General features: G+C 30.7%; 1 protein-coding gene across 1 annotated transcript; it reads left to right on the top strand.

The window, feature by feature from the left end:
* The first annotated feature begins 42,062 nt into the window (after positions 1 to 42,062).
* On the top strand, positions 42,063 to 62,750 carry LOC134716171 (transcription factor LBX1-like). Its single transcript, XM_063578972.1, has 2 exons — positions 42,063 to 43,420; positions 62,011 to 62,750. The coding sequence occupies exons 1-2, from the start codon at positions 43,006 to 43,008 to the stop codon at positions 62,523 to 62,525; spliced, it is 930 nt and encodes a 309-aa protein (XP_063435042.1). The 5' UTR covers positions 42,063 to 43,005; the 3' UTR covers positions 62,526 to 62,750.
* The last annotated feature ends 9,339 nt before the right edge of the window (positions 62,751 to 72,089 follow it).

The following is a 72,089-nucleotide window of genomic DNA, read 5'->3' as shown; positions in this document are numbered from 1 at the left end:
TAAACCCCACAAAGATGGTTTCTTATGATGTCATAATTTTGTAGCAGTTATGGTTATTTACTTGTATGTATTCTCTTGTTTCGTTTTTATAAGTGACAGGGTTATCTCTGTGTCAAATTTTAAAATGTTTACGATTTGGTGCAACATTTATTACCTAATAATTATTTAAAAATTATATTATTACCGGTAATTTAATATTAAGAACGATGAGTTGTGAAAATTTAAGTGATGTCTTTTCGTCCTAAAAAGATAATTAATATTTGAATAACCCGTTGAAGTGACAAGAAGTATTTTAAAATCAATTAAGTAAGTTTTTAATGATGATATACATAACCAATGAATGGTTAAATATACTGACAATCTTCATCTCAAGTCAATTACAAAATTAAGGTTTCATTTTTCTATTTTAGTATTAAAAAATGCTATGTTGCTCTCATATATCTACAAAAATTTGATAATTTCCGCAGATAAATTGATTCTAGATATTTCTATGAATTTTGAATTAAACTAGAAATTTGAAAAAAGCGCTAATTTAACAAAATTTAAAATTTATTTACATGTATCCGACTTTTTTTCTTCAAGATGGGAGGAAAACTACAATTGGGATATTACTTATCACATGAAAACACAGTCTTTTCGACATCTAACACCTTTTTTTAAGAATGTGTATGGTGCTTATTTGGCTGTTCTAATCTTTTCCCATTACATATACATTTATCCTGAACATACATTTAATAGTTGCCACTTGACATTAATCAAACAAAAAACAATCATCGTTTTTGATAACACATATAAACAACAATAAGACAGCAACTCAACAGCGCAAAACCAAAAATACATCATATATAATAGATACTTCTATACACTATGCTAAACTCTAAATCGGTCGAGAAAGTAAATAAGCAATTGAAAGATAAACACCAAGAATGTCAAAATAATGTTCTTGAAGCTACAACATTTTGTTGAGCTGAATACAACCACATAGAAGGTTTGGTTTCGATCTATCGGATATTGAGAGAGACGTAACATGCAATATAAAAATCAATTCAGAAAATAGACTTTACCCTATGCTTCCAGTGTTATGGACAACACAGATACATTTTAAAGAATATTAATACTATACAGTATGTATCATCTAAAGTAAGTTAAGGTTAAAAACATAAACAACTTATATAAATATTATCTCAAACAAACCTCTATATACCAAGAAGATTTAAAGCAGCAACTTCACGAACACTTCATGAAGACACAATCTTGACTTTGTCTAAAGACAATGTGTATGCAATTTAGAATTGTGAACAATATATAAATATTGAGATGGATAGAGCACATTGTTCACACCAAACAATTCATTATCAACCAAGGCTTGGTCTGTCGTGTTTTCTTGAGTCTGAGATATAAACAAGCTGTTCTGTCACCCTTATTTTCGCTATGATAGTTTTTTTTATTGATGAATTTTTAAGATTAAAAGAAAATGTTACCTGTTAAGCCAACACTCAAAAATAAAACACAAGAAAAACATAAAAAAGACATCACTTTCCCAACCTTTTCGATTTCACATTGCTACGCACAACCTGGCAAAGATATATAAATTTGCGATTTCAAAAGAAATGAACTGTAGTTACATCGAAAACAAAAACTAGACATCGACAATGTTGGAGGGAGACAATATTCCTGATAATCCATGAAGTGGAAAATAAGGAATATGCCCACAATGCTAAAAATGTGGAAATAACAAGAAAAATGTATATACTTATCTAAGATTATAACGTGTAACTATGTTAACTGTTGCAGATAAAGTCTAATACATTTTAAGGACACGTGGCTAATGTAGATGTAGATGTAGATGTCTTTCTATTTATATTTTAACTTTCAAAAAATAGATAGGTACAGGTGGTCAGTCATAGACATGAAAACAAAAAGACAATCTGCAAATGCAAAGGGACACGTGTTATGTTACACCACTGGGTCGATGCCTCTGCTGGTGGACGTTTCGTCCCCGAGGGTATCACCAGCCCAGTAGTCAGCACTTCGGTGTTGACATGAATATCAATTATGTGGTCATTTTTATAAATTTCCTGTTTACAAAACTTTGAATTTTTCGAAAAACTGAGGATTTTCTTATCCCAGGCATAGATTACCTTGGCCGTATTGGCACAACTTTTTGGAATTTTGGATCCTCAATGCTCTTCAACTTTGTATTTGTTTGGTTTATAACTATTTCGATATGAGCGTCACTGATGAGTCTTATGTAGACGAAACGTGCGTCTGGCGTACTAAATTATAATCCGGGTACCTTTGATAACTGTTTCTGTCGGAAATTCCCTTATTATTTCATATGCAAACTTATGATAATAAAAATTCTACAGAATATTTGTCTTGTTCTTATTGAATATGTTTTCATTAAATACATAAATGTCTCCAGTTTCTTGCAATGATTTTGAAATTTATTTATATGATTTATATTTGTTGGGAAATCCCTGTTTAAAGACAAATATAAAAGGAAAAGCCCATACTTATAATTTCAATATATTTGCATAAAAATAATAATCCATATAATAATCATGAAAAACTGTTCACATTTATGACTTTCATCGAAATCAGACCAGAGTATATCTTTATATTTTTGGTATAAGACAACATACTTTCATTAACGTTTTTACAAAATCTGGGTTTAAAATAGAGCTGCTGTAATAATGTCCTACACAACAAAGGATATAACATTTGTGTCCCGTTCCTCCGTCAGTCCATATAAACATATAGATCTATCAATCTATATGTTTGTTCGTCCGTCTGTTTGTTATGACTTTCTGTCTTTATTTTGGCCAGATTTATTTCAGTTTTCACTCATCATGAAGAAAATTCCGAAAATCTAAACTAGCATTTTAATGGTTGTCGCTCGGATAGACTTAAATTTCTTCTCAAATCTTCAACAAACTTGGACGAATGATTCGACTCATCAAACATCCAATACTTGGATAAGTTCGATCATAACTGATGTGTTTTGTAATGAATACTAGTAAATGAATCTCGGTTAATAAAACGAGCTTTCATTTAATATCATTTTCACGTAACACGTGTCCCTTTGCATTTGCAGATTGTCTTTTTGTTTTCATGTATATGACTGACCACCTGTACCTATCTATTTTTTGAAAGTTAAAATATAAATAGAAAGACATCTACATTAGCCACGTGTCCTAAAAATGTAACAGACTTTATCTGCAACAGTTAATATTTTAACATAGTATGTATAGAAATTCTGGACATACGATACCCGAGCAAAAATTGCTTAATAGCCTTATCTGTATAATTTCATATTAAAATCTTTTTCTATTACATTGACCAATGGTAACATAATTGAAAAAAGTGGTAATGGATTTCTAGTGATGAAATTAGCATTGGTCAACTCCTCCCAAGTGCATTCATCAAAATGGACATCAAAAGGTGTTACAAACTTTTGCATAAAATGTGCGTCAGATGGCCAAGCCTAACTGTTTATCTCCATTAACGGTCGCAACAAAGAGCAAAATAATTGCATGTCAAGTATGCACAATGGGGTATTATATGAATATTTATTGTGATGTAAACTGACCAGACGACCGTAAACTTAAAGAGCAGACGACCGTTAACTTAAAGAGACCTATACTGCACCGTATGCTACAGTTGCAAGCCCGGTATACCAGGTACATAATAACACCGGTCATTAATGTCATCATGATTTTTTTTATCATGCGTTCGTATTTCCAAGTGAAAATATACACCAGTTAGTAAAGAATTAAACGAGGAATTTATTAGTTATAGATTACAGAGCACGGATACCCGAGACGTTAAAACGAGGCTTTGCCTACGCTGTTATTGACAGTTAAATGCTCTATATATTGTTATCGTTTCTAAACTGTTTACAATTTATATTCATTACTAAGTTACTCTTGCATTTTCATCGCAAAGGTCTTTGATCAGGTTAGTTTTACGATGGCATTTCACGACCTCTCTGTGCAGGTATAACCGTTCGTTGTAAATAATTGTTCAAACTTCGGAACAAGAGACTACTCAAAATTCTAGATAAAGATCACTTAACGATATTAAAATCAAAATTGCTTTACGATTGTCGCATCTAAATTATTACAATTTTTACTTTTAATTTGCAATAAAATACTGAAATTTACACGAAAATTATTTTGTTATGGTCTCTCTTTAGCAATATAATGAGCCAAACAACTATTTTTTACGCGAATTCCATTTTAAGAGTTGTTATTGTGAAATAAAGGATGTGTTATAGTCAGACAAAATAATAAAATTGTCATAAATGGTCGCTGACACAGTAACAAACGGCCTTTAAAAAGAATGGTTAAGAAGGCGGTGAATTTTTCTTATAACCATCAATAAAGCATTTTGATAATGTATTAACGTTTATCAATAGTACATCAAGATTTTATGACGAATTAAAAAGACTCATTTGGATATTATTTCTTTCCAAGCGATATAGTACTTATTACACTGTAAATAATATCATTGATTCTAATATAATTTTATCAATTATCCTACTGATGAATTATACGTTGACTGACTAAAAGAAATAAAAAATGGGAAATTTTTCAAACACTTTATGCTTGTTTGGAAATAAAATAAATAACTTGTAGGAAGCTTCAGTTCGAAATAGAATGAACCGGTTTGATCAATATACAAAACATGCAAATTCAAGACAAAACTTTTCTTTGATTTAAGATAAAACAGTTTTTACAAATGTACGTAGGAACGACATACTTATTTGCTTGCCTCCAGAAACCTGTTTTCGAATTTGGATTGTATTGGGTAAGGTTCGACAAAAGTTTACCTTTTTGGACTGGTATATGAAATGTTAAACCGTCATTTCGTAAAATGATGTCGGATACGCAGGGGTATTTGCATCTGAGTTCCTTAGACTCTTTAACACGACTAACTTAATGCGGTTGCTCGACATCATGTATTATGTTTTAATTATTTATCCAAAGTCTGCACCTGAAAAACATTCTTACCTAAAGTTAATTTTCAAAGTATGCACAATTCGTCAATTTGTTTGTTCTTTTTTAGATAGAAATATTTTTGGTATAATAATACCATACGTTCATACTTTTCTACTAACACAACCACAACACAATTTTTTGTTATAAAGGCAACTGTAGTATACCGCTTTTCAAAACTCGTAAATCTATGAACAAAAAATAAAACTGGAGTTACAAACTAAAACTGAGGGAAACGCATTAAATATAAGAGGAGAACAACGACACAACATTAAAATGTAACATACACAGAAACGGACTAAGCATTAGACAAAATCCGATGAGAATAACAAATATAACATCAAAACCAAATACATGAATTTGGGATAAAAAAGAACCTTGACACGTCTTTGTGCCATTTCTTGTTTATGTCATACATCGGTTAAGTGATATATATTTACAAGACTGTATTCTTTTGGACTTTGAACAGATCTATAAAGTTTAATATCATTAATGACTCAATTAATTTTACAGAGAATAATAATATCAATCATTCCAATAAAAAGAGGAAATGTGAACAATTTATCAGTTTCTTGTTCGATCAGATCATTATGTAATCGATCATACTTAATTATTGTAACTGTCAGGTTTTAACACGAGTTTGCACCCATGGTTGCAGACTTAAATGAAAGTCACCAAAAGAAAATGGTTGACATCGTGCGTATATATAGTACTTTTGTCTCTTATTATGATAAATTATTTTAAAGGCGACCTTGCTTAATTATATTACCTATTTTTGAAAGCGTGATATATTTAAGATATGAATTCATGCCTCAAGTGCAGACTTTAACACAATACCCTTAATGCAAGAAATTATTTACTCATTTTTGACAAGCCAAAGTATATCCAGATTTATATTTTACAATTTAGTGTTGTTTGAAATTAAGATCAATCAGTTCTTTTAATTGTTCACCACGTGCTAGTTTTCTCTCTCAAAATGTTCCCTTTCTTTGAATTGCCTCATTACTTGAAAAGTGATGGATTATTACGATTTAAATTGTACACATAATGATATAATTTTAACCTCTAATTTGTATTCTCTAAGATCAATCATTGTAGGGCAATTCCATAATTGTATTTTTTTCAATGATATTTACCGCATATGCAGTGTAAAATATACTTATACTTCTACTATATGCGTGTTAACCGAAATTTAACTACTCGTGAGAGTCTTATTTTTTATAGAGTAGAATCGACCGCTCAGATGTGTCTTTTATTGCGGACAGGTGCATTGTATGACCAACCATAAATAGTCTCGAGCCTGAAAAGTTCTAAAAAGACAACAATTATCATATCAGTAAAGTCGTAACAAGCAAAAACATTAAGAGATCGTGATTAACATTGACGTGACACACACACTTACAGTTCTATATAGAACTGTTTTACGCTCGGGACTATTTATACTGTTTGACATAGAGACATATTTGCACATTTCACCAAAGTAACAACACTGCCAGCAGCATCAAGTTTTCACTTTCAAAATATCAGTGGTTATCTTGGTTGGTTGTTAGTTTGTTGTTTTGAAGCTTAATTCTCTCAAATTCTCTTAATTCTCTCTAAAACTATTTTCACTAATATATAGTCATATTATGCTTTTGGGATTTTTCGTGTTTGTGATTTTGTTTTTGCTATGTGGTTATCTAAATGGATAAACATATGTAATCGTTTCTTTAAAAATTGGTCAAAGTTTATGACTCCGCTTAACAGATGGAGAGATGCAAAATAATAAAAAAGTTGGGAAATATAATCATTTTTTTCTGAAATAACTCGTTGAACAAAGGCGAACACAAATGACTATCTATATAATTGTAGCTTGGAAAAGTAAAAACAACACAAACATACAATTCAAAAGATATAAAATCAAAAATAGAAACTTGAATAAGATTGCTTTGAAACTGTGTAATAAAATACAGCATAAAATTTCAATAAAGTAATAGCTGTTTACCTACATGCTATTCCAAGTGATAATACAAGATTGCAGAGCACGTTTTGAAAATTTCATTTATGTTTGTACTTGATGTCTAAGCCGATAAATTTCCTTCATAATAAGTGAAAGTTTTGAAGTTTGTGAGTCTGTCTAATATTATCAATATATAATAATTTTATGGATTTTGTGGTATTATGTGCCTACAAATCCATCGTATAGTGACGAAAAAGAGAAATACCATCACTAACCTCTGATATATATCTACAAAGATACAACAGTTGTTGGTATGAAAAAGAGGTAATAAAAAAGCATACTTCAAAGAAAGGCGGACCATTGGTTGTTATATTTTATAAAGCACAAAATTACAAACGATATAGTTTACAGAAAACTACAAAGAATAACAGTAATAACTGACCCTCCTTATTGTTAAGGGGCTGTCCTTTCTTGTTGCTTATGGACTTTCTGTTTAGAATTTTCCTCCAGAGTTCTGTATTTTTGTTATTTGACAATAAAACAGACATGGTGCAAGCGTCTTAATTGATGTTCGGTTTAACTTTTTTATTGTAAAATTTCAAGATAGTTATAGTTTAATCAAAGTAGACTGATATGATTCATTTACCATCACAATCATACTGATGAAGGATATCTGTTATCCGAAATATTTATGATAAATTACATTTATAATTTCCCTTTTTAGCTCACCGGGCCCGAAGGGCCAAGTGAGCTTTTCCCACCACTTGGCGTCCGGCGTCCGTCGTCGTCGTCGTCGTCCTGCGTCCGTCGTCGTTAAAATTTACAAAAATCTTCTCCTCTGAAACTACAGAACCAATTCAAACCAAACTTCATCTGATTGATTCCTAGGGTATCTAAAATAAAGTTTGTGTTTTTTTAATTGCCATTTCATCAACTAGCATGGCCGCCATGGCTAAAAATAGAACATAGGGGTAAAATGCAGTTTTTGGCTTATACCTCAAAAAACCAAAGCATTTAGAGCAAATCTGACATGGGGTAAAATTGTTTATCAGGTCAAGATCTATCTGCCCTGAAATTTTCAGATGAATCAGACAACCCATTGTTGGGTTGCTGCCCCTAAATTGGTAATTATAAGGAAATTTTACTGTTTTTTGTTACTATCTTGAATATTATTATAGATGGAGATAAACTGTAAACAGCAATAATGTTCAGCAAAGTAATGGATACAAATAAGTCACATGACCAAAATGGTCAGTTGACCCCTTTAGGAGTTATTTTCCTTTATAGTCAATTTTAACCATTTTTCGTAAATCTTAGTTAACTTTTACAAAAATCTTGTCCTCTGAAACTACTAAGCCAAATTTTACCAAACATAGCCAGAATCATTATTAGGCTATCTAGTTTAAAAATTGTGTTTTGTGACCGGACAAACCAACCAAGATGGCCGCAAGGGCTAAAAATATAACATAGGGGTAAAATGCGGTTTTTGGCTTATAACTCAAAAACCAAAGCATTTAGAGCAAATCTGTCACGGGATACAATTGTTTATCTGGTCAAGATCTATCTGCTCTGAAATTTTTATATGAATCTGACAACTCGTTGTTAGGTTGCTTCCCCTAAATTGGTAATTTTAAGGAAATTTTGCTGTGTTGGGTTATTATCTTGAATATTATTATAGATAGAGATAAACTGTAAACAGTAATAATGTACACCAATTTAAGACTCAAATATAAGTCAAAATGACCAAAATGGTCAATTGACCCCCTAGAAGTTATTGTCCTTTATAATCAATTTTTAACAATTTTCATAAAATTTGTAAATTTTTACTAACATTTTCCACTGAAACTACACGGACAAGTTCATTATAGATAGAGATAATTGTAAGCAGCAAGAATGTTCAGTAAAGTAAGATGTTGTACAAGCACATCACAATCATCTAACACAATTTTGCCATGAACTGTTTGCTTCCTTTCTTTAATTCACATATACCAAGGTGAGCGACACAGGCTCTTTAGAGCCTCTAGTTATTATTAGTGTTGTTTTGTACACTTTTTAGGCGTTTATATGAAGAAAAAAAAGTGTGTGCATGTTTCGGTACTCGTAACGATCCAACCTCTCATGGGCAAAATCGTGGACTATCATTCAGAGTTTGTTTTATATATCAGATAAGTTTATAAATGTAATTTGTAGGAAATACCAGCAGTGCCTGCACATGCAGTTCAGTACGTCTCTCTCAATTAATGCGATATTCCACAACTTGTTTTTTTCTATCTTGATTTCTTTGTCACATGGTTGCAACTTACAATGAATTTTCTAAACAAAGAGTTCCAAATGGTGTTTTGGAAATTTTACGGACACCATCTTGAGTTTGTTGACTGTTATTGAATATATATTTCACAGATGACGACATATGTATCCAAACTGTCGTAGCTACAATCACCTCTTTTCTCGAATATGACAAACAGAATCACTCGGTTTGTTCTTACATGAGCAATACGAAAGGTGCAATATCATGATCTGCTTACCATTCCGGGGCATTTGGAATCACCCCCACGGTTTCATTTGGGGTTCGTGCTGCTCATGCAGAATTGTGTTTTCTATGCAGTGTTGTCCTTTCTAACGCTTCGTCCATCTGTTTTTATTGTATGCAGAGCTGATAGAAGGCAGTATTTTGCTTCAAGAAGATATTTGTTGTATTTTAATTGCAGGATATTGTATAAATCGATCGAAATAACCATTTTTGATTTTTATTCGAAATGATTATCTGTAAATATTGATAGAACAAGTGAAGAGGTTCTTTTTTTAGCGTTAATTTTTACAAAGGAATTATTTTTTTAACATTGCGAAGAAAGGACTATTATTGATTTAAAATCGGACCATAATAAATTCAGCGGAAATAAAGATACCACTTTGAAATTTAATATTTACGCAAGACGCGCGTTTCGTCTACATAAGACCCATCAGTGACGCTCGGATAAAAAAAAATGTTTAAAAGGCCATAATAAAGTACGAAGTTGAAGAGCATTGAGGACCAAAAATTCCTAAAAAGTTTTACCAAATACAGCTAAGGCAATCTATTCCTGCGGTAGAAAAGCCTTAGTTTTTCAAAAATTCAAAGTTGTGCCTTTTGTTTAAAACTTTTAAATACAAAAAAATCATTTACTTGTCAAGCAATGTTCAGTGATATGCTTAAAAAGTATGACACAGGACTTTATAGCAAACACATACATACTATAAATCATTATTATAAATAAAAGTCGAATGATATAACCTCTCGGTATCTTTGCTTGGTTTTCAACTGGACACTTTCTTTGAAAATACTGTAACATTATTACGATAGAGGGTTGCTGCTCACAAGGAATATATTAAACCAAGAGTTCGAAATGGTGAAATTGAATTTATCCCTTGGTAAATTTTATGGACGTCATCACGAGTTAGTTGACTGTTATGGCATATTTGTTTCACAGGTGATATCGTGTATGTTTCGGATGTCGTGATTACAATTCCCTTTCTTTTTCACGATTGTTTACCGAATTATATTATTTACCGGGTTTGTAATAACACGAGCAACACGATGTGTGCCACATGTGAAGCAGGATCTGCTTATCCTTCCGGAGCACCTGAGATCCCCCCACGTTTTGCTGGGGTTCGTGTTGTTTAGTCTAGTTTGTGTCTAAGTAATATTATTTGTCTGTTTTCCTTTTCTATTTTTAGCCATGGCATTGTCAGTTTATTTTAGACCTAAGAGTTTGACTGTCCCTCTGGTATCTTTTGCCCATCCTTTAAAGAGCTTAAAGCCACCAATTGCTATTAATTTGATAAATGAACACGTCTGATACTGAAGCGGTGTATTTGGTGTTATAAGGGAAAACTGTATGTTTTTTATAGTTGACACGTACATATATGTTGTAAGTGAAAAGAATAAACAGCTATCCCACGTCATAGTTCCAGTATGGATGTTTAGCAAATTTATCTTTTTCTCTAAATCAAAAGGCTTGCAGCAAATACATTTCAAATCAGATATTCAAACTTGCTGAAAAAAAAGCTGACAATAATTTTCAATACATTTGTAGTTTGTCTCAATGGCATCTTTCGCCCCTCTTTTATTACGAGTATTACAGTAATACCTGTATAATATAAGTCAAATTCGCATTAAAGATATGTTAACCTTTTATTCGTATATACAAATATATAAAGAGATGTCCTATGTTCAAAGAAAAATTGAAAAGCAAATATATCTTCTCATTAGCACAAATAAATATTTACCAACTTATTAATAAAATTACATATTGTTAGAACAAAATTACCACTCAAAAAGTAAGTGACTCGATTGCATTTTCGCTCCCGAACTGTCTTGGATGGTAAGTTGATAATTATTTCCCCCATCAACTACATGATATAAAAGACATTTGAATGGCTGAGCACTTGTCGTTTTCTTTAATGATGCGCAGGTTTGTATTATTGCTACACCACTTTTGTCGCCTATCATTACAAAAGTGAAGCATTATGGAAAAAAATAAAGATGTTCGACTTAACTATATCTCATTTATACACACTTATCATTGCTTGTTTAATATAAAATGATGGTTCGCATTAAATTTTATTATGTTGTATTTGTGATCAACGACACACTTTCCAAGAGTATAATACATATTACATAATTATTCTTTCTTTTATTCGTTTTGAAGAATCATTTCGTATTTTTATTTACTTTGATCTTTTGTAATTTAGACATCATGACTTCTCATCATTGAGAAAACAGACAAAGAAAACTTGACTTAAAGCACCAAAACTCATAAATTAATGTGTGTTTATTACCTATGTACTTCTGTTGACGTTTTAGGTTCCTCTGGGAAAATAATTCATATCGTTATTGCTCCTCTTCTTTAATCTACGAATGCATAATAGCATCACAAAAAAGTGAATTAAAAAGTTTTATAGTATACGCTAAAACTTATTGATACACAATTATAAAAGATAAAAAGTAGTACCCGAAAGAGTAAAAAATAGAGTTACGAACATAAATCCTGCACGTACAGCAAGAAGATTAATTTAGTTTAAACATATTTATATATAGTTGATTGGGAAACATCTTTTGCAACTTATATAAATCTCTTTCCACTTTGCGGATGCGAGTGCTACCTTGTAGCAACATTAGCCTGCTCTTTTTCCAAATCTACCAGGGGATCTTTTACGTGCAAGAGATATGGCTTTTTCTTAACATGGGTCGGCCATTTATTGTCCCTTTCCGACAGACTATCGTCGTTCCTCAAGACCATTCTCGCAAATGATGTCAAGGAAGGGCCGAAAATACAATCCCTGGAACCTTCATCGCGGAACTTGAATCGAGCAAGAAGATTACATGTATGCAACATGAAGGAAAAAGTCCAAATATATATTATGTATGTGCATTGCAGGTTCATACGCATCGTGCTTTCCTTTTCTCCGTAAGAATCCTGTAATAAGCTTCCCTGGTCTTCTTTCATCCGCGGCATTTAAACATATGCAAAGCTCGGGTGTTTGCTTGTTTTTTGCTTGGTTGTGTAGGATTCACTAATAAGCACCCACATTAGGTCGGAACGATGTCCCTATGAGTGGTGAATGTTACACTCAGTGTACGTTAAAGAACCTCTGTTACAATTTTCTATTGGTTTATAAGCTGGCCTTTGCAAGCCAAAAAATAATTCTAATTAGTCCGAAGTTTCTCTCGAATTCCAATGACAGCTTAATTGCCTTAAACAAACTTAAGGTTTCCTAGTTGTACGAGTACACCACCGTCCCACGCTAGGTGGGAGGTTGGGATCCCGCTAAAATGTATAACCCCGCTACATTCTATATGTATGTGACTGTCCTAAGTCACTGAGCCTGTAATTCAGTGGATGTCGTTTGTTGCTATGTTACATATTTGTTTAAGTTCATTTTTTTGTTCATTTATTAGTCCGTTAGGTGTCTCGTTTAAATGTATTACATTTGTCATTTCAGGGTTTTTTAAAGCTGAGTATGCGGTATGGGTTTTGCTCATTGTTGAAGGCCGTACGGTGACATATAGTTGTTGATTTCTGAGTAATTTGGTCTCTTGTGAAGAGTTGCCTCACTCGCATTTATACCACCATGGTTTTTTTTATATATTAGTATATAAAGTATATAATAAAGCATTTTGAATTTGTACATTGTCACTGCGATATGAAATTCCGGAAATATAAACTATCAGATAATTTTTACTAATTTTCAATTAAAAATAATCCTTCTACTGAATTTCATCAGAATTCATCTCTTCTATTAAAACTAAAAGGTATTTAACGAGAGTACACATTGCCGCAATTATATAATGGAAACAAAACATCTTAATACGGCTTTTTCAATTCAGCTGCAATTCAATAAATGAGTTGAAAACTTAAATGAAAAATAATAGTTATACTTAAAAATGCCAATCGGAATGCTTTTTGGTTATAAACTATGTGAATACAAGGAGACGATTTGGCGCCAATGATTCAACAATCCATAAACAATGGAAAAAACAACAAGAAACATTAAAAGGTCAACACAAGGGTTTCAACAAAAGCAATGATGCTATGCAACAATATACATGCAATGACAAGGATATAACCTTGAACATCTTACGAAATAAAGCAGTTTGTTTAGTTAATTTGAAATTGGGTGTAAAATGTCTGTATAATTTTTTCAAATATGCAAGTTTCATGCTATTGCTATTACTTTACGAAACTTTCTTAGTAGACTTTGTCATTGCTCATTGTTAAAGGCCGTACGGTAACCTATATAGTTGTTAGTTAATGTGTTGTTTGTTCAATTGTGGGAATTTCATACCACATCATTTTCTTTTTTATATCTAATGTCTTCTTTTAAAAAAAAAAATCTATTATATTCATCAGAACCTTTTGAATGCTTATCTAAACCCTTAAATAAAAACTGACAAACAAGAATAATAAAATGAAAGAAAGAAAAATTGTAAGAAAACAGACAGAGGATCGAACATATACAAACTTTGACTGTATAGTTCGATTGAACCACTGCAAGTTACGATAAACTAACGGCATTTAACATTTACAGATGTAAGTTTCAGGCTTGTATTGGAAATAATTAAATAACTGGTCTGGTTTGACGAACTTTTTTGTTACTCCAAAAGATCATGTTTGAAGGACTGTGGTGGATATAAACATGTTGTAATCATGTTCGATTCGTCGATGAATATTTACATATTATGGACAATACGACATTAGACAAAATCTGGTTACCAATCACGATTACCTGAATTCATACTCTGGTTTAAGTGATGTAATTTATTTTGGTCCATAGTGCTCTTCGACTTTGTGCTTGTTTTAATACCTTTCGAACTTTTTTTTTATTTCAGCGTCACTGGTAATTGTGAAGACGAAACGCGCGTCGGACGTATTAAATTATAAATCTGGTACCTTTTGATAGCTATTATTCGTGTGTTCCTCTTTCCTATGTGTTCACCCATTTATTTGTATTATAGTCCTGTAGTCATGTAATGTTGTCCTTTTAATGTTATATTTAACATTGCCATAAAAGAGGGAGGTTTGACCAGCCACAAAACGAATTTTAAATTTTAGCCCACAATTTTTTCTTGAATGTCCTGTACCAAGTTAGGAAAATGACAATTGTTATCTTAGAATTCGTTTCTCTGTGTTTTTTGCATTGTCCTTTTTTGCACTTTAGCGTTTCTGCTTTGGGTTCTAGTCCTGTCATGTCAGGTTATCATTTTTGTGTTATATTTAACATTGCCATTAAAGCGGGAGGTTTGGCTTAACACAAAACCCTTTTTTTCTTCAAATGTCTTGTGCCAAGTTAGGAAAATTACCATTTTTATATTATAGTTCGTTTCTGTGTGTGTTACATTTTAGTGTTGTGTTTCTGTTGTGTCGTAGTTTTCTGTTCTATTTGATGTGTTTCCCTCAGTTTTAGTTTGTAACCAGGACTTTTTTCTCAATCGATTTATGAATTTCGAACAGCGATATACTACTCTTGTCTTTCTTTATTGTGTAGTGTTTTGTTTCTTTAGTTGGTGATTTCATAATTTTATTTTATACCATTTTTGTCTGTTCCGTAGAAAAGAAAACATGAATAGGGTGTTTGGATACAGGACACAAGTTCCTACAAGTATTTCATAAAAACCTATAGGTAACAACACTTATATTGTTTCAGACGGTATGCAACTTGATAACATGTGATATAGACGGCAAAGACTTTTGATGTTAGTCTGTGTTGTCGAACTACTGTCCTTTTACTCCCTCATTTCAATGCAAATGTATAAACACACTATCAAGGAGAGGCTTAAGATACCGAAAGGACATTCAAATTGATGAATCGATCTAACAAACTAACATTGTCATGGCAAAAGAAAAACGTCTGTAAAATTTCTGTTCGGGCTTGTAAGATAAAAAAAACATTTGAGGACTGAATTCTTTGTTCCCAAAGGACATCGATTTTCGTTAAATTTTGAATGAATGTCAGTTACAACTTTTGTGGTGTTTAATCATATGGCATCTCTGTTATCAAGAGTACCTTATTTCATCTCATCAATCAATACACAAATTAACACTATAAAATCTGTTCTAAAGATGGCGATGTTTTCAATGAATGAAATGAGTTATAAATTGTTTACTTTGTAATTCTGTGCATAACTGAGCAAAGAGTTTAATACCACTGAGGCCATACACGCATTGTAGGGCGCATGCTTTTCATATAAGAGTCATCAGGCGGCCTACTGCAGAGTTAAATAAAATTTAATTTTTCCAAGTTTTTTACGTTTCTGTGATGATGTTTTGTATGCTGTAAATCATTTTATAGATTAAAAAATTACCATTTTGTATTTATTCACGGCTATCATATATCAAAGAGTGAATAACGATACCACGTCGAGAACAGCTTTGGTGAGAAAAAGATAAACTATATATCATATTTTGTAGTAATAAAACATACGTCGGTATAAGTGTTAAGAGCCATGAAGGAATTCTGATTGGATGAAATGATAGAAGTAAAAGATTTTTCAAATAGGTATTTTAGTTTTAAAGCCATAACGTGTTGTAACACTCTATCAAGTTAATCTTGTTTTCTCAAGAGCTAATATAAAGCTCATATGAAAAACGGGAAGCACTGATTGAACTAAAAGATGTAATTTTTAAGTTGATTACTGCACATGTGTTTGCGATATAAGTATTATTTATATTCATATTAATAAACATAAATTACAAGCAGAATATACATTTAATAACTGTTTCAACAATAAAGTGCCATAATATCAAAATGAAGTGGATGAAATAATAGCTTTTCTTTCACATATTGCGATGGCCTTAACAACCTTCATCATCTTACATACCTTCGGAAATTTTTATCATTTATTTTGTAAGAGATATGAAATAATTACAAAAATATTTACTATAAATATGTCACATCAGGGCATTTATTGCCTGTTATATTGAATAAGTTTTGGTTATGATGATGACAGGAAATTTTGAAATTATAAAATGATAACAGAATTCATATGTTAATTTCTTAAAGTTAATATTTACGTATTAAACATACTAAATAAAAGCCAAAACCAAGTATAAAATACCTTAAAAAAGTATTTTAGATATATATAAAACATATAACACCAAAATATAAGTAGCATAGTGCTAGTAAGTATAATATATAGTTTAAAAGGGTAGTTTTTACCATATATGTTTCGTGTCAAAATGCCAGATATTAACCTTTTTAAACATTCAAGTAAACATAATAAATTGCATCTACAGAAAAAATGCATTTAAGTTTTTTTGTTTTGACAGTTGAAATTTCAATTCTTAAATTTGAATTTTCCGGTGATCGCTTACACGTCAATTTTTAGCCATCAACCAAATTAATTAATCATTCAGACTGAGCAAATTTATTCATCTAAACTAGATAGCGTTAAATGTATATTCTAAAGTATCAGCTCTATTTTCATGACATATACACGACCAATTATACTCAACACTGAAATATAGACGGTATATTCTAATTGTGCTCACAATGGCTGTTATCCATTTCCAGTAAACAAGCTGGTGATCACTGTGATATCCTTCAAATCATTCTTCAGACATGAATATATATAAGCATAGCAACAACATTGAAATATGACTAAAATAGACAACTATCGTGAGGTCTTTTTGATAGAACAGCCGTGAGTTGATATAAAAAGTAAAATCATAAAAATACTAAACTCCGAGGGCAATTCATAAAGGAAAGACCTTAATCAGATGGCAATCAAAAGCTAACACCACATCAAACGAATGGATAACAACTGTCATATTCCTAACTTGGAACAGACATTTTCTTTAGTAAAAAAATGTGGATTGAACCTGGTTTTATAGCTAGCTAAACCTCTCACTTGTATGACAATCGAGAAAATAGTTATAAACTTGAAACCCGTGATTGTCTTGGCTTCGTCGGTTGCTAAATCTTTCGTGTTTTGTGAACTGTTGTAACTCTTTGCAATGTTTTCGACTGAGTTGCCTTATTTCCTGTCCTTCCGTTCAACTTAAGATTTTGATTGCATGTCCCTTTTGTATCATCATACCATGTTTTACTTGTTTAGGCTTGATCAAGAAATTGAAAGAAATAATTTTTTTTTCAAAATCAATATAGACAATTCTATAATTGGAGTGCATAATTCAACTGGAAAGAGTGCTAACCATAAAAGACACTATTTATTTGTGCAAACACATTAAAACTAAATGGTTATTGCATGAAACACAAACAATGAAACTGATAGTCATATAATTATTTTGGAGTGACAGTGGTCTTCATATGATTTTAAGAGAAATATCGTATATCAAATGAAGGGTTTGGTCGATATAATGAAGAGTAGAAAAAAACACTGTCGAACTGCTTCTCATTTTTGGATGTCCGCTGTTTTGTGTTAGTATTAAAATACCGCCCTTTTCGAATTGCCAGGGAATGTGGACACTAGCTATAAATTTACTGAAAACTGATCTATCAGATTTTTATCTACCTAGGATTGAACCATTCCTGTTTTGTTGAGCCTGTTTCATAATTATGTGTTGGTGCACCACTGGTTCGATGCCACTACTGCTTCGATGCCACTACTGGTTCGATGCTACTACTGGTGGAGAATTTATTTCCCCCCGAGGGTATCACCAGTAAAGTAGTCAGCACTTCTGTGTTGACTTGAGTTATCATTGATATGTTAATAATAAATTAACTATTAACAAAACTTTGAATTTTAAAATACAAAGGCTTTTTCTACCTTAGGTACAGATTACCTTAGCTGTGTTTGGCAAAACATTTTAGGAATTTTCGGTTCTTAATGCCTTTCAACTTCGTACTTCATGTGGCCTTTTTATAACATTTTTTTGGTTCGAGCGTCTCTGATGAGTGTTTTTGAGACTAAACGCGCGTCTGGCGTAAATATAAAATTTCAATACAGGTATCTATGATGAGTTTATTCATAAAAAAATAGAATAGTATTGTGGTCCAAATTTAGATGTCTAAATCCTTATCTAGTTATCGAGTCTTTTACAATGCCGGTCAATTTACTGGTTTTCTTTACATTTTTTAACAAAAATCATTTTTAGATCCTACTTAAGAATGGCAAAGAAATAAATAACATCTTAAAATTTTTTTTTTCCAAACTCATTTGTTAAAGCAATTCATGTATCGCATTTGTTCGTAATAAATGTTAAATAAATTTTTGATTATTCAATGAAGTTATAAGTACCTCTGTATTATTTTATTATATTTATAAACTTTTTGAAGGAACTATTGCATACAAAGTACATGCAAATACATTTTATCTTAACTGTTTTTGAACGCTTCGCGGGTAACTAATTACCCATTCAAATAATAGAAACGCAGAATAATTTTGATTCTAGTATATTTTTATTTTCGTTATTACCAACACGTAGCTACTCCTCCTTGTATTTAATTAAATGGAGAGCAATTTTAGCCGCAAATTAAAAGTCCGACATTTCTTCCAATGCTCCTTTTAAAATATGCGTATGTAATCAGTGAAGTTATTGTTTATCTGGAATGCTTTTTTCTGTGGTATGTATAGTAAAAACGATTCGTTTAAAAAACATCTTTTAAATTATTATAAAAAAAAATATATACCGTAAAACTGCTCCCCATGTGGGTTTAAAAAAAAATCATTAAATTTTCTGGCTTTAGATAATTGGTCAAATAAATCCTTGGACTTAGAAAGTGTTTTATCGATGCTAATTCCAAAGTAACAAAAATATTTATAATTGATGACAACTATTTACCAAATTTAATAAATTAACATTTTTTACTTATTAATTTCCACAAATTACAAAGACAAAATAGATTCTATAACGTTTTTAACTAATTGCTTTGAAAATGTTATTGCAAACATCTTTATAATATAATGCTTCAAGTTAGATTAGCCTCTTATGATTTGTGCTTCGTTCTCAGATTCTAGAATACTTGATCACATTTCCAGACCTTTGAATGACAGAGTATTACACAGCTTGATAGATTGGTTGTTGTGTTTTTGAAATACTATGCTTTTTATCAGACACAAGTCTTTTGATGCAGATAGGCGGTCCAACAAGATAGTAATTGAAAGACGCCACTGTAGCAAAAATACTAAACGAACACTTTGAGCTGCAATGTGTATATTTCATTAAAAACTTAACGAAGCAGCGAACTGTTCTTCTAGCGTAATATAGATGATCTCGACTCTGTCATTATTGGAGCTAAAGCAGACGTAATTTCAATATTTAGCTCCGAAATTACCCAATAAATACTATTTTCTTGTGTAATTGGAGAGGTTTAAAGAAAAAATAACAGGTTTAAGATGCTGAATGATGGAATATGTTTTAGGGTCAATTAGGCAAATTTGAGAATTTCACTGCAGCGGAAATGCACCAAAATACAAAGGGACTATTTGCGTTAATGATATGATATATATTACAAAAGCAAACAACACCTCTTTGGATTTCCCATCAATTAAAGCCATTCTATATATTATATTGTTGCAATTCATTATCATTTTAATAATATATCATTATCTACTTTAACTAAAGAATGGTAATTGAAATTTAATTGTTCATGAAGCAGATGATTTTGCATTGTACACCTCAAATGAACCTTATTTAAAATGTTAAATGTAAAAGTCTTTGTCAGAAAAAAATTCTTCTATCTGTGATCAACCTGTTCGTATTCCACAATTGTCTTTTCGAATTTATAGAAACAGATTGACAACATTTAATAATTTAAAAAAAATCATAGATATATGTATACTTTCATATTCTTAAATTATTGGAGTTTTTTTTAGTAGGCTTATCTAATGATAAATACATAAATCCATCAGCCGAATAAATTAATAAAAAAAGAACAACAAATTAAGCTAGTGTAACAATAAATAAAACAATGGTTATATTTATAAATCAATTGTTTACAAAACTTTTGAACTTTTGATTACATTAGCTGTATTAGGCAAAACGTTTAGGAATTTGGGTCCTCAATGCTCTTAAACTTCACCCATTATTTGGTTATGTTGTTTTTTTAGTTTTTTAAAACCTTTTCGGAATCGGGCGTCACTGATGAGTCATTTGTACACGAAACGTGCGTCTGGTGTAGATTAGTAAATTATAAAAATTCAATCCTGGTATATATGATGAGTAAATTTACAACCACTGGGTCAATGCCACTGCTGGTGGATATTTATTTCCCGAGAGTATCACCAGCCATGGCCAGTAGTCCGCACTTCTGTGCTGACATGAATTATAATTGATATGGTCATATTTATAAATTAACTATTTACAAAACTTTTTTTTTTGAAATACTAAGGCTTTTTTACCTTAGGAATTGATCACCTTAGCTGTATTTGGCAAAACTTTTAGGAATTTTTATCCTCAATGCTCTTCAACTTCGTCCATTATTTGGTTTTTTGAACTTTTTTGATTCGAGCTTCACTGACGAGTCTTTTGTAGACGAAACCCGCGTCTAGCGTAAATATAAAATTTCAATCCTTGTATCTATGATTAGTTAATATGCATCCCCCATGAAAGTTGATAACTGCAGTTTTCGGTAATTTACAATAGTACTAACCTCATACATATCTTTCATCTTGCACTTCCTATTGCTTGTTAGTTAAAAAGTAGATAATACATAAGATGCAGTAAATTATAAAAGTTTGTAATATGTATCCAAACACACCGTATTTGTATTGTAATTAATTAACAGGTGAGTTTATACCTGTACAATCAAATAAACGTCCTATGCCGAAATCCGTGCGCACCAATTGTGTTTCTGGAGAAAACTTCAGCAGATACGTTCTAGATCAAAGTGTGAAAAGGTCAACACTTTCACATAACCAAAACCTACATGGTCCTTACTGTGACTTGACTGTTAGTGTTGCTCTTCATCTTTTGCAACTTATTTAAAATTCTGAAAATTGCAATATGTTTTTTATAAAACCAAACTAATCAACTGGTCAGACATCTGAACAAACCGCTGTAGAAAACCGCAGTCAACATGTTTAAGTACAAGTTGATAGGATAGAATAAAACATACTTACAGTCCTATAGACTTTGATTGTACTTTAATGTTGTTGTGAAAAATCAGTCTTACAGTTTGCATAGATATATTCGAACACCATATAGGATTGTAAGTATGTTTAATTTTATCACCTTGCACTTTCACATTTTGACTCAACAGTTTGTTCAAACTTCTGATCTTTTGAACAGTTTGGTTTGATAAAACTAATTGCAATTTGGTCAGATTTTGAATGGGTTGCAATAGTTGGAGATAAATAGATTGTATGTATGTTTGAGAACATTAACAGTCAGGTCACTGTAAAAACTTGTTGAATAGCGTGAAACTTTAGTTTTTAGAAAATATTACCGCAAAATGTATTACTGTATGGGGAGATGGTATCCACGAAATGTTCAGGGAGCATCAACTTTCTAAGACGATATACACTGGAACAAATAACTAGTCTTAATTGACTTAATTACTGTACTTATCTATGGTGACAGTGAAGTTCTAACTAGCACATTTGTTTATTAGTTTTCTATATAGTTAATTAACATTCTTCTGAATATGTTTTACTAGAACGGACAGTAATTACACTGACAGTAAGCTTTATATATATTAATAACAAATGCTACTGTTTTTTTTCTTCTGAATGGTTACTATGACACTCAGATAAATACAAAAAAATGTTGAGTGTTTTTTTATTGTCTTGATATATAAAACTACATATCATTTAACTTTTAATGAATACACACCAAGTATGCTTCGAGTCTTTTACATATATGTGATAGTATTTATCACATTTAGTTCTTATGAAAAATCCTGGCTTTGCATTAGTTCAATGTTTTTTAATTGTTGAACGAATTTAGCCGTGGAAAAGGTCGATCTGAAATTATTTTTGATGTATTTATCCTTCTATATTTCATTTGAATATCAAATTTATATATTTAATATTTAAATACAAAATATATTTTAAGGTTACAACTTTGACTGGAATTTGTAACAAATATTCTGCAAATTAATGAATACAAATTGAATTTGTCTATAATCTCTGATCCATTATATTAAAGTTATTTGCCCTATTGTATCGTAGGTGAAATACTTACTTTTACGACTTATACGCAAGACTGCAAAACATGGAAGTATTCGGGAATCAGATATGCACAGAAACGGAATTGAAGTTAAAATTAATAATAATAATAATAATAATAATAATAATAATAATAATAATAATAATAATAATAATAATAATAATAATAATAATAAAAATAATAATAATAATAATAATAATAATAATAATAATAATAATAATAATAATAATAATAATAATAATAAAATAATAATAATAATAATAATAATAATAATAATAATAATAATAATAATAATAAAAATAATAATAATAATAATAATAATAATAATAATAATAATAATAATAATAATAATAATAATAATAATAATAATAATAAACTAATACTAATACTACTACTACTACTACTACTACTACTAATAATAATAATAATAATAATAATAATAATAATAATAATAATAATAATAATAATAATAATAATAATAATAATAATAATAATAATAATAATAATAATAATAATAGAATTTCAATGTAGAATTCAAATAAGATATCATTCAAAATGTTTGAGATATCAATAAAATCAATGTCATATCACAATACTAAAGATGCAACATCAATTGCTGGTTGACAAAACAAATAAGAATTTTGAAACAAATTATATTCAAATTCCCATTAGACTTTATTTTAATTTTTAATTACATGAACTGGTCCGTTTCAAAATATACTTCAACCGTTCTGACCGAATTTATATGATGTATACAAGGCATAATGAGAGAGTTGGGTAAGTAATTAAAACCAGGTTCAATCCAACATTTTATACATTTGGAAATGCCTGTACCAAGTCAGGAATATGACAGTTGTTGTCCATTCGTTTGATGTGTTTTATCATTTGATTTTGCCATTTGATGAGGGACTTTCCGTTTTGAATTTTCATCGGAGTTCAGTATTTTTATGATCTTACTTTTTAATAAGGATAAAATAGAAAAGTATTTTGAAATATTGTTATATAAACACGGTTGTAACATAAATCAGAGGCTGCAAGTTTAATATGCATATAGTTATCAAAAGTACCAGGATTATGATTTAGTACGCCAGACGCGCGTTTCGTCTACATAAGACTCATCAGTGACGCTCATATCAAAATATTAATTAAGCCCAACAAGTAAAAAGTTGAAGAGCATTGAGGATCCAAAATTCCAAAAAGTTGTGCCAAATACGGCTAAGGTAATCTACTCCTGGGGTAAGGAAATCCTTAGTTAATCCGTCATATAATATTTCATTAAATACTGGTAAACGAGAGGCAAAACGAGAGGCAAAAGATAACAAACGGACAACACCATGGCAAAAAGAAAATTACTAAAACAGTATAAACACAACACAGAAAACCAAATACTGAGCAACCCGACCCCCCCCCCCCCCCAAACAAAACGGGGATGATCTCGGTTGCTGATAAGGAGTGCTCTGTTTCTAACAGAGAGGTGGTAAGTTTCATCGAAAATAAAGTGCAACATTTATTTACTGTTTGCAAAGTTTCAACCAATTGATCTTTAAATTAGAGAATATTGGTTGAGACATTTTCTCTTATAAAGAATTGTGACATTTGAAACCAGTGTTTGAATACAGTTCTGTCTTGTTGATAACAGAGATGAAGTCCTTCGTAATATGATTTTATGAAATAATATTTCAAATGTTTTACCACCAAAACAAGATGATGTGTTTTACAGTATTTTACCTTGTATTGTTATTGATTTAAAAATGTTCTCTTAACTGCTTTTTTCAAAAGCAATATGCTGTTTTTCTGAATTTGTCTAAGGATTTTTATAATTTATATGTTCATGTTTGTAGTTAAAACATCAGTGAAAAGTCACTGTAGAGGATGTTTTAATTGTTCATTTAAGTCCATATTGGTTTATATGCTGCTAACATTTGTATCATTCTTTAGTCTTTTCAGCTATAAGCAAGTCAGAAGGAGATTAGAGTTTCAGTTTATATACACAGGGTAAATGAGACTCCAATGTTGTTCTTTTGCTTTCAAATGTTTTACCCAGTAATATATAACAGAAGTTCTTTGTATACAACGGGTTCGGTAACTTATACAAACCAAAGAAATTTTAAAACTAAAACTAAAAGGAATGATTTTATAAAACTTAAATACATGTAGATTTGTTCGTTTTTCTATACAGGTGTTGACTGTGCTAATTAGATTCTGGTTTTGTCAGGTATACAATAGTTTTTTTCAAACGATTATAACAAATCTGCAAAGATATGCAGATAAATTTACATATTAACGAGCCTACCCTCACGAAAAAGGCCAACTTGTTCTGCATTTTTTGTCGTAATCAATATGAAGGACAAAGACATTTTATTGATTTTAATCCACAGTGCAACGAAGGCCTTCTATCGCTGCAATCTAATATGCCATAACAAGGTTTCTTTTGTAACTTTGTAATGATATATGCGGCAGCTTGATTCCTTAAATGCTTTACACTCGTATACAAGTCTTAAATCAACGCATTATTATATGTCAGAGTGCAAACTAATTATTCATTGTACTAATTGTACATGATTTTAATTTGATGTTGGTTAATTGTATACTGTAATTTCTTTCTTGTAAACAGATTCATTTCAACCACAGATTCCTTCATATAAAACATATGTTTAAAATAAGGCAAAGAAAACAAAATGTTTATAAAAGTAAACAAATAGAAACACTCTGTTTGATAAAGCAAGTTGGTGACATGAACATGAAAAATGAATGGATCCTTAGCGTTTGATAGAAAAAGAATAAATTAAAGTCATTTTGTTTTGCATTTAACTTGAAATAGTTACAATATTGTTTTCTTTCAAATAACAATGATGTTTCCAATTTAATTGTTCATTTTTATATAACAATATAGTTATATGTGTAGATATATAATCTTTATTTCAGGCATAGAGGGAATAAGTGGTGTTTTTTTTCTCTCTGTCGAAGAAAAGTAAAATCACAAAAATACTGATCTCCGAGAAAAATCGAAAACGGAAAGTCCCTAATCAAATGGAAAAATCAAAAGCTCAAACAAATCATACGAATGGATAACCACTGTCATATTTCTGACTTGGTACAGTAACAGGCATTTTCTTATGAAGAAAATGGTGGATTGAACCTGGTTTTATAGCTGGCTCAAGCTCTCTCTTTTATGACAGACGCATCAAATTCCACTTTATTGGCAACGATGTGTGAAAAATCAAAACAAAACAAAATAGGTACAAATGTTAAATATACAGCAGTCAACATTGTGTTGAACTTAATGATTTGTTTAAGTTGTTCTTTTTGTTATGGAACTGCAATTTTTAAAAATATAAAAATACTGTCAATAAAAAACATCAAAATTTCCCTAAAACATTAAAAATCATCTTGAAATGAAACATGTCCCAAATTTAGATAAACACATTTTAAAATGTAGACAAGGAACACTTTATAAGTAATACCAATAAACCTTATAAACCATCCTATAGGTATAAAGATTCACAAAATAAGTTAAACAATAAACATAAACATTCTTTACACAACACAGTCTGACTTTTACCCTGTATTTCAATGTAATTTGGAGAGTAAATAGACTTACAATAAAAGTAAGCAAAAAACCAAGATGTCACATCAAAATCCTTATAACTTAAAACAAAACTGCATAAATGCTGGTGTCCGAATTGCTGGTATGGAGGCACCTTCGCCAATATTAAAAGACATGGATGTATAAAACATATAAATGTGAGAAACTTTACGACCAAAACTGACCGGTTTCAGAATCTGTTTCAAATTAACCATGTACAGTATTCCCTTATATCAATCTACCAAATGAAAGTTGGCTACAATTGTCCATTTAATTTGATCAAATTTGGTCAAACAAAATGATACGAAACCACAGTAAAAAAAAAGATACTGACTGAATTCACAAGAGTAAAATACGAAGAAAGAAAAAACAAAACAACAAAAGAACATAAACCATAAGCCGTTTAAAAACAGAGAACACCATGGCCAACTGAGCATAAAAATCGACGAAAAGACAATCACCAGGCCGCAATACACTTAAGAGAATACTATAGATTCAGCCAAACGTGCAAATGTAAATGAGACGTCATATGTGTCTCCATTTAACGATAACACGCCACAAAAATCCCGTCATAATTGTTGCGTAAGGGTCAGATGTGAAGATGATTTGTATCAGTTTATTTTCCAAATACATTGTTATCTAGACAAAATGTTAACAATCAAAACCAAACTGACAAGTTCTACGATAAGGTTCATAGATCTTGAATACTGTTTTGTTGGTGATTTGCATATGAAAAAAATCCATCTCCCAAATAATCTTGCATATCATTAACGACGACTATTTGGGTCATATTGTTGCAATACAAGTGGTTTTGTTGTATAAAATAATTGTGAGTGAAACAATGATATTAATGCGGGATACACAGTTATATTTATTATACCTTTATTTTCTGCTATTTTTCAAGAAAAGGTTTTCTAATGCAAAAAAAACCCAAAAAGATTAAAAAGGCGAAATCGTTTGGGTGAAAGCGAGAAAATCGTTGAATAGCTTCAGTGAAAGAATATCAGAACACAAAACAAAAACAAAAACAAACCAAAAAGTAAAATCACAAAAATACTGAACTCCGAGGAAAATTAAAACGGAAAGTCCCCTTTAATCAAATGGAAAAATCAAATGATAAAACACATCAAACGAATGGACAACTTTCATATTCCTGACTTGTTGGAGGCATTTTCAAATGTAGAAAATGGTGGACTGAACGTGGTTTTATAGCGCTAAACCTCTCAATTGTAAGATAGCTAAATAATTTTGTTGGAAGCGAGAAAATCATTGCTCCAAGAAATATAGGAATAGAAAAATGAGAGAATAATTTACAAAATTAAAAATTGAAGTGCTGGAAAAAAAAACCATTAAAATTAAAACAATCTGTTTTTAAAACTTATCAAATTATTTGTTTCCATAACACACATTTGTACCGAATGTATGTATTACTAACTGACAAAACCAATTCTTCATATGCAATTTCTACTTTTCTACATTCAGAATTCCAAGTCCTAATTAACGTCGATTACTATATATCTTTATTGCAGTTTCCCAAGATCTCAACATTTTTGTCTGAAACATTAACAATGCAGTAGTACAAATAGTAGTATGTCTAACTAGACACTATTCCAGAACAATATATCAAGACATAGATCGCTGTTTTTGATGTCCATATGCTTTTTACACTAATCAGTAAATGATTGATTGAAAATAACTGAGATTTTGATGTTCATATGAAACATATCAATAATGGTTTGTATTTCAAGTTTTCTGTGGGATCTCGCACCAGGCTCTCGTTCTGTTAAGTATCATTGTAACAAAGTTGTCAAGATACATAGAGAGTTTAATATGTCTAAATGTTCTAAATTTTTGTTAAAGAGGTAAAAACTATTTCTTGAGTGATTTCTTAATCAGGGCGTTCCTGTGCCCAGTGTCTAAAGCTTCAAAATAACCTCAAAACAAGATATAATGATATTAAAAATGCATCAATCTTTAATGCATTTTACTTATCAGAAAAATCATTCAATTGTTTTCTTCTGTTCTATGTTAATATATATGTTTGTGGATAGTTAGAATTAAATAATGAACACATGGCTTGCAGAATATCATTTAAGTTTTACAGTAACAATTTAATGATATAAAATAACCATTTAAAATCTCATGTTTTTCACATTCAGGAAAAAAATACATTTCCATTTTTCTCTTTTGCCTTTATATCTTATGTGTCAGTTGTAAACTGGCTACACACAGATAGTCCTAAGTATTGGTTTACAGGTTTTTAGCATAAAGATAAATCATACTGTTTGTTTTCTCTTTTAATTTTTATGATTTTTTTTGTCAAGAGTTGGAGTATTTGGGTTGCGTTCAATATGCATTGTCATTCGATGACCAATACAATAGTTGCTAGCACAATCTCCTTTAGTTACTGATGGATAATTGTATCTTATAGATATCATCACAAATCCTTTATATAAAAACAAATGTTGATTTTAGAATAGGACAGAGACTCTTTTACGGTACACCTATTGCTATTAAACTTCACATTATCAATAATTTTATGATTTTGAAGAATAAAAAAAATAATAATGTACAATTGTGATAATCCTTATTGTGTTTGAACTCAACAACAGATAAAATACGGAGCAAATGGACAACATGCATTACATATTCCTTGAGAGTCATATTATATCTTTTGATTGTGTAACATGTTTTTGTTTTGTGTGTTGCTGGCTTTTTTTAATTCATTGTTCGTTTTTTTCTGATGTTTATCCAACAAAACGAATCTGTTGCAAATACTTTTAACGAGCAACAATGTATCCTCATTTTATTTGAATATTATAAAATGAACTTACATATTTATTCGATTTTCCCTTCCAATAAACTATTTAACATTATTGTCAAAGACAGCTTACTATTTCAGTTAAAGGACATTTTCACACCATATCTTGACTTTAACATATCTAAACGATTTCAGTGAACCCGACTGGTGTTTATTAGAATGACCTTTTGAAATGTATTGCACGTTTATATATACTATAGTTTTTCATACGAACCCAGTTGATTGGTTGACTTTGTTGTGTTAAATTTACCTCAATGTCTCATATTTGGTTTGCTTTTTTGTGTGTTGTTCTTGAATTGATTAAAGGTCTTAGCTATCTAAAAAGTAAAATCACAAAAATACTGAACTCAGAGGAAAATCAATTTGGAAAGTCCATAATCACATGGCAAAATAAAAAAACAAAACGCATCAAAAACGAATGGACAAGAACTGTCATATTCCTGACTTGGTACAGGCATTTTCAAATGTAGAAAATGTTGGATTAGACCTGGTTCTATAGCGCTAACCCTCTCACTTTAATAACAGTCTCATCAAATTCCGCTACATTTACATGATGCGTTAAATAAACAGTCACAATTAGTAAAATAGTCAAAATATGGGTACACCAGTCATCATCGTATAACAATTTTAAAAGTAATAATTTAACAGGACACAACCCTTTGCCTTCAATTTTTCATAAGATTTCTCTAATTTTTGATACATTTTAAGGACTGCATTTCAGTTCTTTGGTTTTACTCTAATGTATTCTGCATTATGTAAAATTTACAAAGCTATGATCATATATTTTCCTTTTATTTTGTTTGGTAGACATTTTGATTATTAACATTGTAATGCTGTGCATTCAGAGAAACGCAAGTTTTTAAACACTATCTACCTAAAAAGACGCTGAAATTATTATATCAACATTTAATCTCAAAAACGTAATGACAAACTAGATCATAGGGAGCCTCAGTAGAGTGAAATATTCAATTATAGTTTTTCGTACACTATATAAGATGACCGCTTTGTCTTTTTTATCTGTTATTTACTTCACAAGAATGCATTTTTTAAAGATATTATTCTTAGCAACTTATATATCTTTTAGTATTTGATCTAATGAGGCCTTTCTAATAATAAAAGGAGACGTTGGTAAGACAGAATTTGAATGACACTTATAACCATAAGACAATTATTTTTGTTTACTAAGTTTTTTCAAACTTCTACTAAAGATAAACCTTAAAGGAATGTGAACTGTAATTGATAATAAAACGGCTGAACAAAGGATTACAATAGAGTATTAAAATGAACAGAAAAAAGCAATGAAATAGAATTTGATTTCTTGGTTCAAATATATTTTGTGTTCTTATGCATCAGCTCGATTTCTAGATAATCAGTGAAGCACATGGTCAAATTTAAGCATGAAACTGCACTTTTTTCTCAGGGAAATGGTATTTGTGAGCGAATACTTAAAGTTAAATAATAATAAAACTTAGGAATGCTTTTAAAAAACACAAGTGTATTCAGTGTTTCAGAAAACATAAATTAAATTTGTAAATTATTAATTCTAATTAGATTCATTTGGACTGTCCCAAACAATGCAAGTCTTAAACACATACAAGATTTCTTCCAAGTAATCGAAATTATCTTAAAGCTTTAGAGTACAATTAATTTCAATTTTAACTATTACCAAGAAATATAAATACAAGCACTTGGAAAATTAAGAAGATTAAAATATGACAATCAATCCATCTAGAAATCTGAAATATTAACTATTAAACACATACATTTTTTAGAAATGTTTATGCAAGGAATTGGAAAATAAGAAAATATCAAATAGGACAATCAAAACCTTAAAGGAATGTGAAATAATAACTATTAAACAAATACATTTTAGACGAAAAACTAGAAATTTCAATTAATAGATATTTACAGGAACGAGGCAATTAAAAAGAAGCAAACATGAAGACCCGGTTTCTTCTGACTTATATAGATTATTAAGATGCAGTATAGGACGTTACAAACTGTATAGAATAACTTACATCGTATTTGAAAAAAAAAAGATGAAAAGACACATATAAAATTGAGAATGGAAACGGGGAATATGTTAAAAGACAACAACCAAAACAAAATAGCAGAAAACATGCAGTATGGTTGCCTTTTCCTATTTTATTTACTCTGTGGACATAGTAGCTTTTTGGATGTTTGGCCCTTAAAAGAGCAAAATCGTGATTCTGCAGACTTAATTTTTTATCTTGAGTTTTGGTTCTATTAAATGTTTCACGCGTCTCTGTAAATATGTAATCTACAATGATTATGTATTTATGGTAGACTGTTCTTTTTGTATGATTGTCCGCCATATGATGAGTATTTTTATAATTATTTCCCAATGCATGTCAAATTGACAATTAAGATTAAATAATTTAAAAAGCAAATAATTACTGCATTAAATATGACGATGTGAATTCAAATGTTGGCATATAGTTTTAGCATTTTTGAATTAGGGCGTAAAAATTCACAATTGTTATAGAAGAAAAATGACGTTGGTGACATTTAGATCGTCAGTGTCAACGATATCAAAGAATAAACCGAGACATCTGTCGGTTTAAATTAAACTTATATACTAAATACTTAATTGTCCTTATTTATATTCAAGCTTATGTCTTTGCATGGGTGCATACGTGAAGTACAACAATTGTCATGTTAAAAGATTATATTTCATATACAGATATGGGTTCTTAATATTAATAATAAGGTCTACAAAATGATTTTTTTTATTTGATGTTTTATATAAGAGTGCTATTTTTTTTTAAATTGATGTCTGATAAAAAAAGACAACAATATGCTCCACCTTGTTGATGAATAGAAAATAAAAATTACCAGATCTCGGACTTTAGCGGCGTTGTGGACTTTAGCAGAAAATTGTTGTGGACTTAAGCGGTGTTGTGGACTTTAGAGGAATTGTGGACTTTAGAGGAATTGTGGACTTTAACGGTGCCACAACAGTTGTTGTTCATATAGTAATTGACAAACTGAAAAATATGCAAATAAAGCAGATACTCCTTCAACTTATTTTATTAAAAGTATAAAGAACAATTGTATTGTTTGTTGGAAATTAAAGGAGAATAGAATACTTAAATTTGAGCCGTCATGATACAGTTCTTACACTGAATGTACATAGTCCATAAATAAGGACAACTTTTGAACTATGAGCACAATATAATACTAGTAAATGGTGTGCACGGTCATATTTCCCTTTATAAGCGTTTCTATGTTTACACCAAATGTAACCATGTCTGAAAACTCTGGGAAAACGTAAAAAATCATTCCGCGAAGAATTGTATGTCCAAAATATTTTGTCGTTGAATGTTATACTATTTTGGTTTGGAAAAAAAATATAAAAAGAAATATCGGTAAATGTGGCAATTAAAATATTGGTATGTATTGATTGAAAAAGACTCCAATCTTTTTTTTTTTTGGAAGTAAGGGCAAATTATTTTATTTATGTTACTGAGATTCAAATAAGACATTCAACAGCTTAACGGGAACCAATTATGATTATGATATACTAACATGGCATACATGCATTTTCTTAAGGATTCCAACTTTTATTGGCCGACAACAATCCCATGGTGTTTTGGGTTGATGTTTAATGTTCCAATAAAACTCAACACACTCTTCCACTATATACCAGCAATGCGAATAAATATTTAAAAAAAAACCCGAAAGCTTGATCTAACTTGTAATTATTTTAAATCATTCTTATAGTATCTATGATGAGTTTATTAACAACCACTAGACGATGCCACTGATGGTGGAGATTTATTTCCCCGATAGTATCACAAGCCCAGTAGTCAGCACTTTTTGTGCTGACATGAATTGTCATTGATATGGTTATATTTATGAATTTATTGTTTACAAATTTTTGCATTTTTTGTAATACTAAGGCTTTTCTACCTCAGGTATAGATTACCTTAGCTGTATTTGGCAAAACTTTTAGGAATTTTTGGTCCTCAATGCTCTTCAACTTCGTACTTTATTTGGCCTTTTTAACTTTTTGGATTTGAGCGTCACTGGTGAGTCTTTTGTAGACGAAACGCGCGTCTGGAGTACATACTGAATTTAGTCCTGGTATCTATGATGAGTTTATCTTATAGTGTATCTATAAGAATGTATTGCTTATTTTCAAGTAATATAGGTATACAAATACATTTCAGAAACAATAAAACTGAGAATGGAAATGGGGAATGTATCAAAGAGACAACAACCTGACCATAGAAAAAACAACAGCAGAAGGTCGCCAAAAAGTCTTCAATGTAACGAGAAATTCCTGCATCCGGAGGCGTCCTTCAGCTGGCCCCTAAACAAATATATACTAGTTCATTGATAATGAACGCCATACTAATTTCCAAATTGTACACAAGAAACTAAAATTAGAATAATACAAGACTAACAAAGACCAGAGGCTCCTGACTTGGGACAGGCGCAAAAATGCGGCGGGGTTAAACATGTTTATGAGATCTCAACCCTCCCCATATACTTTTAGCCAATGTAGAAAAGTAAACACATAACAATACGTTCATTTAAAATTCAATTCAAGGGAAGTCCGAGTCTGATGTCAGAAGATATAACCAAAGAAAATAAACAAAATGACGGTTATACAAAAATAACAGCATTCAATTTTTGATTAACATAGTTATTATACACAAAATCTGTCCTATCATACAAAAAAGCAAAAGAACGCTTTTTGTATAAACATTTTTGTGAAGGGGAGTCCGTAATTGATTTGTTCCTTAAATAATAGACCTAAAACATGCAAAACTGGTATTACCCAACCACATTGCTAGGCTGTACAAATGAGTTCAGGCTATGAACATCATGGGTTGGTCGGTTTTGTTTGTCTTTGATTCTCTGAAAAATCGGATGATGTTGGTTGGTGTGGTCTGCTAAATATACTATCAAATATTTTTGGTAATTGAGTTTTTTATGTATTAAAGAAAATGAAATAATAAGTAATTAGTTACAAAAGTTAGACATGTGTATGTATACATTAACCCTTTTTTGAATTAATTCGTTGAAATGTCTGATACATATATATACTTGGTATATAATTGTCTTATTGTCACAATTGAACAAACTGTTCTGTTACCTGAGCATAGTGGAGTAATATATCAATTTGTCTGATTTGTTCTATGATAAATATACTCCTTTATTTTACTATAATGCATTGCAGATACCATTACTGTTAATACATTTTTCTTCCATGACAATAAAAATCTTTTATTATTCTGGCCAATAATTTTGAAATTACTATCTAGTTCGTATTGAAGATTTATGGAAAATTGTCTGAAATATCGCACTCGCCCGGAGATGATTGACAGCTATTATTTTAAATATTAAATTACAAAGACCCTTGTACAATTCAGAACATACAATTCATCTCTATTACACTGACAATATCACGACCAAATTTAATAGACAGAAATTAACAAAATCATCTGAGAACACAACAGTTCATCCACTCTATTTAGTCGAGTATATGATTTCCCAATAATAGCAAGACGTTGGCGAGGTGTAAATAGTCTTCGTTCTCTTACTGATTGATTGTCCGAGAAAATTATATGTGAAACCGAAGCACAAGTCTTGCAGTGTGAAAATTTTAGATTACTTGGCGTTTTGTTGGATATCCCATGGGTCCATTATAGAATGATGTATTGGTATAATTACTGTCTTCTAGGAAATGAAGCTCTTGGAATTATTGTTTGTCTGAATCTTAAACTATGGTAATGCAGTTTTGATCTAGTAATTTTAGTAAAATCGCTAGTTGATTCAATTAAGAGATGTGTTTATTACAGTGTAATGTCTATCGTGACAACACCTAGATAAAGGTTTTTGATTTTACTGTAGAACAACTCGAACAACAGGCGATGACAGTCGTAGCACCCTATTTATCTTTGTGTTGTATAATTAAACAAGAAATTTAAATTACATACATAAAACTTTAAACTATCTTATTGATTCAACGTTTCGAAGTTAATTCCGAGAATGGTAAATCATCAGTTAGCAAGAACATTGGTATTTCCGTTTCTTTTTTATATTCTGTGTTTCAATGCATATGGTTTAAATGAGACATGGTTAAACATAAACGAAACAACAGCCCAACAAAACTGCAAATGTATTAGAAATAGATACTTATAATGCAACAATGCGGTTGCATGCAGCATCGTTAAAGGACGTACAAGAATATACTGCACGTGTGCAATATCCATAGAAGAAAAACAATATGAAGAACACTGACTGATCAGTAATATTAATGTTTTGAGTATAAATTAAAAGACTTGAATACAATTCAAAGATATAACAACAATCGCATTCTAACTTGTGTTAATAAATGTTGAGACAAATCAGGGGACGAAGAGGAACCTTATCTAATATATTTACTTTATTAACGACATTACTGTAATAAAGGAAGTTAGAACATATGACTTTTTTAAATTGAAATTCAAAAAGGGAAAGTCTTGCAAATTGTGTTATTCTGCATGACTACTAGTATTGCAAAACACATACATCTAAAACAAAATCCAGAAGAAATAAATATAATATATATAAATTAATTTACATGATTTGAATTTTACTAAGATGAAGACTGTATACTCACAAAATATCTATTTGCCACTCGAAATCAATCAAAGCATGACACTATTGCGATAATAATTTAAAAGAATTAGAACTTCCAAAATTATATTTTAATAATGCTTGCAATACAAGAAGAGAAAATAACAAAGATGATATGTTGTTCATTGTACATCAACAGTCAGGTGGCTCAAGAATGGACCAATGCGTTTAATGATCTTAAATGCAATAAATGTAATGTGATGTGATGTGTTTTGTACACTGTTGGGGTTTTTGGGGGATCGTTTTTAGTTTTAATTTTGTTTGGCCACAGCATTTTCTCTGTGTGCGTTTTAATAACAGGTTTGAATGTTCCGTTGGTATTTTTCGCTTCTCTTTTAAAATGTTATGATAATAAATGAAGCCTTGAAAAAGAGTTGTTAGTTTCTGTGTCATTTTGGTCTCTTGTGGAGTATCATACCACATCTCTTCGGGGTTTTTTTTCAATTGATAATGAATACAGTAAAAAGAAAAAAGCGAATAAAAAAGTTGTTTTTCTTCTAGACGGCGATTTAGTCTGTGGTTTTACTCGGGGATAATAAACTTGTACCACCATCTCAACCCTCAGAACCAGAAATCAAATTAAGAATGATGATATATGTTGAAATGAGACAATTAATATACATTTGATATGTATGATATGATTCTTGTGTTAATAGAAAGCAGTTCAAAAGACAGAAATTTCTATAACGATGAATAAATTATGTAAGAGAATCTTTAAAAGAATTATGTCTCCCCATCATAACGTTAACTGACTTTTAAGTTTTACAAGACAGATTGGTCAGTGTTGTTTGTATAAGATAACTAAAAGCTGACAAGAAACTGAATAACATAATTTTTGCATTGCAGGGGCTCGTACAAAACGGGAGGAGATCATGGTAATGATCATGGTTACAAAGTATAAGAAGTAAAATCACAAAAAAACTGAACTTCGAGGAAAATTCAAAACGGAAAGTCCCAAATCAAATGGCAAAATCAAATGATAAACATATCGAACGAATTGACAACAACTGTCATATTCCTGACTTGGTACAGAGACTTGGTACGGAGACATTTATTCAGCTGTTTCTACACATTTTCTAATTCTCGAAAACGTAAAGTTTCATTAATTATTATTAGTGATATTATTTAGCATAAAATTTACGCTGAAGGGCAAGAAAACAAGACGGTGTTTGATTCCAGGGGCGGGTACATATAGGATATTTAAAAGGGTGCGCACTACCTATGTTTTGGACTGTGGTGCCGAGCGGAGAGATGTGATTTTTTTGTACGATTTCATACCATATATCTATATGCATAGTATGCATATTATACACAGGCAAATTTATTTCACATCAATTTCACATAAATTTAAATTCATGTGAATCTCACGTGAATTTCACCTCAAACGAGCTAATACACCCCTTCAATACATGAAACTCACGTGAAATCAGTTTATGTGAGTTTCACATAAATATCATGTTAAACTCATGTGAATTTCATGTGAAAATCACATGGTTACTATTCACGTGAAATTCACCTGAAATTTAAAAAAAAAAGTAATTCAAACAACATCTAAATTTTCAAATTGCGGTACAAGCATGAACAATACCATTTTTCAAGGAAAAGGTTACGTGAAATTCATGTGAAATTTTTCACATGAGAATCATGTGAATCTCAATTCACGTGAAATTCATATAAAAATTTTCACGTGAATTTCATTTATAAGCTCGATTGAGGTGAATTTCACGTGAAAATTTTCACCCGAATTTCATGCGAGATTCATGTGAAATTCACGTGAGCAAATTTTGCCTGTGTATATATAAGAACGTCTCAACCAGTGACAGCACTACTACAGATGTATCCACTGGATCACCAGCAATGATGGTGATACATGTCTGTGTACATAATGTATATACAACTCGTCTTAACATCAACCCAACAATGTTAGATCCGTAGATTTGCTTTCGCAAAATTTTGTTTCTTCCCTCGCCGGGATTCGAACCAATGCTACGGAGATATCGTGACACCAAATCGCCTGCAATGTAACCGGTGCGCTAGACCACACGACCACCTGGGCTTTAATGGTATAAAATAGTACAAAAAAAATAACTATATAGTTCCAACTATATATAAGCAAGACCTATCATAAGATAAACTGTCGTTTTGAATAACCTAGTGAAGTAAAGGAAACAGATTTAAAATTAATTGTAGTGAAAAGAGCTCGGTTGCGACTTGTAGTAAATAGATTTTAGCATTATAGTTCGACCTTCATCAAAACGCTTCACGACTCTGGACTGAAAACTTAAGAAGTTCATTAAAAAGCCAGTATCATTTGTCGGTAATAAAAAATACAAAGAATTAGCTGAATTATATACATATGTAACTTCATTCGTAAATATAATACGATGACGGTATTCGTATTAAATAAAAAATCTTATTTCGCTTCATATAACTCATTAACAACGCAATGTACTAGTGTTCTCAATTGAATTGTTCATATAATATTTTTCATGTTGGTATCTTTTGTAGCCGTCTACACGGTATACGAGGTTTCGCAATGTCGAAAGCTGTACGGCTACGTTTAATTGATTGCTTATACACCCACTTCACTGAACTTTGGTGGATAGTTGTCTCATAGGCAATCATACCACATCTCCTTATTTTTTTAAATGAAGAACTTTATAAAAAAAAAAAAAAAAAAAATGAAAAAAAGAAATAAAAAGAAAAAAAGAAATAAAAAGAAAAAAAAGGCATCTTATTTTAATTTGAGACATCATTATAGAATCCACAAAATATAATAATATCTGTACTTCTGTTGTAACCAATTCTCGTATAAGAGCATAGGCTATATGTCTATATGAATATTGTTTGTATATAGATCTCATAACTCTTTTAAGAGTTGCTCTTGTGTGTTTTATGATGTTGTTTAATTAACTGTGGGTATGCTTTACACAATGAAGAGGTGAGACTTAAATAAAAAAAACTGTCTTGTCTTGTCTTGTCTGAGGTATGAATGTGGTTTTAATTGTGTTTGCTTCCATGGCTTGTGTTGTCTGTCCACAACCGTCCGTTTTTAAAAGTACGTAAAAATCAATTTGCCGGATATTTTACCTTTAAAGGCTTTTTGTTACAAAAATCAACCCGTAAGTTTTTGTTTGATAACATTGATGGGAGCAATAGTCTTAACATTTCATGACTGAGTAATGGAAGATTAAATAAGCCTTAAAGATGCATTGTATTTAAATTGTAAAACATCAACGAAGAGGAGGTATAGAGCGGCTAATGGTATTACCAGCTGGAAAAGAAATGTTCCGCAGTTTTTATCATATACATGTATGGCAGATTTAGTATATCCCTCGATATTTCATAGAATAGAAAAACAAAGGATCTGGTTTTCCATCGATGAAATCAGTTCAAGTATAGAAAATACATATCAAAACCACACATAAAGCAAAGGAAAAATGCACTTAAAGTGTATTGCTGTTCTCATCTCAAAGACACAACGAGGCCTTCAACGCGAATAAAAAAATCCTTTAACTGTAAGTTTAAGACAGCCCCTCTTACAGTTGTTTGATCGGAACTCTTTGCAAAAAGATGTGACACCATCAAATCGGGACCCGCAAAAAAAAAAAAACTTTTTGGTAAGAGGTGCAGATTTAAGACAACGTAGTTCCCCATCAAACTTGAGGCTTCTAATATGGTAAATCAAAACAACACATCATAACGAATCATGCTTTTATAATATGGTTAAACAATACAGACTATTGTCTAATTACGAATCAACCTGGTTGGGCAGCACATAAACCGAATAATTCAGTCGTTATATTCCGCTGATCTACGAAGGCTACATTAACCCCGTGTGGGAGAAAATCGGACACGGAAAGGGCTTGAATTATTCGAGTTAGGTAGCACATAACCAGTACTCCTTATATGCTATTTTCAATGTTCCAGGAAGTAATTCAAATAAGTTGGTAAAATTTATTTCTATTGAGAATAAAGAAAGTACAGTGAGGTTGAAGATGAAAATATTTTAAAAAAAAAATCATTTTTATTCTGAGAAAAAAAATATTATCTATTTGAAAATCTGAAACTTATTTATAAATGAAAAAATAAAAAAATAAATGCAAGTTGAAAAGAAATAGTCTGAATTCCTGAGGAAAAGGGCGTGAAATACTTGGATATTTTCATTAGCTGTTACACTATTGGTTTCTATTGAAACTAAATTAATCAAAACTTAAAGAATGGAAAACGAAAAAAAAATAAATTCCATTATTTAAAGAAATGAAAAAACCCCATATCTTTTGCCATGTGCATCGTAAGTGATCGCATATGCATAGTCATTGACAAGTATTGCTATTTGGAAACTAATATCAACTTGTTTTAAATCAATGTTAGTAATTATTGACATTTGACCAAAACATAAAGTAACATTACTGATTTTTTAAGTTAGGTCTTTAACGAACATTCGATAGGAAGCAAGACATGAATACATAAAATAAGAAGATGCGGCATGATTGCCAATGAGACAACTCTTTTTCAGAGACTAAATGACATATAAGTTAACAAATATAGGTCAATGTACGGTCTTCAACAATGAAAAAAACCCATAGCGCATTGTCAGCTATATTTTCTGATTCATGTACAAAACCGTGAAGCCTGTGTTAATTCGTTTTTGGCAAACGCACACGATTCCTTGTTCAGACAATATAACATTGACCTTGTTTTGTAGCTGAAAAAAAAGGTTTCAAAGAACTTTAGGTTAACTTCTGAATCATCAGAACCCTGTGCCCAGAACATTTTATTCAAATTAAACAATCTCTGAATATATTTTGATTCCTACCTACCGTAACTTCCGGTCCAATTATGGCGTCGTTTTGTATTACCACATGTTGACAAAAATGGCGTTCAAGAGACAAAAGAAATAGAAAAAAATGTTATTTTCATCATCTTCTAAATGTATTTGTTTGGTGTGGTTTGTTCCTTCAGATGAATGTTCATTTTAAAATAATCTTATATCACGTGTATGTGCGTTGAATATTGTATGCATAGATTAATTGCATGAGTTGTATTGCAAGTGTGACAATTTGTGTAATTTGGGACTACTGAGCTAAAATATTATTCCTAGCTGCAATTTACCTTTTTTTGACAGGAACAATCACAAACTATGTTTCAAATTCATCTTTGCATCAAATTATTGTCGTGAGCACTTTCCTGATGCATTGGGTAATTATTTCTTTGTATAAAATATTGATATTGGGGTAAAAACCGTGTTTATTTATTTTGCACAAAATTGAAATAACTTTACTTATTCAAATTTGATTTTTTGATTTAACATAAGAAAATGTTGTTTTTACTTGTTTAAAATGTAAAGAATTAAAATAAAAGTGAAAGCTATTTTCATTAGCTTTTTATTTTATGCTGTTCTGTTTATTGTTTCGAAGCGTTTTCTTCATAGTCTATCTGTTATACATATTTTTAAGTTCGGTTTATTTTTTCCTCAATTCTCTTCATTGTTTTGTGTATAATTTTGTGATGAAGATTAAAGCAATAAATAACCTGTAAGTATTTGAAGATTTTTCAATGTTTGATAACAATCAGAAAATTACAAGTCTGGCCAGTTTATTAGTAACAAGAAGTAATATTTACGGCCAGAGAAAATTTGTAGATTCTTAAATAAATTATAGTTTAGTTTCTTTGAAGTATTTAAATATTTTCTTATTTTCATTGTTAATAATATTATCGTTGAGTATTTTATTAGTTTATTGTTTATTTTTACTATCAATGATAGCTACTAAATAATACAACACAAGAAAATGAAAAGGATTTATTCGGGTTCATCTTGACTGCTGAAATCCTAATATTTTAGTGGCCACCTTTATCATACAATTTCAACTCAATACCTACTAATTATGAAAAGTGAAAATTGTCCTTAAAAGCTTATATGTTAGATAAACTATCTTAATTTGAAGTCAATGTCAAATTATGGAAAATTTATTGGCTTTTTTCTACTTTCATTTTTTTCCTTCACTTTTTAACCACTTAAATATTTTATTTTCCAAATTCTTGTTAAGGGTAACATTTTTAAAAATGAAAAAGTAAGAAATATTTTTAAAAAGTGTGTTGCTTTCTATTAATTATATTGGGGCCTTGTTAGACGAGCTAATATTTCATTTATTTATTTAAGCAAACACTTTAAATTAGTTTAGAAATAATTATATTCAATTAATGTACATACATGTATTACAAAAAAAGTTACAAATCAATATCAAATTTAGGGTTAAAAGATTTTAGAATGTGTTAGTATAAAATTAAGTAATGTGCAACAATAATCTAAAAATATAAATGTATATGAAATAAAAATCATAAGCGAAGCGGCTGACGTGGAATAATTATGCGTAAACAAACAATCTGTCATGCGATAATATCAATTATATATCAATATATTTTTATATATTTTCTAATTATTTTCACGATAAAAGACGTGCATAATTAAATGGCAATATATCTGTAAATTGACCAGAAACATCATAAAAAGTGGCAAATCATAAGAGAGCGTTGCAGACTTTCAAAGGTTTGTTATTAGCATTTAATCACCATTTGAAATTTCATGACTGTCATTTGTGAGAAATAAGGGTTCCAATAATACTACACAATTGGCCAGTAATTAATTCTATAATCTTAAACACTAGCAATTGTTAAGCCTACACTAACAACAAACTTTGCTAATTTAATATCATCTTCAGATGCATGTCAACAAACAGCAGTCTTGATTACAAAGTGAATTGCACCATGGGAAGGCGGTAACAACACATTGGTTAGATCGAGTTGTTTTCTCCTCCTCTTTAGTAATAAAAATTTTCTGAAGTAGCCGTGTAATCCCATTATACTTGAAATCTTTTGTAGCGTCCACTTATTAAATAATGGAATTTTTACTTGAACATGTGTCCGAAATTTGAATATGGATACTGAAATAATCACCGTTGACCACACGTTATCAGAACATCCACTTTCAGCATTTTTCGAAGGTGCATTCCGTTATCATTAATAATTAGTTTGAATTAATATTTCGTTAACTATAATGATCATCATCGAATTTACCTCCGGCAATTAGTTTTCTATGATCGTCAGCGAAAGTTACATGATAGACAAAACGTTTCACGCCTGATGGTGGTTCTTTACCCAGAGGGTGTTTAGGTAATGCGCAGACGACACATTTATCAGTTAAAGTCCCCCGTCAGTCAATCACTTGGAAATCGGCCTCGACTTGAAGTTTTGTTTATGTACTGAAAAGTTGTATAGTTCTTTTTTGATGTTTATTGCAAATTTATGGTTTTTTCTTGATGTTGTTAAGTCATAAGAGAAGAAAATTAAAATTATAACGGAGAGGTCGTTATTATTCACAAAATTTTCAAAGTGTCCAAATGAAAATAATGTCTACTTCGAGTGGAGTAAGTGATTCTGAAGACAGTTGCAGAGACCAATATGAACCAATAAGGAAATTAGCAATGGTACAAATACATCCTCCAAGAAATCCAAATAAACCATTTACTTCATTTTGTATAAAGGATATACTTTCATCAAACAATGTGTCTCATCATCAAAGAAACTTTCATTTTAATAATTGTGCAAATTCAAGAATTGTGCGCCCTTGGGACATTCGTTCAAGTTCTGGAAGAGATAGTGAACTTTCATCGGATGCTGAAGATGAAGAAATAAATGTTGATGATGACGAACCGGTCCACCAGATTAATAAATCAAATAAAGTGTCTCCTTTAGATGCATTGATGGAAATGGCAAATAAAACATTTGAAGGTTTAGAAACAGCAGAATCTGCAGGTATATAAATATATATTTTTTTTATTTATTAAAATCAAATACTATTCTCTGCTTCGATCTGTGAGTTTGGACGTCCCTCTGTTATCTTTCGCCCCTCTTTTTGAAGTCATTTGAAGAAAATAATAGTAACTTAATAATTCTTTCATTTTAGCTATTTTGTGTTTTTAATTGAAAAATCGTTTGAAATATATTTATTTCTATATTTTTGTTTTGAACGCATTTTTTACTTTTTAATATTTTATTCATTGTTTGATACTTATTTTAAACGAGTTATATATGCCAAAATATCATTTATTATAATTTCCGTAAATAAATAATGTGCGAAATTAATAAATTCGCTATTTGCAAGTGACACTGACTATTAACAGTGTATTTTATGACGGGAGATATTTTTTGTATTGAAAAATGTTTCATAAATATATTACAATATGAATAAATGTTATATTACAAAACCATATTGAATGCATAAATTTGCTTAAACAGAATACAATTTATTTGTATTGATAATTTTGCGGCAAAACTACCAATGGAAAATAATTAATGTTCGAAATTTTTCTAAATTTGTGTTATATAGTTAGATTTTTAAGATAAAACACCTTCCAATATTGTTACATTATTTATTTGTAACAATTGGTGTAATTTTGTTGATTTACAACAAGCGGTCCTTTTGATATGAACTAAATAAAAGTGAAATTTGTCAGTCCATTAAATAAAGATGAGACAATAATGGTCAAGATAACACATAAAAACAGCCAGTGGTCATACAACAGTCAATTATTACCCGCTTGACCATAATAGAAAGTTCTTTTAACATCTTTATTCCATGAAGCAATTACTTAAATGATTAATTGAGAGAAGAGGGGAAGATATTTTGAAGATGTAGATTTCTGTATTACCGTGTATGCTTTAGACAACGATGATCAGAGGCCGACCACATGTGCCTGCTGGTCAGTTGTATATTTCATGGTCATTAACTTTCTTGTAGCTTCTAGCCCATCACTAAATCATGACAAATTAGTATACTAAGTAGGTGCGAAAGAACATAATGATATCTAAATAATGTTTGTTTCTAACTTTTGTCTTAGTAACATGTGAAAATGACCATTGGAAGGTAATGATTTTGGCAGATAATCACTGCCAAACAGTAATTTAAGATCTCAATACATTTTTCACTTTGAAATGTCCCTGGGTACGAGTGTAACAGATACACACATTTCTACTTACAATTGCAGTTACTTAGTACAAATTCTTATTATTAATTTTGACATGTAAATAATATTTATGCTGAAAATAGAAAATATAAATTTACCATGAAACTTACATCATGGTCCTTGGAAGCACGGGAAGGACCAAAACTGTAATCTTTATATTTGTCTAATCATTTTAAATTTATCTCCCCAAACAAATGTTATTGACTTAAATTAAAATATTGCAAAATTTTAAAAAGCGCAAAATTGAAATAGTGAAATATATTTAAACAATATACGAATAACAGTTTTAAGCATGTGATTAGGAATAAGAGGATATAAACACTATTTTGATCCTGAATTGACCCAAACATTTGTTGAAGCCTCTGTGGTTCATTAGCATTATTATCAAAGTTTCAAAATGGTTCAACTTTGTGCCAAATAACATTAAAATAAAGTATGTAAAAATTTACAGCATTAAAATTCACATTATTTGTTATTATTTACGAGGTGTTTTTCTGTTTAATTTTGATATTTTAAGTTGTCATATCATTTCTCCTACTTATGAAAGATTTTTTACGACAGGTTAGGTCCTGATTAGGATCGCTTTCATTTAATTTTAAAAACGCCATCACATATTAAATATGATATATGTTCCACGGATAATAATTATGAAATTTTTAGTAGTCGTGGGCGATCTATAAATTTATACACATATACGATGGCACATTTTGCTTTGTATTCAAATATGCATATTTTATTGAAACCTTTGCAATGATTTATATCTGTTTTGTATCAATTTTACATCGTCGTTTATTCCGAAATTTTTTGTAAAAAATCCTTCAGTTTCGTAGAAAATGTAAACATTCACTTTTACATTAATTTTCATAAAATTATGTACATATAAATGTTTTTCTGTGGTATTTTTCACGTTGAAATTTATGAATACGTCAGGAAATATAAATGTTTTAAAACACATTCATGACTATGTGCAATTTATTCGTCACAAAATCATTTAGAAGAGTGATTAATTAAAGATCATTAAATATCCATGTATCACAAAATGTTTCTTGTCATATAAAGTCAATCAAATGATATATCATAATCTCCCAAAATTGTGTCAAAATTTGTTAACCGCTTTATTATATTCATAATTTTTTGTACTTTCGATAAATCTTTAAATGCAGTCAAATTCGAGGCAATCATGAAGGCAAAGTCGAACGTTGTATATCCTGAAAAACAACAAACCTCGCTTAAAGACCATTTAAGCAACCTCGCTTAAAGAGCATTTAAGCACATAACATATACTTATATTTAACACATATGTGTATGTATTTATATGATAATAATTTGTATACATTTCATATATTTCGCTCTTTATTAAAAATGTAAACTCTTTAAAAAACATTAAAGACGAAATCAGAATTAAATGTTTGCCCTCATTATTTTACAATATAATTTTTATTTCATTAACAATTCCTTCAGTCTAGCTTACTGTGTATTAGATTTGGTGATATGACGAATAGTTCACATTAAAGTAACCACAAAAGATCAGCGAGTTTATTTGAAGTATTTCTTGTGATAAAATGTTTTGTAACAATCCTATGATACAGCTGCACTTGATGTCCCCGAACATTTTACCAAAATCCTTACCCCAATAATTCAGTATAGTGGTATAGAAGTTAGCTCTCTGTTTGACGGGAGCTACATTAACCTCACGAGTGAGCAATTCGATCACTGGGGAGGGTACGAAATATTTTGGTTACGGAATTCCCTGTTTGCTTCTTAAATTTAATGTTCCCTCGCAAGTATAGAGGAAACTTGGGATACTATCTTTTAAATTAATGTCTTGTAATAATGACCAACGACTTACTAATATGATATATAGTTTCTTTACAAATATAGCGACACCATTATAATACATATATACTCATAGACTTCTAATCTTATTTTGAAAAGTCACTGTAGTTTTAAGCTTCTTATTATTGAAATATTTAAAAAAAAAACAAAAAAAAACCCAACATAATAACAAATTCTCGAGAACAAGCAATCATCTATTTTCCTTTTAAGATGGGTGGTGTCCCATTTTTTCGATATTTTTCTTCTTTTAGACTTAAAAAAGATATGAATCATAAAGTGTTAAAAATAACCCCACATTTTTAAATTCAAATGAGCAAATTGTAGAAATAAGGAAATTTGATAAAACGAAAATGTTTGTTTATCATAAAATTATCATAAATGTTAAAATGGTATTAAGACTAACCCTTAGACAGCTTATTAATAGTCCTAAAGTTGGGACCAAAACAAGGACATATATCATAAGATAAGATCTCAGTTAACACGACTAAGAGCATAACATTATCCTAAGATGATCTTAGGACACATCTTATAGTCCATAGACACCTTCGATGACCAGGCCCCTGGTAGCATAGTTCTACTTATTCATTTCATTTTCATACGAGAATTTAGTACCATTTCAACTTTTCCTTTTGCGGAGAAGGATCTTATTAGCAAAACTATAACTTTTTCAAAGTGTGAAGTTTTCAACAGATAAAATGGAGTTTATGTATAATCTATATCTCATACCGGTTTATATAATTATTGAACTGAAATATGATCTCTGCTTGTAATCAACAAATCAATGCATTCAAAATTATACAAGATAATTGATTAAGGTGCCCATAATTGCATCTTCTTGAAAACCTCGTTTAAGAGGATGTTTTGATATTTTCCTAGTTTTATATTTAAAATATTACGTAACATTCTATACAATGCATGTATATCATGCATATTTGCATCTTTTGAAATAACATCTAAAAAAAGAAACGTGATCTGAAAATAGGAATATATGATCATTTGGCTTCAATGGTTTTTAAAATTTTTTTTAAACTGAAATGAAAAAATCAAAATTAAATGAAAAAAATAATGATGAAAGCATCTGTTGGAAAATACAAACTCAACAGTACCTGGACACAGATGGCTTTGCTATTCAAACATTTCTCTTTTGAGTTTAACCACATGTTTTGGAATTTTGTACAGTATTTTGTACTTTAGATAAACGAATTGTGATTATGATAATTTATCAAATTTGTGCTTTGAATTATGAATTATATTAAATGCCTGTATATTTTAATAAAATTCAGTTTAGCCGGTACAAACCGTATGAATATGTAATAACTACAATAAATTACATTGGCGGGTTACAATGTCCAATTATAGCCTAATAAATAACATAGCATTACTTTCCATTACGAGTGTATTATGAGTCCAAACCATGTAAAAAATGTAATATTTTTAATTTCTTTTGAAAATATGGCGTATAAAATTGAATGACTACTACGGACATTGTCTCATGCATATATGTTTTCTCCAATTTTGTTTCTTAAATCTATTATGTACACCTGTCCCGTTTATTATTTCCAAATAAATCTTGAAAATTTTCAGCAGTAGAATAAATTGCTTTTATTTATGTAATAATTGAAGATGCAGATGCAGGTATACCTATATTTCAATGCACAAACGACGTGACAGTGTCAAAAATATCCGTTCACAAATGCCCATTAAAGTTGCATTATTGGTAAAAATATACCATTTAGGTAATAATTATTGAATGTTAATTTATAACATAAAAGAACAATTGTGTATTTTAGTACTTGCTGCACTTAACAACTCTAAGCACAACTCTAACATATAAGTATATATAGTCAAATTTAATTAAGAATTACAATCTCAAAGACATCATGTGACAGTTTTACGACTAATGTAATTTTACAAGCAATAGACAATATACAGTAAGAGAAAGTTTGAAAAGTCGGATTTTTCTTAATTCAATATTGCATGTATTTTGTTTTTTCTAGAAATAAATTTTGGAACAGGCCTTCGTACAACTAAAACACGTTTATGCATTGTCACATGCAAATTAAAAATAAAATCAGTGTCTTGAAAAAATGTTAGAACGGTTATAGTTTTTTATGCAACAATTTGATTGGCAAATATGCAACCTAAATTTGATAAAACCCATTTATAAAAAATATTTATTCTACTATAATATATAGTTTTTAATTTTATTATAAATTCTCATGCATTTTTAAACATTTATTTTTACTTCAGAAACATATTCTTATTACTTACAAGACATACCAACTCTCGGCCAATTGCAAAGGTCCTCGCAGAGACTTCTTAATCTATATAAGAAAAAGTGTATACACAGAATGTCTCTGGTTTTCAGTCCAATTTCAAAAACTCATGCATAGTCCTTTTGTCTTTGTCTATCTTAATATTATAAATGAATGATACAATGTATCTTTCATTCTTATTTTTATTGAAATTCTGTAAAAATCCATATTAGTCATGGCACTAGGTCAAGTCAACCTAACTGTGCATGACGTTGATTTTGAAACTCTATACCGAAGCATAGTCACCAATGTTAAAATATAACAGTATATATCAGTTGGTTAATTACTTGAAGATTGTCTTCAGTAATTTTGAGAATTGTTTTAAGTGATTTTTATTATACAGTTTTCTGTATGTAATTCCACTAATCGAAGTTTATAAGGGAGAGGACTATCTCTGTCAAATGTTAATGCCTTTACTGGTTCTGTCTTCTTCTCTATTGTACTACGTTAGGAGAATATTGTTGATGACAAATATTTGATACTTTATGTTAAATTGAGTCATAACTTTTATTTTCTCGGTCGATTAAGAACTCGATTTTTTGTTAAAGGTGCTACGTTTTGCCTAGTGTTCAGACTAGAGCTCTGTATACAGACGACACGTTGTCTTCTACACTTGTAAGTGTTTTTGGAATTCTGTGTCATTGGATTTGCTATCTCAATTACTTACTTTTATTAATATGTAAAATTTTCATTTTATCCCTGTATCTTTTTCTCTCACTCTTAAGCGTAGTTATACCTGCTTTACGTGTTGCAATAGAGCTTTGTCTGATCTGAGCGAGTTAATTAACCTGGGAAATTTCATTCATGTCTTATTTCTAAACCATCCCTTAGTTTTCATCACCAACCTTTTTACGTAGCTCCAAGATTGTCAATTACTATATACTTTGTATTCGGTAATTATAATTAAATCGTATCGGCTCTTTTTTGTTTTTGTTATAAGTATCATCATCTATGCGAACGGTATCGGCTGAAGCATTCCCAAGACATCGCGATATGCCAATTTAAGTGCATGGTTGAATGAGGAGCGGCGTCTCTTTTCTTATAGATTTTCTGTATATAATATCATTTTCCATATTCATTCATCCTCTTTTCAACAATTTCTTGTTAGTTGGCTTTTAAATAGCAACATTAATTTAGTTGATCAATCCGCATTTTGTTTGCGTATAACTTGATTTATTATAGAAATGGGCTTGTGTGGATATTTAAAGTAGAGACTTGTTTTGTCAAAATCATTTTATTTGAAATTAATATAAATGACCAGTTGTTCTTTTGTTCTTTTTTTTTTGGATTTTCGGAACCATCAATTTTAATATAAGCGCCATATTTTAACAAACTCATAATTGAAAACATATACTGACAATAACTCTGAAATGCTATAGAATCTTCTGGGCAACGGTTGCATCTTTAATCTGAATAATTATATGACATATTATGCCATACTTTTAACTTTTTCCCAATTATTCCTCACGAATTAAAAAGAAATAGCCCTTGTTTGTAAATAAAGATAACGTAGATTAAACAGATAAAAAGAAATGTGGAGAATATGCCAATGCTTAATAATGACATAGAAACCCATTGACACCAAAATACACTTCGAGACATTTAGTGGTATAGAAACATTGATATTGAATTAGGAAATGGGTAAAATGTAACTAAACACAAATCTCAACAAGAAATTATAGTCCCTTCGACATTAAATTAGATCCGTAATAAGAATGATGCCACTTTTAAAGTGGCAACTTGTTTATTTTGGAACAAGAAGATATTTACAATCGGAACTTTTAAATTTCCTTAGTTCAGCTTGTATATTTTTTCAGCAGACTGTCTATATTCGAAACTTAAGTTATCTTCTTCTAAATATGCTGTTACAGAATTCACCAAAAGCTATACACAAAATTAACAAATGCGGACTAATTTATATTGTAAATGTCAATATGACGATGAACAGATGAACATTTTAAAATAGAGCTTTATATTTTGAAAATTATCAAGTCCGAATTTAAACTAAGTCTTTATAATTGAACATTCTGATGTAAAAACTGATATACATGATTTATTCAGTTTGGCTTTGAAAAAAAAGATACTGTTCAGTGCAGTGTTGTTGTTTTTTTATGGGGAGGGGGTATGTCTATGTCTTGGCATATAATAAATTATCAAGAGATTATAGAGATCAGAACTTCTGAACCAATAGCACAATAAGCAAATTCAAGAACATTTTACATCTTTTTACATCTATATAAATTGACTTACGAATTGGTATGATGTAAAATCTTGCGTTGTTTGGTGATGTTTGTGTGTGTGTGGGGGAGGGGGGGAACGTTAACTGACAAGTGAATTGGCGTTCAAATTATGCCCCTTTCCTTTTTCCTTGAAAAAAAACATGATCATGAATAATACGAATCATGTCTGCAATTGCAACATGCTTTGCAGAATTTACAATTAAAGACTGTCAGATCATATAGCAATATGTGCATATGGTCATGCCCTTTGAACCTACAAAACAGTCATCATTAATAAGACTGAGTGACACTGTTAAAAAATCCTGCTATATACTAAAACAGGTTCTCATGGAAGTTGACATGTTGTTAGATCAGGGTTGAAGACGACTTTGTGGCATATTTTTGTATAAAAATTCAATGTATCTTTGCAAAATTTAGCATTATTGTTAAATTCTTACAGACTAAATATATATATAGAGACAAGGAGATGTGATATAAGTACCAATTAGACAACTCTCCATCCTAGTCACAATTTGTAAAAAGTAAACCTTCAGAGGTGAAAGTGCGGCCTTGGCTCACACCAAACGGCAATTTTAATGTATTTGTTAATTTGCTAGTTTCCTTCTATTTTTGCTCCGATGTTTGCTCGTGAACCCGTTCCAGGATCTCTCCTTTTGGGACAAAAACTGAAGAGTATTAGTCCAGTTGTAAAGTTTTAGCACTTTTAATATACATTTATATTAATTTTACAACAAAAAGTGAAACAAAAATGCCAAACTCAAAGTTAAATTTAAAAAAAATAAAAAAGGGGAAGTACATAAAAAGTGACAAAATCAAAGGTGAGGCTTAATCACCCAACATAACGAATGGAAAACAACCATCATCTTCATGACTTGGTACAAAATCAAAGGTGAGGCCAACAAAACGAATGGAAAACAACCATCATCTTCCTGACTTGGTACATGACTTTTTTGGAAGACTATGGTTAAACCTTTTTTTTTAGCTAGCTAAACACCCCTCTTGCATTGCCAGGGAGTTATCAAATAAAATTTCCCGCAAGCGAGGCATCTGTTGTTAGTAAGGACTTTTAGATTTCTATCTGAAGTTATGACTTTACTATTTGCTTAGATTTATGAATATCACCCACGAAACTTTCACATTAGCAAATGCGGAAAGGAATGCCTTTACAAAAGAGTACTCATATTTTATATTATTTGGTGCAGTTTATCATTAATATAATTATAACTATAATAGTTATAAGAGATTGTAAACTCATTTTGTTATGAAATAAAAGTCTTTTTTGTAAGATTGATTATGCGCAGTTACAAATCCTACCTCGTTAGAAAGACATGAAATTTGGAAAACATATTACACGTCTAACTCAAAACGTTCCACGCAAGATACAAATATCTTTTCAACACAAACGGTAAAATCAAAGGTGTCAGTCAACGTATCTTTCTGGTAACGAGCGTGGAATATTATGATGTATATTTCTTCAGCTAACATATTATCGCACAAACCACGCTTCATTTGAAGTAGATTAGATAAACTGTAGTAGTTTCCCATATCTTTTTAGTTCCAACAACCTAATGCAAACGGTACTTGATTTATGTTTTGTGCACGGTTGTATTCCAATAGTACAATAGGTTGTCCACATTGTTATAAAAGTGCACATTGTTAGGAGAACTTGCATTGAAATCAATTAAAGCCCAATAAGGTCCCCATAAATGTGTTCGTTCTGCCAAATGGATATATATATATGAATTAAGATAATACATTACCGGTATACCTTTTATTCTTAGACTGTCCAAAAGTTTGGAATACATATTTCACTTGAAGGGATAAAAGAAGAACTAAATAATATTTTGTTTTAAAGTATTTGAACCGGACGAATGCTGTAAATAAATACAGGATCTATAGTAAATTTTCTACACGTGGATGGTATACTATAAACTTTATTTTACTTTACTCAAGTTGTTTTTATTTTGGCAAATTTTAAAAAGAACTTGAAATGCAATGTTTGATCAAATAATTTTCAATCTAGCATTTGATGATTTACCCATTTATTTCCATAGTGTTGTTTTATTCGCAGTTTTATATATAGTTCTATTGGGGAAATATTGAGCTTTCAGTGTAATTTCTTTGGTCATATATGTAGAGTTAAGTCCAGTCCCGTTATTGATGCATAAGCAATACCTGTAAATCTAATAAGAGTGATGTAACATATTCACGTGGATCCTGTTGTTCTGATATTGGAAAACACACAGCCGAAACTATTGCAAAAACTTTTTTTAACAGCCATTAGAAACGTTTTGAAAAGTTTGTTTTATCGGCATATCTATCACTGTACTCTAGCTTATGCTTTTATTTGTTGCTGAGTTATATATTTTTTTAGAATAGACTGCTTGTGTCATCCTCTAATCTGCTTTAATTTTAACTCTTATAAATAGAAGCTAGTTCCTTAAGTTTGAACGTGTGACTCCATGCAGTTAATATAAATCTTTATTTTAGCCAGTGTTATTCGTTCGTTTGATATTTTCATAATTCTGTAATATATTTTTGAAGTGATCATACGCAAAAATAAATGTGGGCAAATAGTTACCAGGACGAAATTCAAGATATATATAGAGTAAGAAAATATAAAATGCATACACTTATTCATGATGTGAACATTTTAAAAATGTTTGGTACCAACTGAATTATCTCTTATCCACAATTACATTTATGTTTCGTAAATATCAAACTTCAAACTTTTGGCTACTTTTTGTTTGAAACATAAAACTTGCAATTTTATCACGCCGAAATGTCTGCTTGACTGCTTTTGTTTCAAACATCGCTTAAAGAATTTTATTTCAAACCATAAGACATTTAAAAGATTGTTAAATAACAATTTGGTCTCTAGAACTTATATTTGTGTTTGCTATTAATGTCATTTTTGAGGTGATAGAAATCTGTTGTTATTTTATAGCGTCTTTATTCGTCTCGAAAACAATATGCTATCGTCTAAGCATTGAGATCTTTTATTTTTCAAAGCGATATAGTAAAGCTCTTTAATTTATGATCCGTGCACTAAAATGTATCATTAACTTGTTTATAAGTGTAGATTAAACAATAAAATGCGTAAACTACTGCAGCGAGAGTGACTTTCACCCTGAACATACCGTTATATCTATGCTCTTGTCTGAAATTGTATCCGACATTTTTTTTAATTTCAAAAAATCATTTATCTTTCGATTAAAATGCAATTTTTGATAAAAACGTGCGAAACAACAGAGGCTAAGAAAACCATGATGACTTTTGGCTGTCTGTCGTCTGCTGTGTAAACATAGTATTTTCCTTGTTCTCTTTTTAAACGCTATCTCGGTTTTGATTCAACTTTCTTTCTTTTTTTCTGCCATTTTCTTGATAGTTCTTTTGATGTTTGATGTTGTACTTTTGTACACATTACTGCTAAAGATTCCATCAAATAGCTCAAACAAAGATTCCATCAAATAGCTCAAACATCATACAGCACAGCTGACGTTTTGAAATTTATCGACATATAATGGAAATATTTTTCATCTTTTTTCGATGATTGGTGTCCATTGGGAATTATATCACTTCATAATTTACTCTCTTACTAGTTTTGATCACCCAGGCAGGAACGAGTCTCGTGGAGTGCATACAAAAAGGCGCAAATCTGAACGCGTTTAAGCGAATGTAAAAGTCATCATCGAAACTGCGGAAAATTACATCCCACTGTTTCTTTGAAGTTGATACTTATTTTGTTGTTAGGCTGTTTCTTTTTCATTTTCTGAACGTAATTAACCCCCTGAAACCGACATACGATCGTTTAAAAGCATAAATGCTATGCAACCTTTCATTATTATAAATATATTAGTATTTATTAGGGTTAACTTTTCAATGTTCGATTGTATGAAGAGTGTTACGCCATGGCATATTTTCACCACTGCATTGTGTAATGAGCTTTCACCGAAGACAGATAGTCACGTCCGAAAAGGAACTCGTCGCATACCAAAAAAATATACACAGACGCCTTCCATCTTTTCCAATCAACATTCAGTGTTGATGCGATGATTCTGTGACGTATAAGTTCTCACTTTAAAATGAAACGTTATAAAGGTTGTTGTGAATAAGCCTATTTTCTTCTACAAGTATCGTCTTGACATGCATGAAGTATTTGCCACTAGACATTAATTATTATAAAAAATAATATGGTATTATTGTAGTTTCAATGCACAATTTTGTTAATAAAAAGTGATATCTCACATTCATTTTCTTTTAAATATATTTCTTTTTATAAAGCAAACAGGTGTAAAAATAATGTTTTTTTAAATTTTATTTGGCTAAATAAAGATTTACATAAAATCTATCGATTTTTATTCCACAAGATCGAACTTTGCTGCGCTATCCATCATGTCACTGTATAAAATCTACAGCAGAAGTACAGCGACCGATACTAGATTGCTTGAAAATCCTACCTCAAAACAGAAGATATAGTTATTTAAGTTTGCGAGGATTCATTTTGTCGTGTGTTCTTTAATTTGTTCCTTATTGTACATTTTGACCATCCACTGATCAAGTTTGAAAAAAAGCGGGAGGAGGTGAGGGGGTATTCGAGATCAAGAACCCAATCATGGTTGGGTGTGTATGTCCAAAGTGAACAAAACGCCAGTTATTTTCTCAAATTGTATTGCATTTTGGGTTTGTCCTTAAAGATTTGATATTCATGCCATTAAAACAGCAAAATGGCACGTAATTGGAATAATAAAAAAAGCCTTATGCATTAGCATGCACGAAGTTAATCAATATACTAGTATAATACAAGTACATCAATGGAAAAATATCAAATCAAATATCTTATTGGACAAATCGCATATAAAATACGGTATGTAAAATGCGTATACTCATAATTCAAGTGCACAACATATACTATATAAACACGAGAATATACATTTCGGCACATTACAAAAACGGTCTTTATTTATAGAAAACATGCCAGTTGATGAAAAGAAACAATAAAACCATAGTTTAATTTTGTAGATGTCACGAAAATGTTACTAAATTACTTTTCTTCCTTCTTTCTGGTTATAAATTTACATGATTCCTAGTGAGGTTGGCTTTTAAATGCTTTCTTGAAAATGGATTATAAAAAATCATAGTAAAATCTGTGCTTGAAATAGGAGTGCTTGTTGCCCAGCACGTCCTCAGTCGTCAAAATGCATTCTGTCTGCGAAATTATGATAAATGTTTCTTGCAGTAATCAACCTTGTCAGTTTCTGAACAAGATATTCATTTCCTTTCATTTCTCTTGTTAGTATGTCATCAATTTAAAACAATTAGTTCGTCTTGTTTCTTCGGTCAAAACTAGACAAAGGAAGAAGAAAAAAATAAATAAATACGGTTTGGAAGATTTCTTTATTCCAGTTGTAGATCTCATAATGTTTTTGTATGCGAATTCAAATATCAGAACACAATTATTGAAACTATTGGATCACGATTATGTGTTTCGCGATTTTTTTGCCGGGGCATGGTTTTAAAATGGTCCTGATTTTATTCAAAACCTCAAATTTTCCCTGATATTATAATGTCTAAAAATTCATGTTTAGGTATACAATTGTGACAATTCGAAGGAGGGTTATATGGTTAGAATTATTACCAATATATATCTAAATCACAGAATTTAGGTCTGGTCTAAGCGACTACCAATAAGTATGATGTGAATACTTAGACATCTAAATTGAGATTTCATCCTCCTCAGCAAATATTTCTAAAAACGGAAAATGCTTTTTACAACAAATATATTGGAAATATTATAGAAATAATCAAATTTAAATGCTAAAATATCGAATCAAATTGTGGACTGTAATGTGAAATGAGAAATTAATTTTTCACTCAATTTAAATTTTCAATTTCATTCTATTAATATATGATATTTTTCAATTTTCATACTGCACTTTTGTCTAGGACGCAACAGCCACGTTCGTCTTTTGATGAAGATAATATTGTTTTACTTTACCGCTTTATAATTATGCGAGTGGTAATGTCGTTAAAACAATGAGCAAGTTATTCATTTTGAAAAATCACCACTTGCGTCTCGTAAATAACCAACAAAGAGCCATTAGTTGCATAAATATCCTATGGTTCATGCTCATTAGCAAATATATTAACCTTCTCTCAGTAGGCCTTGAAATAATAGACAGCTTAATTTGTGGTCAAGTTATGTGGTCAGTGTGGTCATTAGTCTGATGAGAGATATGGTCATTAGTAGTGTGTTTGACACGACTAAATGCCTATTTGTGATGTAATTCACACTCATTTATCACCGCGGTTAGGACGTCAAATCTTGAACCTGACGGAAAGTCACAAATGTTTGAAGTCTTTATTTTGTTTAGTTTTATATATATTGTTATTGCAGAAGCAGGTAGCAGTTTCGGCTCAGCAAATTCGATTTCAACAGCTATATATCATTTTTAAAATGGAAAAGGAACGAATTTTTTTTTAGGAAGCTATCAAAGTAATACTTTCTGCTGCAACTATAAAACAAGACATTGCATAACCATTTTGGCTAAACAAAACCATAGAAAATCATGATGGTAATGACCGAAATTAAAGACGAACAGTAGTTCACAAAGCATGTACCAGTGTTGAGCGCAACAACTTTACGTTAAAAAGAACAACAAAAAATGGTTGCAAAAGTACATCAGTTGTTTTTAACTATTACGATTTTTAAGGAACTAAAACGAAAATTTGTTTATATGTTTCTCTCTTTTCCTCTTCTTCTTTTTTTCATTCATTTTTCGAAGGAAAAGAGAAAAGAAAAGCAGCAGTCTACAAAGCATTATACAAAGAAACCTGTAAAGAATGGGGGAGTTCGAATTTAGTTATTTTTGTGCCACATAATTACACATAAATGTTCTTGACAGAACTGTCACTTTTATCTTTTTTAATAAAAAAGCAGATATGCTTCATAATGTCATTACATTATTACATAAATTGGTTATTTTTCCATTAAACAAAACTTGCTGGTTGTATGGTTTATTTTCTAGATATTACAATTACTACTTTGCAATTATATTGTAATGTTTATATGATAATATTTTACTGTAATGTTTTCACCAAGTACGCTGAATGAATTCATTTATTGAGGTACAGGAGCAAGAAAAATTATCAAGTTAGATATCAATGGTTGAAAAGAATAAATGGCGCTACATAATTTACCGAGATTTAACTAAATACACCTACTATTGACCTTTCTATCAAATGTTTGACGGGATCGTTCGTCACTTATCATAACGATATAAATTTCATTTGTCCCTTGATGATGATTTTCAGATACCAATCTTGTTACATGCCAGTTACATGTCATAGGTTTTCAAGTTAATTAGTTCATCTAATGACAGTTTATTCTTGCTTAAAAGTTTCCCATTGCTCGAATCAAACTGAAATGTCGTGATTGAGTAAAATGTTTGGACAAACTTTTTGAAATCGAAATATGTTGAAAAGTAAGAAATAAAACCCTAGTAGATTGTATTTAGCCTGGCTGGTTTCTTTGCTGTTGCTTTTCTGATCTCTTATGTTTTGTGTTTACCCCTTTCTGTAAACGACAAATAATGCGATATTTATTAAACCTTACAGACTAGTTTGGCGCTATCAAAAGCATCTTTTTGATTAACAAAACATGAATTAGCTCTCCGTATAACTGTTATTATTTAACAAAGTAGACGTCGTTATTGTTGTTTCTTTATTTTATTTTTGTTACAGAAGCTTATATGATACTTTGTCCTAAATTTATTGGCCGTATTCCTTTCTCCTAATTGTTCAGGTCAAGCCGGACATAAGAATAGATAACATACAGTAATAAGATTTGACGAGATATGATCGTTTTCTACTAGCCATAGGTGATAAAAGTCACACACAAAAACATAATCGGACACATCAAACGTTGTCATCTGACAAAGATCGCATTGCAGTTGACCTACAGTCATACTAAGTAATAGAGAAACCTGTTTAGTACACGGTGGGAGTTAGGTGGGAGTTTTTCTTTTTTAGGTTATGTTTCTGTCAGTGTGTAGCAAATATATAAAGTTTTTAGCCTTATTGCAATTTATTATAATATTTCAATGAGTAAATTTTAATAGAAATGTTTCCTATTCTCATACTTTGACACTTTTAATTGACACTTTTAAATTTGATCTTCCAAACTAGTTGAAACAACTGGCTAAAATAAACTTTATTTTAATGAATGCTGTAAAGTTTCGATACTCTTGTTAGGGTTTCAAAACATTTAAATTATCCATAAATTAATATTCAAAACAATAATATGACCAAATATTCTGTTTCCATCAGGGTTTTTTTAATTTCATATTTTAGTTTTTAATTTGTATATTTTTTTCATAATGCTCTTTTGGAAGTCTAGAAGGCCACCTACGTCATTCTTATTTCTGGATAGTTGTCTCATTAGCATCATACCTAGCCTAATGTTTTATACTAAATAGGAAAATAAATCTGAGCATAAATTATCTTTATTCCATGCTCAATTTGTTAACGATTTTTCTCACCAACTTATTATCAATGCTCCCGCATTTTTCTGTAGCACAAAATATGTTTTTCAGTTGATATTCTTGACTTCTTCTTTCATTTGGAAAATTGAAGTTTGTTTTTTATTGCTTTAGTTTGAATCAATAACATTTGTATGCCCTCAGGAAAAATGTAATACATTCAATTTGATCAGATAGAATCGTTTGTTAAACTTGTAAATGCGACACATCGGTCAAATTAAGCTGTTAAGGAATGCTTTGAAGCTTATTCACAGAAAGTATGATAAATTAACTGATCAATTAAGATAATTTATTTATCTTTCTTAGATGTACATACACAGGTGGGAAGGACTATTACTATCAATAATCTTCCAATACTTACGTAAACATTGTGACATGTCGAATGTGATGGGTCGTTTACCGGGCTTTTACTTTTTAAAAGGGAGATGATACAAAAGGGACAACCAAAAACCATTAGTCAACGAAATAAAATTATCATTTCTACAAAGATAAAAAACAAAACAATAAAAGACAAACAGTAGACCCGAAAATACTATTTTTAATGTTAAACGTTATGACCATTGACTTAGAGATAAATATAACAAATACTTTTTTTGATAGATCCTATATAAAAATAATAATAATTAAAAAAAAAAAAAGAACGATGAAAAATTACAAGAAATAAGTAAAAAAAAAAGTATTCTATTATTTCGAGTGTGAAGTTTAATTTTTTATGTTTACAGTGGATTTAGTTTACTAACTGATTTCTTTCCATGAACAAAAAATTCCACATTCTCGAAATTGCTAAATATACCGATTTTGAAATTCTGAACATATAGATCTTTAAAACTTAATTTAATTGTTTGACCAATTTCATTCATTTCTTTAAGTTGATTAATTCTTGTTTTACAAAAATCAATGAAAATGCATTGTTTAATTATTTTTTTTATTGAGGTGTTCACAAATTTAAAACATCCAAAAGCAAGAAATAAGCAAGGGCAACATTTCTTATAGTTGACAATTTATTACATATTTGTTTAATAATTCCTATGTTAACCTGGTCATGGATTATAATTAATAACTTCTGACGTTTATCAAGTTAATTAATGCAACCACAAAAGTTAAGCGTTATGATTTATTATGTACATGTTCTTTTAAAATGACAAACTTTTATATTTATCAATTAATAAAATATGTATCTTAGATACTTTAATAGTTATGATTTACTTTAGAATGTGTTCTTTTGACAAGACGTGATTCATAAATATGTCAAAATTTATTATATAAGTTACAATTTTAATCAATGGAAAAAATAATTTGAACTAATTTTACAAATGAATTTAATCGGTGAAATTGTACGACGAAGAAAAATAGTAACCGAGTTTAATTTGAGTTAATTCCCTTGTGTTATTTTATTTAAGAAATTTCATCCTAACGTTGAAATGAATATTACTTGAAAAAAAATGTTAATGCTGCTATGATTATCATATTCAAATGAATTTATTTCATTGAAGAGACGAAAGACAGTAAAGTTTAAATTCTGTAATAAAAATATTCAAAGATTTCATGATGCCATTCAATTATGATATCCACTTTTCATACAAGGAAACAAAAGTCATTATTGTCATAACCTTGTACAGTTGTATTCAAATAAGCCTTTTACATTAGAATATAAGATTTTTCTAATGTGACAGATATGAGCCTTTAAGTTAATTGTACTGGTATGAACTTCAATGCAACTGTCTACGAGAAGTAGTTAATGTTTCAACGTTAGCTACTTGTGACATTTTCACAACCAGTTTGTCCTAATATGACATTAACTCTAATATATCTTTTTCTGGTTGGTTACCTCTTGTTAATGTTTTTGGTAGTTGGACAAAGGGAATAACTGCTTATATGATGTGACAGGGAAACACATATAAAATATAACATGGTTTAATTATGAAAATACGAACATAATACCACACATGAACCAGAACTCACTTTTGTTTTTAATATTTCAAAAAATGTTAACGATCTTGTCAAACTTAATAGCTTTAACAAACAAAGTACATTAAATAAAGTTGCATCAAGTACAGAGTTACCAAGGTTTTAAAACAATTAGCAGATGGTTTATGTTTACTTGACCTTCACTTTACAAACAGTTCAGACGACGCGACGTCAATCTGCTCTGCTGCTTCCGTCGTTCTTGTCCGTGTGCAATAAAGTGTTAACTAAATGGTTTAGGGGCAACCTAGTATCTGTTTGAAATGAAACACATATACTTGAATGGAACATTAGCTCTTAGAAGACATAAAAACAGAAGAATAAATCCCGAAATCTTATGATGTATATAGCAAAAATGAATCTGAAAAATCATATATCTAGCAGTTATTTGAAAATAAATCATAACTTCAAATATACTTAAATCTTTAGAAAGAAATAGCATGCATCGCCATTATTACTATATTTTTTTTCTCTATTTGACAGAAACAAAAAGAAGAGAACAGGCTGCTTTATTTGGTAAACATCAGCCTCCAAAGAAAAGAAGAAAATCAAGAACCGCATTTACAAATCAACAAATTTACGAATTAGAAAAAAGATTTCTGTATCAAAAATATTTGACTCCTGCAGACAGGGATGAAATAGCTCAAACTCTGGGTCTAACCAACGCACAAGTGATAACTTGGTTTCAAAATAGAAGAGCAAAACTCAAAAGAGACCTCGAAGAACTAAAAAATGACGTTACAGCCGCTAATTCCGCCGGGGAAGAAACTGTGAAAGCTCTTCTTAATAGTGACGATGAATCACGTGACAGTTCATGGAGCCATTCTCCTCCTAAAGTTAAAAAGACATGTGTATCTGAAACACATGAAAATGACAGACCTTTCTCAGATTTAAAAGAATCTTCGTCAGGAAATTCAAAAACGATATTTGAAAAACCAGACAAACAATCGGAAGGGGATGATTCCTCAGGAAACGAGTCAGATGATAATTCTTCGTAGTTACTGCTTATTTATTATTTGGATGTTTGTATTGTATTTTGCATATCATCATTATATATTGTGACTTCATGATAAATAGTCCCCCATTTTATGTGAAAATAGACAAAGTAAATAGACAAGAGGGTCTGAGTGATGAATCTTATGAAATCCAGAACACGCGTTTATCAGAATATATCATTCTAATGTCTTGCATATACACGTTGAAATAAAAGAACTCGCAATTTGTTGTGGCATTTAATATGATTATTCATTTCATTATGTGCATTCAGCTATAAAAATTAGTTTATTTTATGATTGCAATCGAAAAAATCAACAATTACGTAAAACTCTTTTTCTTTTTTTTGTATGTGTATGATTGAAAAACTCATCAGAGATCCACAATACGTCTATACTTTTCTATGCCAGACGCTCGTTTCGTCTATACAAACGATTTATCAGCAACGCTCAAAAAAAAAAAAGAAGGAAAATAAATAACGAAGTTGGAGAGCACTGAGGACCCACAAGTTCAAAAGGTTTTGCCAAATACAGCTAAGGTAATCAATTATTGGAATAAAAAATCCGAAGTATTTCGAAAAATACAATGTTTTATAAAAAAAAAAAAGCTATTATAATTAGAAGCATACCAACGAATAAACGAATAAACGAATAAACGAAGTCTTTGGCAATGTAATAATTTACCTATCTCTACGAAACTCTTCATTTTTTGGTCTCACCTAGATGTATTGAAGGCCTTAGCCATATTTGGTTTACTTTTTGAGATGTAGGGTTTTAATGCTCGTCAACGTCGTTATTGAAATTTCCTTTCGACTGTTTGAAATGAAGAATCACTGATAAGTCTATTGTAGACTAAACAATGTTGTTGCGCTAAATTATGATCCTGGTTTCTGGAAGAGGTGTGGCGTTCATTCATAAATACTAACGAGGAGTAAAACGCCTACATGGGTATATGCTTTAGTTGCAACTGCGCTTTATATTTTGTAAATTTTCATCAGTGATTCAGCTAGCTATAATTTTGGTTTAATCTACCCTTTTCTACCTAAGGAAATGCCTGTTATGAATATGACAGTTGTTTTCCATTCGTTTTATGTAATTGATCTTTTGCTTTTGCCATTTTATAAAGCACTTTCCGTTTTGAATTTCCCTTGGTGTTCGATATTTTTGTTTTTTTTTACTTTTAGCTGAATTTTTGTATCCGTTAGAAAATGATAGAAATTGTTAAATACAGTGTAAACTTTCGTATCGTTTTTGGTGTTAATATGATTTTATTTTATTTTCCAATTAATTATTTATACCCGAGCTGAATATTGAGGTATTATCCGGAGTACAAAAGGAATGTTTGTCAATATGATACATTTTCAACATATCATTTTCTTCTGATTCTTTTCAAAATGCACGTATAGCCAGCATTATAAAAGTTGTCCCCTGTGTGTTTCGGGGATTCCCAGTAGAAAAAAAGATAAGCAGAGTTTGTAGGTATAAAATCATCCAAAATGTAGAGACATTCAATTAAGCAGCAAACAGTCAGGGTCTAATAATAGATGTAAGCTCATATTTGAATATTATTTGGTATCTGATGGAGAACTAATGCCTCATATTATACTGAGAGTTAGTGACTCATATACTACTGAGATCTAATTGATCATAAACGGATAGACAATGAAGGACCTCGATTTGTTGAAGACATAACAACAAGACCTGAAATTTATCGGATCTAAAAGTAACTACGAAAATACACACACCGTCGCGCGCTGAACTATTTTCTCTTACAGGCAAAAACATACAATTAAGAAATTAGGCGATTGAGAAAGAGCTATGTAGATTTACTTTTGAAGACGAAGTCTTCGGTGATATCCAAAAAAATAAATTAAATCACAGTAATAGACTACTACATATATAAATTCAAGAAACACCACATTATATCTGAAAGATTATGAAATTGACAAATTGTAAAGATAATTTATATGAAATAACTTCAAATAAGAAATTGAAAGGAGATCAACATTGATTTACTTGTAAAATTATATAAGATAGAGATGTCCATTTTGATCTGAACCGATCCGAATAGGAGAGAGAAATATACCAACGGGATACAAGTACTAGTATTCAGACTCATAATTCGAAAACAAACTGACAATGCCATGGCAAGACTGATAATTCGAAAACAAACTGACAATGCCATGGCAAAAACGAAAGAACAAGAACCATACAAAAACAGTATAAATAAAGGCATCTGTAGTATGATATAGGTGTTCAAATTCATCAACCAATTGACAGAAAAAAAACCGGATTACAAACTTCAACCGAGGTTAACACATCATCTATATTGTAATAAAAGGTTCCAGGATTATAATTTTGTACGCCAGACGCGCGTTTCGTCTACAATAGACTCACCAGTGACTGTCGTATCAAAATAGTTATAAAACCAAACAAGTACAAAGAAAACTGAGAAAAACAAAGGAACAATAGGAACACTGAAGTGCAACAAAAACAAATGCTAACATACATAGAAACGAACTATTTGATAACAATTGCCATAGTTCTGACTTGGTACAGGACATTGTAGAAAATAGGTGGTTGAATAAAATTATCAAAGGTACCAGGCTTATAATTTGATTTGCCAGACGCGTGTATCGTCTACATAAGACGAACCAGATTTAAAGAATAGCCCAAAATCCCTCTCATATGGCAATGAAAATAAAAATGCTAAAATTATAACACTACGCGACATAAATACAACAAAAATACACACCAGATCACAGAGAAATACACAAACAAATAATATACTATTCAAATCAACATGCAACCGCAGAGCAACCATGAACATCTTCCATCAACGACAAACATTAAAACACAACTTACAAATATGAAGACTGAGGTACATCAGCCCTTTCTGTAAAAAAGATAATCCCTTAACTCTCAACCAACTCGGATTTATTTTTGAAGGGATTATCAGTTCTTTAACTTCATCACTTGGAAATCTTGTTTCTTTGGCTTCATTGCAAGTAGCAACCCTCTATCAAGGAAATATTGATATGAAATGCAAGCTCTACAATACGCATCTAATTGGAGATACAAAAATTTATATATTCTCTATATGCAGGCGCTGCTTGAATGTTGTTACATATAGTTGGAAAGTTCACATTTTGGAAGCTAAATTCATCTCTTTTGTTGTAAAGTTTTCTTTACAGAAAAACTTGATTAAGAATTTAGTAAGTCTTTTTCTGTCTTTTAATTGATTAAGAAATAAATTCTTGCCAATTCGAATACAGCCATTTGATATGTTCACACTATTTTCAAAGTATTCAATGGTTTGTTTTCTGCTTGTCCAAAGTAATAATACTCACTTAAAGTGATAAAAGACTCATTTTCAATGAGATTTGTGTTAACCATTTTATTTGGACTGTTCTGCGGAGGGGATCTACTTGGTGTCGTTCACGAAGAAAGGATATACATTTAAAGTTTTGCTTTACATCAAAAAGTTATATTTTTTTCTCAAAATCAATACATGTTTTTTTTTTTTTTCATTACCATTGTTATCATCAGTGAATCATTAGTGGTTCTTCAATGGAAAGAGATTGGTCGAAAAAAATAGTGGAACTTTTCAAATTCTTTATGAAAATTGACTGTTATACATATTGTATTATTATTCAAAAGTATTAACAACATTTATGATAACGAATGTTTATAAGGTAAATGTAGGTAAAAATAAATTGGCGATATTTAATTTAAAAAGAAGCTATGCCATTCATTTCTACAATGTTCTACAGAAGGAAATGCCTGTACCAGGTCAGGAGTATCACAGATGTTTTCCATTCGTTTTAATGGATTTTTTTATTTTTTTATGTAATTTTTGATTTTGCTATTTTAAAAAGGATTTTCCATTCTGAATTTCTTTTGAGTTCAGTATTTTTGCTATGTAAACTTTTATACCCACCACTATATTATTCAAACCAAAATAAAATAAGGATAGCATGATAAGCATGATTGCCAACGAGAATACTAGACTTCAAATATTGTGGATATAAGCAACTATTGGTCAGAGTACTGATTTCCAAAATGAGAAAAAATCCATACCGTGTAGTAGGATGTATATGTCCCGCCATGACCAAACGTGGAACAATTTAAACAATAAACCAACTGACTGATTTATTATAACCTTTGATAACTATATTATGACAAAACTGCAAACGTAAACAAATAAAACAGATCGCATCGAGCGATGACCATTGAAACACATGTCAGTTTTTACTTTAAGAGTTTGAATGCTAGTTATTATCTTTTCTAAATGTCTGAACTGCAAATATAAGAAACGTTTGTTTTAAATCGTGTCAGTACCTAATCACTTATAAACCCGACCGAACCTCTCAAACAACATGATCCAAGCCGGGCTATATGCCTTCTGTATGACTTCTAATCTTATGATGCGATCGGAGACTAATTAGCAGGGCTATGGAACCAATGATAGAAAATGAAAATAACGTTTTTTGCGTCCGAATTTTTTTCAGGATTTACCTTCATATTATAAGACTCAAAGGAAATCAATCGCAAGTCAAGCAGGTATTCATTTATAACTTATTCATTTACTCAATAATTCTTATCAAATTAGGTAAACGGTAAGTGAAATCATTTTAATCTTTGAAAAATATTTTGAATATGACACAAAAAAACAAAAACAAACGAATAAGTTGGAGTTTTTTACGTTGAGATTTAACGTAAAATTTAAGAGGATAATATAATAGTTTTTGTTCTATGACGTAATTCTGAAATGATTAATTCTCAAACGAGTGCACTTAATGTGTATTAAATGTTTCATGAACAAAAGTAAATTGAAAATGAAAAAAAAAATAGGTTGATGGTTGATAACTGAATTGCAGCATTTTAAAGCATGACTTTCAAAAACCTTATGATGATAAAGCAAATCCATTATATAACAGACTGAAAGAGAAATGAGATTTACAATTATAATGGAAAGCCGTTCTTCTGCTTAAATGCACGCGGAAAGCGTCAAGTATTTAAATAAAAGGATATATTTAGAATATATCAATTTTAATTTGGATGTCTGTAAAGCAGCGTTTCGTTTTCATCTTGAAGAAAATTTAGCTTAATTATGCTGGATCTGATATTATCCACAGTTTTCATCATGCGGGGTGAATTAAATCACTTTTAAACTCAAAGACAGTATTCCTTTCAGTGTTATGCTGATTAATAAGAAACATGCTATTCACTGACCACATGAGATTTTTATAAAGTAACATTAGAGTTTGTCAATCTATCAATCATTTTAATTTGTACTTATGTGCGTGCATGTGTTGTCTGGTCTTAGCAACATAGCAAGTTTTACCTCATTATTATCTCAAGTATACTGAGTAATTAGTATTGCGTGAGTCCAAACTACCGCAGTTAATGAATTGTGGAGATGGCTTACGGTTAATAGTCTCATTTTGTTGACTGACATTAACAGTAGGTCTTTAGGTAAGTGTTATGATAAGTAATACAGCTAGAAACTCTTTGAAAATTGCATATCATAAACGATAATATTTATAAAATAAATATGTTCCACATTCAATGCTTAAGATCTTTATCAAAAAGCTCATAAGTCATTTCATGTAATAGACTAGTGAATACATTTAACGATTCTTCTTTGATTAAAATGATAAATATACCAAGAATATGATATTCATCTCACAAAGCTGTTGTAAGTAGTACAAAATGGAATAATATTCGATAGAGGCAAGGGCGACCGCTGGGAGTTGAGAGAAGAACAACTATAAAAACTAGTATTTTGTGATATATATTAAACTATATGACATATGTATTACAAGATAAAGGGGAAAGATATACCAAAAAACTAGTGTTAACTACATCAGTAATTCGCCTCATAAGAAATATTTTAATAGAATTCGCTGTCGGATATCTCTGATTTGAAAGAAATATTAAATAGATGAAAAATGAACACGTGAAAAATGTTTTATTGCCTCTTGTAACTGACATATCATATAATGAGGAACGGTATATTGACGTCATAAAAAATAAGGAGTTGTCGATGTACAGTAATTGTTTAAAATCATAATTAAAATCAGAAATACAAAACAATAATAAAATACACATAAAACGATAAAAATATTAAAAGGGTGTTTTGGGTGAAGATAAATATTAGTAAACTTTTTGGTACAGCTCAATATCACATTACGAACTATCTAACGTTTTATTGCTTCCCTTTTTTTGGTATAATTCGCAATATTTTTTCATTTCTTTTCCTTTACATACAAGTCATGGTATATGTTCGCCTGTTGAAAACAGCGCCTTATAAATTTCTTGCGTCCGGAACGCTTTTCTGGATCTACCGTTGTCTGGGACACTCAAAGCCGAATATTTGAAAGTGAAGGATACAATTTTATTAGAACAAAATCAGTTAAAGAGCTATATAACCAAATGTACCTTAAAATAGCGAAATCGACCAGGTCAACTTTGAAGAAATGAATTTAAAATTAAATATGAAAACATTGTTTCGTTCAACGAATATTTTGATAGGGCAAAGAAACTTAAGTTTTTACAAGGCCACGATCGCACTACGATCTGTGAAATAAATGCAAATTTTGATGATCGTATCTCGATCGTGTAGATCGCAGTAAGGTCGTACCACGGTCGTGGTGAGATCTTCACGATCGTGAAGAGCGTGGCCAACTTGGAACATGTTCAAAACAATCGTGGTGCGGTCGTGGCGAAATCAAGTCGTAGTAGAAGATAGTGAGAGTGCACTGAGATTTTAGTTAGATCGCAAAGGTCGCTGTACAATCGTAGCGAGAGCGTAGCGAGAGCGTAGCGAAAGCGTGATTCTATTCGGAGAGATTGCGCTACGGTGAGCCAAGGCTCCGTGTTGAAGGCCGTACCTTGGCCTATAATGGTTTACTTTTATAGATTGTTACTTGGATGGAGAGTTGTTTCATTGGCAATCATGACACATCTTCCTATATTTATTGACACATCTGTGTCATCTCTTCTATCGTTCACTAAAATATCGTCATTTGAGCTTTATGGACCAGCAACAGGTTGTAATATAGGTTGGATTGGTCGGTCCGACATCTCTGCTTGATCAGGATTCGTTACTTTGCCCCATCTGCCTCTACATCAACCCCTACCACCAAAAACATTCAAAACATGTAAGGATGTTCTACAAGATGTCCTTGGTAAGCTTTTAAAATTTCAATTTGGTTCTGTAACTGATACATCTTACGTGGACCATTGGTTTTTGAGCTTCATTGTAAGGAGCAACATCTTATAAGAAGGAACCACGCCAACGTGTTCTAGAAGATTTTGGTGGCATGACTGCATTGTTTCCGAGAAATCTACGTATTAATCAGAAATAAAAGGAATGGAACTGTATTGATATTGAACACGGTGTTACTGCTGAGAACGTAGTAAGATCGCGGTATGAATATAGTATAATCGTGGTAAGAACGTGCTATAATCGCAGTAAGATCGTGTTGCAATCTGATTCTCGCTCGTGATATAGTCGTATTGAGAACGTGAAGAGCGTAGACAGAAATTGATAAGCGTAGTGAGGTCGCAGAATAAGCGCGATGAGAACGTGGTATAATCGTAACGGCCGTTGTAGAAGTGTAATGAGGACAAAGTAGCATCGTTAAAGCAACGAAAATTTACATTTTCATGCCGCTCATTCCGCGACCTCACCACGATCTAAATTTATTTTAGATCGCGGTGAGCGTGGTGCGATCGTGGTCTAGTGGGACTGGGGCTTTACCAAACAACTTATGTATTGTCGATTTAAGTCGGTTTTTAGTACAATTGTTTTAAGCAGTATTTATGATAAAGAGCATACTCACAAATTGAGAAACACAAACCCTACTACGGAATTCCAAATGGGGAAAAATTCAGTGCTGAAAAGATATTATATTTGTTCCTATTACTACTGACATAAATACTTTTTGATGATGTTGTGGATAAGAGAAGGACAGGTTTGCGCATTGGAAACTGGAACGCATATTTGTTGAAAAAATACTACATTGCAGCTAACCATGTCGTGTTGGTTATTTCAAAGACATGAAAAAGACCTCAAAATGTTTTGGTTTAAGCGCTGTTTGTTCAGTTATTCAGATATAATGCACGTCTAGTATGCTAGATTTTCAGCCTGGTATCATTGATGAGGTTTTACAACCACTTATTAGATACATTTTTCTTGGACGTTAAGCATTAAGACTATCATCATTCACAGTATTCCGTACTTATTTACTGGTCTGATTTATCATTGATTCAATGATTTCTGTAAAATTATTGTATACAAATAGGAAAAACATACAAATCATTTAAGGATGTTCTTACAAGATGTCCTTTGCAAGCTTTTAAAATTTCAATTTGGTTCTGTAACTGATACGTCTTACGTGGACCATTGGTTTTCGAGCTTCATTGTAAGGAGCAACATCTTATAAGAAGGAACGTGCGTGATTAAGAATATCGCACGAAACCCCTGTATAGAATTTTCTTCATACAGAAGCGTTTGTGCGAAGGTAACAATTCCACTGTTGTAAAACTTGAATATGACAGTCATAACAGGTTATACAAAATGAACTTTAAAAAAATGGAAATCACAAAACATAGGAATGTGAGAGTTTTATAACTTTTTATTCATTCTCAATGGTTGTACATTTTTCAGTTAATGAGACCAACTGACACTTCCAAACTCATGTATTCAAGTTCTAATGGGATTCGTTTTAGTCAATCTTTAATCTTTAGTCAATCTTTAATCTTTAGTCAATCTTTAATCTTTAGTCAATCTTTAATCTTTAGTCAATCTTTAATCTTTAGTCAATCTTTAATCTTTAGTCAATCTTTAATCTTTAGTCAATCTTTAATCTTTAGTCAATACCTTTGCCGTATTTGGCACAACTTTTTGGAATTTTGGATCCTCATTGCTCTTCAACTTTGTACTTATTTGGCTTAATAAATATGTTGATATGCGTGTCACCGATGAGTCTTGTGAAGACGAAATGCGCATCTGGCGTACTAAATTATAATCCTGGTACCTTTGATAGCTATTTACACCACTGGGTCGTACCACTGCTGGTGGACGTTTCGTCCCCGAGATTATCACCAGCCCACTTTGGTGTTGACATGAATATCAATAATGTGGTCGTTTTTATAAATTTCCTGTTTACAAAACTTTGAATTTGTCGAAAAACTAAGGATTTTCTTATCTCAGGCATGGATTACCTTTGCCGTATTTGGCACAACTTTTTGGAATTTTGGATCCTCAATGCTCTTCAACTTTGTACTTGTTTGGCTATATACATATTTTTTTATATGAGCGTCGCTGATGAGTCTTGTGTAGACGAAACGCGCGTCTGGTGTACTAAATTATAATCCTGGTACCTTTGATAACTCTTTAATCTTCTGTAAATGTTTTTGAACTCATGTTTGTCTTTTCGTCAGTTTTCTTTGGTTCATTATGTTTTCGATCTTTGTTGGACTAATGGTTTTAATTATTCTTTCTTTTATGTGATTTCATCCTGTAAGTGGCATTTATGTTTGGATTTTATTGTAGTTTAT

Source organism: Mytilus trossulus, chromosome 4 (genome assembly GCF_036588685.1).
Source record: "Mytilus trossulus isolate FHL-02 chromosome 4, PNRI_Mtr1.1.1.hap1, whole genome shotgun sequence".
Classification (NCBI taxonomy): Eukaryota; Metazoa; Mollusca; class Bivalvia; order Mytilida; family Mytilidae; genus Mytilus; species Mytilus trossulus.
Note: the sequence above shows the minus strand (reverse complement) of the source record. Positions and strands in the feature narration are given on the sequence as shown.

Excerpts from the sequence above, each read along its gene's own strand:
- LOC134716171 (XM_063578972.1), top strand. The coding sequence starts at position 43,006 with ATGAAAATAATGTCTACTTCGAGTGGAGTAAGTGATTCTGAAGACAGT. Across the intron at positions 43,421-62,010 it reads AGAAACAGCAGAATCTGCAG|AAACAAAAAGAAGAGAACAG; the intron begins GTATATAAATAT and ends TCTATTTGACAG.